We start from the raw sequence: 72,089 nt of genomic DNA, 5'->3' as shown, positions 1-72,089 counted from the left end.
TGACATAGCTCGCTCAGCGATGTGTGCAATCTATAAAAATCAGAAAAGGGAGTGTATGTTCAACAAAAGTGGTTTGCCCAATGAGCTTACAAATAAATAAAGAAAATTAACAACTTTTAATTTTCTAAAATGTATTCTATAAGTGTGTTACAAGTCATGATGTTCATGTCTTCATGTCCTTGGAATTGCAAATAGTCCTCAAGTTCTTCTTATATTAACTCAAGAGATAGTTCTCTATCACCTACTATTATGACTTATATTTTTTCTCAAATCTTTTTTAGTCATTTCCATGTCTCATATCACAAAATAATTTAAAAATTTTGAAAAATTTATTTTTAATAATAAAATTTGAACTTTTCGATCTTAATATTGAAAAATAAAAATGTAATTTAAAAAAAATAGTATAAATTTATGAGTTTTAAATTTTTTTCCCATTTTGAAACACTTCTTAAAAAAAGTATATTTACACACACACACATACACACACACACACACACACACACACACACATATATATATATATATATATATATATATATATATATATATTGTTGTATACTTCTTTGGTAAAAAATATCAAAAGAATAATAATATATTTGTAAGACCCACTTATTATATGCCTTTATTTTAAAAGGGGCTGTCCCAAATCAGTTGGGCCTAAGGCTGGCCCATAGGGAGCCAAACACCGTAATCTACCCTAACCCACTCATTCATCTCACTTTCAGAAAATAATCTCTCATTTCCTTAGAGTTGCTGATGTTTCTCTACTAGGGTTTGGTTCCTAGTCATCTTCAAGTTAGTTCAACCCCTGCTCTACTCCACGTAAGTTGTCCCTTAACTCATACTCTTTCTTCTTCAGCTGGTTTCGTAGTCCCTATTGGAGGTTCACAGTAGTAACCTCGTTTCCTTTTCATGTCACTAATCACAGCTCTTAAAACTACTCTCAAAGTTGCTGTGTTCGTGGGTTTAAGTGTCGAAGTCCCTTGTTAGCTTATTTCCAGGTAAGGGAAGCTAGGGCTTGCTTATTTACTTCAATTTTTGACTTGCATTGCCTCTGTTTCATGATTTATGGCTTGTGTGTTGTAGTTGAACTATGGAATGCCTTGTATTGTTGCTTGGATACGAAAATGTGGCTATTGTAGGGAGAACAGTGGTGAGCTCTGATACTCTCGCCAAGGCGAGCCTGTCTCGCCTAGGCGAGACTTGCAGAAACAGGCTAGGTTTGTACTCGAGCTCTCGCTCATGCGGAGAGCTCTTGTTTGAGCAAGGTGACATCTCGCTCAAGCGAGAGGGGCTCGCCTAAGCAAGAACACGTGGGAGCCTTAGCATGTCGCTACACTTTTAGCCCATGCGAGGGGTGGCCTCGTCAGGCTAGAGGGCCTTGCCTAAGCGAGCGTTCGAAAAACCTCCCAGGGCCTCTGTCGCATCTCGCCCAAGCGAGAGTCTACAACTTGAGTGAGAGGACTCCTCTCGCCTAAGCGAGGGCTTCTGGCTTGAGCAAGATCTGCTGCAGGCCACACTATTTTCCTCACATGGTTGTTATTGGTTGTTTGATTGGTTAGTTTGCTCTTTTTAAAGTATGAGGCATGTGATTATGCATGAAATATCTGAGATTATGAATTTGATGGGTGTGTTGGTTTGATCTTGACATGTAAAACAAATGAGATGGTTGGTAATGAAAGTCGCATGGTGTTGGTATGAGATATGATATTAATGGATGAAACATGATATTGGTATGTTTAAGGCGTAATTCCACGATAGTTTCGTGGTGGTGCTTCATTGGTTAGGGCGTAATCCCATGAGTCTCTAGGTGAGATCTCATGGTGGTGCCTTAGTTGGTCGGGACATAATTCCATGACCCCTGTTAGTGGGAGTTCATGGTGGTGCCCCATCTGTATAATTTAGTAAGGATTCAAGGTAAGGTTGTATTCTGACACTCTAAAGAGTCAATTAGTCTCACATAGAGCGTACTGACTCTAGTGGTGAGAGTAGCAAGAGGCCTGGAACCCATTCAGGGCTAACCTTGTGTATAGGGGGTGAGACACTGTAACAATTAGCTCAGTAGAGCAGGGAAGTCCACCACAAGTGCAAGCATGCACTGAATCCGACTAATTATATATATGGATAAGTTGTGTTTGAGTCTTAGTGTATTGTTTGAAAAGTCATAACATGCTTGGTTGACATATACTTCTTGGACTATGAAATAGAATGTAACTGTATGATAAATTGTTTTCTACTCTAGCTTTCCCTTCTATTTGTTGTATGTTCTGTCTGGTGTGGTTTTCTCTATTTGCGATGATCATCAATTTATTGATGTGAGCATATGCAAGGACTACCTGTGGTCAACAGGGAAACGATGATTCCGCTACGTAGCCTCTCTAGGTTGGATTCCAGCTTTCATTTAGGGCTAAGGCCCATGTATTGTCTTATCTTGGGATTTATTTGATTTACTGTCAATCTCTTACTTCACTTTGTATTTGGCATCGTGGTGTGCCTTAAATCTTTTCCTGGATTTCTTTGGATATTAGTAAGGAGTAACGTTATACTCCATGACTTATTTCTCATTCTATCTGTGTGACATTTCATTTAAATTAAGCTTATTATTTAAATAGGATGTTACAATATTAGTATTGTAAAAGATGCCAATAAAGTTACTCACTTACTAGCTTGATGTTCCTTAAAATATTTCCATGTATTCAAGTGATAATCTTCATATATTTGTGTAGAGAATCTTAAGTTATGTGTCCATTATATTCCTCCATGTAATAGAAAGGGAAAAACGAAAAAGATAAGGTAAATAATTCATTGCATAAAAAATTAACATATTTTATCTTTAATATAATAAGATAAAAAGATTAGAATTTCAGTAAAAAATACTTTAATTTTGTTAATCTTACTTGTCTTATTAATGGTTAAAATAAAAATTTGTTTTAATCTTCAGTAATTATAACGTAAGAAAAATTTAATATTATGATAAAAAAAACTTAGAGAAAATATTTACCTTTATTTTTTTATTTGTAAATTTAGAATCATTAAAATTAATTAATTATATATATATATAATTAATATATATATATATATATATATATATATATATATATATATATATATATATATATATATATATCAAGGTCAATTATCCATTTAATAAAAATTCATGATAATTATTATCCATTTACATTTTTTTAAAAAATTAAAAAAATTGTCACGTGTCTAGGGATGGCAAAAATACCCGTGACCGTGGATATCCGCGGCGGATAGTTAGTATCCGCAGGTACTTATTATCCGTGGGTAGTGGATAGCAGGTATTTTAATACCCGCTTATAAACGGGTCGGGTGCGGGTATCATACTATTCGTACCCACAAGTATCCGTTATCCGCAAAAAATTAAAATTAAAATTTAATTTATATTTTATTAAGTTAAATTTAATTAAAATTAAAATTAACGGTATATTTTATTATATCAAATTTAATTATAATTATAATTTAATTTAATTTATATTTTATTTTTATAATTTTATATTAAAAAATTTATAAAATATATTTTTTTAAAATATTTACGAGTATCGGGTATCCACGGGTACTCGCGAGTTTTAAAAATATCTGTGGGTAATTTTTAAGCAGATACCCGACGAGTAAACGAGCGTGTAGCGGGCAAATTTTTTTTGGTGGGTCGGGTTGCGGGTAAGCACTATCCGTGCTCGACCCAACCCGTTGCCATCCCTACACGTGTCAAGCTGACATTGTGCCACGTGGGAGTGACAGTGCCATGTGGCAGTGACAATGCCACGTGTTACTATTATGCCAGGTGTCATTTTCTCATTCTGAATTTGGTCCTTATATTTTTATTTTTTCTCAATTTAGTCCCAATTTTTGTAAAAATTGTGCAATTTCGTCCTCCTCCAAATTGAAACAAAAATTAACTTTTATATAATGTTATACAAATATTTTTATTAAATTTTATTTTTTTATTCAAATTGATATTTTTATTATATATTTTCAACAAAACTAAGTTTATTTAAATTTGTTTCACATTCAATTTTACTTAAAATTGTTTTCAAATTTTAAATTTATTTATTTTTGATTGTTACATAAACTAGTTAATTTTTCTTAAATGATATAATTGTTATTTTTACACCAACTAAAACATTTGTATAGAAATTATTGAATTTTACACATTTTAAAAATATGCAATTATTTAAAATATAAATTCAAATAAAAAACAATATTAAAGTATGATGTAATAAAATATCAATATAATTTATAATTTTTTTGTTATTAGCATTATTTTCTATTAACAATTTTAAATAAAGTTTAATGTAAAATACAAATTAAAATAAACTTAATCTTGTTAAAAATATTTACTTGAAATATCAATTTTTATAGAAATATTTGTGCACATTTATATAGAAATTAAATTTGATTTCAATTTGGAGAGCCACAAAATTGCACAATTTTTACCAAAATTGAGACTAAATTGAGACAAAAATTAAAATACTATGACCAAATTGAGAATATGGAAATGACATCTGGCATAATAGTGACACATGGTACTATCACAACCACATGGCATGATGTCAGCTTGATACATGGCAAATTTGTAATGTTTTTTAAAAATTTCAAAAAATCCAAGAACTGACACGTGACATCCTATTTAACGGGGTTACTATAAATAACTTGATTACATCAAATTTTCTAAAATAGGGATCAAATTGAGATAAAAAAAATCGAGGGACCAAATTGATATTTTGCTATGGAAATGGGGATGAAAGGTATAATTTAACCATTTTAAAATGTATAAAATTACTCAATTTTAAATAAAATTAGGGCTATAATGAATAAAAATAATAAATATAGAGATTAGATTAAATATAAGACATTGACTCTAATATGTAACACATTTCGAAATCGATACATGGACATTTTATAAAAAAATTAAAAAAATTAAAAAAAATATTTTCAATATTATTAATTATTAAATAATGTTATAAAAAATCAACTTAAATAAAATTGACAATAAATTAAAATCTAACTAAATTAAAATATAATATTAAAACTAAAATGATAAAACAGAACTACTAAAGAAAATGGCTTTCTTGAGGACATTTGAGAGAGAAAAAAAAAAAGATATTTTCGTGGATGCGTGGTCTTATAAAATAGAATCACATGCGTTATGTCGTGTATTCATTGTCAGCACAGCAGAGAAAGTAACTGTACTGAAGAAAAATGCCGTGCCTCAACGTCACCACCAACGTCTCCCTCGACGGCGTTGACACCTCTTCCATCCTCTCCGAAGCCACCGCCACCGTCGCCAACCTCATCGGCAAACCCGAGGCTGTACGTTCTTTTTCTTTTTCTTCTTTTGTTATTCTGCTTATGCCGGCTATTCGCAATCTGTGTACGGAACGGTGAAATCGAAATTAGGTTTAGAAATTGCGATGTTGATCTCTAATCGGAGTGTTTGTTGTGCTGATTATATATATATATATATATATATATATATATATATATATATATATATATATATATATATATATATATATAATTTATTATATGTGGTGCTTGAATCGTTAAAATAGTAAATAATAAATATAATATATAGAGATAAATAGATAGATAGACAACCACACATATGCTGACCGACAAAATATTTACTGTCATGTAATTACAATTTATTATGGACAATGTAAAACTATTTCAGTGTTACACTGACAATGCATGTTTTTTAGTAAAATCCTTAGCATTTTATTATTTTTATAATGAACTATCCCCATTTTGTTAATATTGATTTCTCTTTCTGATGTTTCAAAAATGCTTATCTTATATTAATTTTCACATGTTATAGTTTGGCTATGCCGGCTCATGATTTTTATTTTTCTTCTTTGTATTCTTGTGTCCATCTGTGTTCAGACTATCCTTGAGAATTTGCCAAATAGTCAAATATTTTACTGTTAGTTGTTCTGCTAATGTTGGCTATGTTTTTCGCTTTGCCATGGAACTTTCATGTTTTGAGTTTACTTGTTTAGACTGTTGAAGCCTTTACTAAGTTAGTGTTGTGCCTTTTGTTTTAATTTTTTGCAGTATGTGATGATTGTACTGAAGGGATCAGTACCCATGTCTTTTGGTGGGACTGAGCAGCCAACAGCTTATGGGGAATTGATTTCCATTGGTGGTATTAATCCTACGACGAACAAGCAACTTAGTGCTGCAATTTCTTCAATTCTGGAAACCAAATTATCGGTCCCCAAGTCACGGTTCTACCTGAAATTCTATGACAGTGAGGTAAGTGTTAAACTTGAGCTGTCCTGAAAAGAAGGGTCATAAATAACCCTTTATCTCTTTTCTTGTTGCATTGTTTCGTTGCGGTCCATCTGATTAATGATATGCACAAAGTTGTCATGCTTTCCCATTAGAACTAGATCATGAAAATTAATTATCACTGGTCGTTTTAAGCAGAAAGTTATCTATGGACCGAGTAAATCAGTCTTACACTGCCATTCAATTATAAATTACCATGAATAAATTTGTTGATGTTTATGACAATTATATTAAAAATCATGAAATTAGTGATTTCTATAAATAGTATAAAGTTTTACACTATAGCAATACATAGTTATTAAACTCACTAACTATTTTACATATACTTCCTTTGGACTTCAACTCTCACTTTTTCCAGGGTCTTACGGCCAAGAAGGTAAATGTTTTTGTTCTTCGCTGATGATTTAATGATACTTTTTTGTTCTGCAGGGTTCCAACCTTGGATGGAATGGAACTACGTTCTGAATTCTATCTATGTAATTTGTTGTGATGGTACCTTTACTGTTGGAATGAGTCCTCTGTATGTGTTTATTATATCTATCTATGTAACGGATCTACGTTCTGAATTCTATCTATGTAATTTGTTGTGGTGGTACGTTTACTGTTGGAATGCGTCCTCTGTATGTGTTTATTATGTCTATGTTTGATATCTTAATGTAAAAGTACTTGGATTTCTGGTAGCCTAAGCATGGATATCATGCTGATGTGAGTTGATTAATCCCAATGATAAATGGGGATCGTATGTTGATGTCACTTTTGTGACAAAAACTATCTTCCGCCGCTTTAAATGATCGATATTTATATTGATTATGCATTTTATGAATTAAGTTTGAGACCTAGATTTGATACTTATGTTGTTCCTTGTTAAAATGATACCTGTCTTTTCTAATGATAGATTATTGGCATGATTTTGTTCTGCCCATAGTGATTTGTTGGAATCATGTTACTCATTTTATAGTCAGTACAAAATCATTGAATTTTAAAAAAATATATTATATAAATATTAGATTGTTAGTTCCATAAAATATATTATATAAAAATATATTAGATAGTACAAAGTGAAAGTGAATTATAATTCAACGCACAAAGGGGAAAGTAATAGAATAAAAGTAATAATGTTAGTTCCATAAAATTTTGCATTATTGGTTGTACTGAATTTTTTGTGAGATCAACAAATTATTATTATTAAAAAGAAAAAATAAATAAAACTCCCTTTCCTTTCATTAATTCAATTTTTGGTATAAATCATTTTGCTACGAAAATAAGTTAATAGTTTACAATCAACTATAACTAATCATTCATTATTCTCATTTGTAGAAGGTGATGGGCAATTGCTGCACCTCCACAATTAATAACTGCACCCCACAAGAGAAAAAAAACCCAAACATTTTTTAATATTGCATCATACATACTACTACCTGTGCCACCACGTTACTGCAAAAGAAGAGACGTAGAATGCTGCAAAAAAAAAAAAAAAAAACAGAAAATGTGGAGAAAAACTAGTTCTGAAAAGTACTTCTCCGAAACATATTGTTTCATGTGTTTCGAAAAATTCTTTTCAAAACATATTTTTGTAGAAGTGTTCCATTAAATTCATTCTAGAAGATATTATAGGTGTTCTAAAAATTTTGTTCTGGAAACCCCATTCCAAAAACATTGTTTTGGAATGTATTTTATGTATTTCGGAAATCATATTCCAAAAAATTTATTCCATCAATTTTGTTTCAGAAATTTTATTCTGAAAATTTCGAAAAACTTGTTAGAAAAGGTTTGTAAGAAAAGCACTTTTAAGAAGGGTAAAATGATTATTATGAACATTTTAGGGGGTGCACAAGGAAATTGTGGAGGTGCAGGAAGTAAAGTTCTTGAAAGTCCTATTATATCGTGGATGAAGTATATCAAAGGCTCCATCAACCTTTTTCATAGTCATTAAGAACTTTTACCAACTTCTACATCAGGCTTCAAGGTTCACGAATTTGGCCAACCAAGGATTTTTTTTTTTTTTTTTGATGATGATTCCTGCATTGTAACACTAACCATAATTTGAATTTCGGGAGTCTAAATTTTTTATCGAATTGTTTGATATTATTTTCTGTTAAACATTAAAAATATACGATACTTTAAAAATATTTTTAATATATTTTAAAACTTTAAAATTAATAGTCAATCAATATATTTTAAAAATACAGCAAAGAAATAAAAAAAAAATCTAGCACAGGATCAAAATTCAAATTGTACACCTCATTTTCGTTTGAAGAATCAGTTTATATGATGCAGAATCTTCACAATCCAAAACGAATGTTTATAGGTACTCAATTCCTTTCTTGGGTTTTGTGGTCACTATAGTGTACTGATTTATTAGTGATTGGCCATAGACCAATGACGTAAAATAATGTGGTAAAAAGTCGATTTCATTAGTTTGTTATATGAAAGCGATTTTTATGGAGGCACTACTTATCTACATATAGCTCTTAAGTAAGTATTATTAAATGAGCATCCTTGAAAATATTATGAAGCTTGAGCAGCAAGTTAAATAATATGGTGTCTATTCCAAAAATATAAAGGAACATTGATTATAATTCCATTATGTTTATAAATGAATTGAGAATATGATCGAAGATAAAATCAACCGTGAATGTTCTTATTAAAGATTTTCTAAAGAATTTGATAAGAATATTTTATTGTTCATCGTCAGATACCGTGAGACAGGTAGAATCGTTTGTACATCCAAATTTGAGTAACAAAAGTTAAAAAATATATAGAACAAATAGAGAAAAAGTGACATATCTACGTGCTTTATTTGAAACAGTATAGTGAAGAAGCGAAACAAATAGTGGTCAAGCACAATTAATAGATGGAAGTTGTTGTGAAATGGAAATCAAGAGTTAGTTTAAATGTCATATTAGGTAAAGATGATAAAGTTGAGCACTTTATAAGACAGAAGACTCATAAGTTCATTGTCTTTAAAGTTTTTTGCTTTAAGATTTTGGTTTGAAGGTAGTGTTAACCTTTTAAATGAACAGGACTTATATCTCATTGTTGTTGAGTCTCATCAGTGAATCTATTATAAAAATAGTACTTTCAGAGGTTTGTCGGTTTAGCATGACTAATTGTTAAGTCTTCACACTATATAAACAAAAATATCTATTGTAATAATATGTTTTTTCGGACATTCAAATACAGATACATTTTCTTTCTCCTTTGTTTCTACAATTGCTTCTCACTCCTCTATTTCTTCTATGTGCGCATCTCTTTCTTAGAGTTAGTGTTTCTTGTACTTCGGTCTACTACCCTTTGTTGTGCATTCTTAGTACAACAATTGGTATCAGTTTGGTCAATTCCGTACTTGGTTAGCAATGGTGGAGGCTACCCATTCTTCTTAAGTCATGAAAGACATCAAAGAAAGACTCTCAATAAGAATGGTTTCTCGCTTCATGGAATTAGCTGCTTCTCTACAACAAACCTTGATTGCTTCTTTAAAAGACACACTTCAAGAACAGGTTAAACAATAGGGTGACAATAGGGGTCTTGGAAGGGAGACCGCATGAGAAGGTATGCATTCTAATTCTTTTTACACTTGTGGCATAAGATTGGCTAGGATTTATTTTCCCTATTTCAATGGAGAAAATGTCAATTAGTGGGCTTACCAATGTGAAAATAATTTCTTGATTGATAATACCCCAAAAGAATTCAAAGTGAAGTTGGTTATTTTCATTTTGAGGGTCGTCCATTATAATGGCACACAACTCTTGCAAAATATTTTCAGTTTCATCTTTATCTTGGAAAGATTACACGACAAGATCAAATGAGTGTTTTGGGGATATATGTGATGAACCAATGGTAGAATTGATCTGATTGCGCCATAAGCACTCTATGAGTGAGTATCATGAAGAATTTGATTCAATTATCGCTCGGTTGAATCTATTGAACGAATATGCTTTAAGTTGTTTTCTTGTAGGTCTTAAGAAAGAAGTTTAGATGATCGTTCACATGCTTTAACCCATGTACAATTTGAAGAGCTTTTTCACTAACGCAAATGTATGAAGCGACTACACATATCAATGGATCTTATAAGTTTTAAAAAGGATTGTTGGAGCATGGACTCATGAGTCCATCTCCATCTGATACACTAGTGGGTTTTCCTTCCAAATAGAGGCACACTAGAAGTTTAACACCAACATATGTTTTGGAAAGAAGATCGAAAGGCGTTTGCTACTTCTATGATGAACCTTATTCGGAGGAGCACAACATGGTTCATAAAAAACTACAAGTCCATGTTATAGAGGTAGATGAGGAAGAGGAGAAATTGGAGGACTATAAGGTGGAATTCTGTGGGGACAAAACATGTGCAAATCCTCAAATTTCAGTCAATGCTTTAACTAAAATTTTGAGATTTAAGACTATGCGAACTATGCGGATTACGGGGTATCATAAAAAACGTCCCTTACACATCTTGTAACATCCCGGCCAGATATTAGTGATTTAAACTGTTCCGGTCAAGAAAGGTGTAAAATAACCTTCAACCGAAAACAAAAAGAAAGATAAGTTTTAACCTTAGCTTTTGGTTCACTTAGGTAAAAAATTGATTTGTCCCTTAACCACGGGAGTAACATTCTATTTATAGAAGGTAAATCAATTACAAATATTGTAGATATACATAATTAGTTCATAATAATCTTAAAGATAATCAATCAACAATATCTTCCCAAATCTCAACCAAAATATCTCATCAACCTAAATAATAACTAATATATCTATAATAATCACGTGCTTTATCTCTACAATCTTATTTTAACAAGTCGACCCAGCCTAAAGACGACATAACACCAAATCTCCTCTGGTCGGCTTTATGATGACATTAATCTCCTTCTCCACGCACCTCTATTGCGAGATTAAATTCATAACACAGCTGCTCTTCCCTTGCACGTTTACTCACTATTATGTCGGCTTTATGACGATGCTATTCTTCTACCCCAATGTCAGCTTTATGACGATGCTATTCCTTTACCACAATGCCGACTTTATGACAATGCCATTCATCTACATTTCTTCACCACAATGTTGGCTTTATGACAATGCTATTCTTCTACCCCAATGTCAGCTTTATGATGATGCAATTCTTTTTACACCTACTCCCTTCGCCTTATTACCGTCACATTCTTGGCAAGTACATACATAAATTTATTGATAAATAATTGAAAAGATAACGTTTATTCAACACATTTCCCAAAACGCGGGAAATAAAAACTTTATTATAATTTCCAAAATGTTTAAAACATAAAATTTAATTCACCAACGTAATAAAAATAACTGTAGAAATAAAATCCGCAAGCTACCCCGGTCCGACGCTAAGTCTCATCGGCATCTCCTGCAACATTAACTGCTCCCATGTAACGAGTTACATGATCATCGCCAATCACAAACATATAGGGTGAGCTTAACAGAATAAAAGTGTACTACACAATACAATAAATAATCATTCAATATTCTAAACACTTCTAATACCCCCAAGTCTCACACACCACTCTTCATCACTTCCTTTGGACACCTCTTGATTCTACACCATTTGATGATTACTTTGATCGATCCTTGCTGTCACGAGTGTTTATTCACCCCTTTGATTACAAGCCACCACCTATAGTCCACACGTGGGAATCATCTTGTCACGGCCACAATCCACAACACCAAGTGGAGTTCCCAAATACGAATTGTAGTTTGTATTTGTCCCAAGACTACCAAACTCATCGGATAACACCGAGGAGGGCAATCTTTCAGAACCCATCAATACGAGCCACGATCTCGCACACTCCACTACACTTCCAAAACCACCAAGCTACAACCTCGAGTGATCACGTGTTATCCCAATACAAGCTACACTTGTAACTGGGTCCCCAACAAAGCATCGCCTCAAGACCTCCATCCAAAGTTGTGTAGAATCCTCCTCGTAGTCCAACTCTACACCCAAAACTGCCTGACACATCACTCACATCAGTAGGCAAAAATTGGTTCCAGACCACCCAACGTTCTCCTCACATCGCCAGGCGCCACGCGCCTTCAAGTGCCTTTGCCAGTCTACTTCCACCTGGCGGGACCTCCCCTTCCGCCAGGCGTCACACGATTCCAGTGGCCATTACCACTATTTGGAGTCTCTATCGCCAAACGGCTCGTCCTGCATCGCCAAACGGCTCGTCCTGCATCACCAAACGCCATACCAGTAGCGCAAGTGCTACTGGTTTTTGGCATTTTGGACAGGTCTTAAAGGACCTCAAACACTCAACATTCAATTTATAGCACAATAATGATTATCCAGTCATAATCACATGATTGGATCACAATTCACACATTCATGGTTTCACAACTGAGGTCATGCCTATATTCAATTATGATGTAGTCCATTATATACTCATTATTTTACCATATAAACATACTACCTTTAACTTAAACCAACAACAAAATTTGCACATAATGACAATCTCCAAAACATGCACCAAACAATATCACAACCATCACATAATTATTTAATTATCTTACATATTTTACTTTACCAATTAAGCATGCCAATTTGCATTCATATCAATCAACATGACTCAAAAATTGTATCCCCACATATCATATGCATTAATCCCTACATATTCATATATATACTCCACCATTTAAATCTATGCTAGCATTCAATTCCAACTTATGAATAATGCATGCTCAAATCAAATATAAAACAGCAACACTCTAACAACTTAAGCACATGATTTTATGCACCAATGCAAACTAATATGACAATTCACATCTCCTATGCAACAATTTAATTTATATTGATACACATGCATTCACCAATAAACCAATTCACCAATTTAATTAATCCCAAAGGAACATTCAAATTCATAGAGACTTACAACCTAATCGAATGATGCTTCCACTCATGCATTTTAAAGACCTCCAAACCAACAATCATGTGTATCATATATCTCTAACTACACACATCCAAATTAAAATCACACCATAAAAACTAAAGAGCAACCTATGATGAACCCGCTGTCCAAATTTCAACTAAATCGGACGATTCACAAACTATGTAACATAGTTTTATGAAAACTACGTAGAAAAATTGGTGGCGCCCAATGCCTGGCGGTACAGAACCAGCACCCAACAATTCTTGTTGCACGAAAAATACGAAAAAGAGTGTTTTGGCACATACTTTGATCAATTTAAAGGCACTCAAACATGCAGAATTTAACAAAGGTTCATTCGTCATGCATAAAACTACCAAAAACCAAAGGTGCATGTTCAAACAAAACCATAAAGTCATGCATAAAACAAAACCAGTTTAATTTCGCGGATTAAACTTAAAAAAAATCAGAAACCCATTACCCCCATTTTGTAAAACTCAGTTCGTCTCCTCCAAAACGCATCACTGAAATCGTGTCGCTACTGTTGCCGCCATTGCTGCCACTCTCAATCGCCGTCGTGCCACTTCCAATCGTCGTCGTAACGGCCTTCTTTCGGTAACGTTGTCGATGCCTTCCCCCCATTGCAAAACTCAATTTCTCCTACAAAACACATCACTGAAGTCGCCGCTACTGTTGCCGCCCATTGCTGCTACCACTACCGCTGTCATGCCACTCCTAATCGCCGCCGTGATGGCCTCCTTCTGGTAACGTTGTCGCTGGCTTGAGTTCGACTTTCGGGATCCGCTTTGACGTCGATAAAGAAGCAGGGTAATGGGTTTTGTTGCTCGAGCAATCATCCAAGCTTTTAATTTATCCTTACCAATCATATTTTTCTGATAGTTGCTTCCATTTTTGTGGCGAGAGGAATTCAAATTGGGCTTCCACGTGAGTGGGGGTTCTACGCAGAAAGGGTTGTTGTGGAAGGAGGGTGCTCTGTTTAGTGCTGCTACGGCCGTTGAGGTGCTCCGGCCGTGGAGGCGCTCTGATTGTTGAGGGAACCAACTGGCTTTGGTGTTGTTGGGCTGTCGTGGAGGTAACACCCATTTTCCTTTAATTTTTCTTCCTACTGTAGTTCATCTGAATTGAATGATAGAGCATATTGCTGTTGATTTGAAGCTTAATTTAATGATAATTATCATCACCCATCTTTAATAATTGTTTAGATAGACTTCATTTTAACTAACCAATGTAAAAGTCCATATTTTACACATATTTTTGTATGAAAATGGTGGTTGCTAATTGATATGTGATCTAAACCTTTGACCCAAAGGGTTAAAAAGAAAAAGAAGAATGCATATTGAGTGATACAATCTACAGATAAGTTTATTGATTTTGTAATAATTACAATATACTTATATATTGAGATTTAGAAATTGGTTTTGTGTTATTGAAACACTACCCGCACATGAGTTAGTGGAACCATTTGAAAAGCAACATCATCTCTCTATATAGATGCATGTATTTTGGACTGCATTCTTTTGGTGAATGGAAAACTTGAACGTGAAAAGTAGTGAATTTTGATATGTTTGTGATTGGAATTAATGATCTGATTTAGCTAACATCTTCATTCCTTATTTATCATATTTTCTTTTTTGATTTTATTTTCCGTCTTTTCCATTGGCCATTAGGGTTTTGACTAGGCAAACTCGAATTAACTTGTTAATTCTGAGTTGTGATCTTTTCTCCACCTTTCTTTTGTTAATTAGAACTTGTCCAAGTAGTTTTGTAATAGTTATATGCACTAGTGTACTTAATTTCTAAATTTTCGCAGTTTTAGCATAGTTTAGTGGTAGTTTTAAGTCTTAAGGACCTAGATTTCGAGTTGTTATTTTTAGTCATGTGAGTTGTTTTGTAGTCATATTTTGGCATTAGAAACTTGTTTGGATAGTTAGATTAAAGTTGCATAGGTTAGGGTAGTACATGCACATAGAAAAGACTTAATTTAGTAGACTATTTTTGGTTTTAGGTAGTGATTTTGTGTAAATCTCTTAGGAGACAGTTTGTGAGTTAGGATTAAGTTTTCTTAAGTCATTTTAACCTTGTATAGGTAGTTTCTATCCACTTCTACCCATGATTTAGCATAACCATAGTTTTTAGCCTAGTTTTAGTGTCTTTTTAGAGGTTTTAGGTAGTGAAAGTTTGAGTTTTAGGTAGGATTTCAGTTTTGAGTTATTTCTTAGGTACCTTTTGTCATTTTAAGTTTGTTGAGTAGGTTCTTGGTGCTATTTTTACCAGTTTTCATAGATATCATATTAGAGCAAAAATGCAAAAGGTCATCTCATGGTCAACTTAGCATCTTTTCATCCAATTTAGTGCTTATTTTGGCCATTGTTTTGGCTGCATTTTCTACCACGGGATCACTGTTTCTACATCAAACTAAGCCACAAAGTTAGTCACTCTAATTCAATGAGAAAAACATTATCTAAGTTGTGAGTGGTAGACTACTTATGCATAAACTAAGTCACACAAGTTAGCCTCCACATATGAATTTTTGTGGTCCATGTTATTCCTCACTTTGGCTTTAGTTTTCATCATTCTTATACTAATTAGTTTGTGTTTGCATCATTGCTTAACAATTCCTTTACTAATTTGGTAGTCTTAGCTCATTTTGGCCAATTTCTAGTTCATTTTTTGGGTTTTGACTAGACAAACTCGAATTACCTTGTTAATTCTGAGTTGTGATCTTTTCTCCACCTTTCTTTTGTTAATTAGAACTTGTCCAAGTAGTTTTATAATACCTATATGCATTAGTGTACTTAAATTCTAAATTGTTGGAGTTTTAGCATAATTTAGTGGTAGTTTTAGGTCTTAAGGACCTAGATTTCGAGTTGTTGTTGTTTTTAGTCGTATGAGTTGTTTTGTAGTCATATTTTGGCATTAGAAACTTGTTTGGATAGTTAGATTAAAGTTGCATAGGATAGGGTAGTACATGCACATAGAAAAGACTTAATTTAGTAGACTAGTCTTGGTTTTAGGTAGTGATTTTGTGTAAATCTCTTAGGAGACAGTTTGTGAGTTAGGATTAAGTTTTCTTAAGTCATTTTAACCTTGTATAGGTAGTTTCTATCCACTTCTACCCATGATTTAGCATAACCATAGTTTTTAACCTAGTTTTAGTGTCTTTTTAGAGGTTTTAGGTAGTGAAAGTTTGAGTTTTAGGTAGGATTTCAGTTTTGAGTTATTTCTTAGGTTCCTTTTGTCATTTTAAGTTTGTTGAGTAGGTTCTTAGTGCTATTTTTACCAGTTTTCATAGATATCATGTTAGAGCAAAAATGCAAAAGGTCATCTCATGGTCAACTTAGCATCTTTTCATCCAATTTAGTGCTTATTTTGGCCATTGTTTTGGCTGCATTTTCTACCACGGGATCACTGTTTCTACATCAAACTAAGCCACAAAGTTAGTCACTCTAATTCAATGAGAAAAACATTATCTAAGTTGTGAGTGGTAGACTACTTATGCATAAACTAAGTCACACAAGTTAGCCTCCACATATGAATTTTTGTGGTCCATGTTATTCCTCACTTTGGCTTTAGTTTTCATCATTCTTATACTAATTAGTTTGTGTTTGCATCATTGCTTAACAATTCCTTTACTAATTTGGTAGTCTTAGCTCATTTTGGCCAATTTCTAGTTCATTTTTTGGGTTTTGACTAGACAAACTCGAATTACCTTGTTAATTCTGAGTTGTGATCTTTTCTCCACCTTTCTTTTGTTAATTAGAACTTGTCCAAGTAGTTTTATAATACCTATATGCATTAGTGTACTTAAATTCTAAATTGTTGGAGTTTTAGCATAATTTAGTGGTAGTTTTAGGTCTTAAGGACCTAGATTTCGAGTTGTTGTTGTTTTTAGTCGTATGAGTTGTTTTGTAGTCATATTTTGGCATTAGAAACTTGTTTGGATAGTTAGATTAAAGTTGCATAGGATAGGGTAGTACATGCACATAGAAAAGACTTAATTTAGTAGACTAGTCTTGGTTTTAGGTAGTGATTTTGTGTAAATCTCTTAGGAGACAGTTTGTGAGTTAGGATTAAGTTTTCTTAAGTCATTTTAACCTTGTATAGGTAGTTTCTATCCACTTCTACCCATGATTTAGCATAACCATAGTTTTTAGCCTAGTTTTAGTGTCTTTTTAGAGGTTTTAGGTAGTGAAAGTTTGAGTTTTAGGTAGGATTTCAGTTTTGAGTTATTTCTTAGGTTCCTTTTGTCATTTTAAGTTTGTTGAGTAGGTTCTTAGTGCTATTTTTACCAGTTTTCATAGATATCATATTAGAGCAAAAATGCAAAAGGTCATCTCATGGTCAACTTAGCATCTTTTCATCCAATTTAGTGCTTATTTTGGCCATTGTTTTGGCTGCATTTTCTACCACGGGATCACTGTTTCTACATCAAACTAAGCCACAAAGTTAGTCACTCTAATTCAATGAGAAAAACATTATCTAAGTTGTGAGTGGTAGACTACTTATGCATAAACTAAGTCACACAAGTTAGCCTCCACATATGAATTTTTGTGGTCCATGTTATTCCTCACTTTGGCTTTAGTTTTCATCATTCTTATACTATTAAATTGTGTTTGCATCATTGCTTAACAATTCCTTTGCTAATTTGGTAGTCTTAGCTCATTTTGGCCAATTTCTAGTTCATTTTTTGGGTTTTGACTAGGCATACTCGAATTACCTTGTTAATTTTGTGTTGTGATCTTTTCTCCACCTTTCTTTTGTTAATTATAATACGTGTATTGAAGTACCCTAAAGATTCTCCATCAGTTTGCACTTGCATTTAAGGTTTAAATAAAAAAGTCAAAGTTTAGTCAACTTTATAAATGTCTTCTTGTTTTGCACGTACATTACTATCTTCTTTTGTAGTTTCTTCTTCTTTGACTCAACCTTAACCCTTCTCTGGTGTTTTTGGTATGTAACTTTCATTGTAATTGGTACATTGATCATGATTTGTATATGTGAATTGCTATTGGACTAAAATAGTACTATAAAATTGGTGCAAAACTTGAATCAAGTTAAATAGAGGTGTGCTAGAATGAAGAAATTATTTGTGCACCCTTTATCTTTGAAGGGGTAACAGAGTCGAAACTGTCAGTATGCGTTAGACTTTTCGCTTGTAAATCTAATTGGAACATTCCCAACCAAGCACTAGACAATATGGCAAAAATCTATTTATATCTAACACAACCAAATAATTCTTTGCCAAAGAATTATTATGAAGCCAAGAGATTAGTTTCAAAGTTGGGATTGGAGTCTAAGAAGATTGATTATTGTGTTAATGGATGTATGCTTTTTTATGACAACGATAATGGCAAAAATGATGCATCCTTGCTTGAATGCAAATTTTGTGGACAAGCTAAATATCACGCAATCTATGCAGGAAGAAGGCAAGAAAAACCAATTCCATTAATGTAAGACCTGTGAAAATTAATTAATTAAATAATTAATTAATAAATGCGGGTAGAAAGAGCCTTTATGGCATTAAATATTGTTGATGTGACGTGGAAAAGTACTAGCTCAAGTGGTTAAGAGTACTTTAAATTGTGTGAAAGGACTTGGGTTTGAATCCTATGTATGCCATTTATGTGTGTTATGTTATTATTAATTTTTAACAATATTTATGAGCGTGGAAGTGGTAATGTAATCCTATATTGATGTGAATTAACATGAAACATGAATTGGCATAATGGTTGTGCTTTGGCCTTATGAAGGGAGGGTCATAGGTTCAAACCTTGATAGACATGAATTAACTTTTATTTTTGATAAGTCTAGTTTTGGAAGGAATGTGAGAAGGCAAAGGAAAACCTAGTGTAAGGAGCAACCAAGGGGGGGCTGAAAAACCATCAAATAATTACCTTTGAATGAGCATTAAACACACCATAAAGACACCTATAAAAGGCAAATTTTAGGTGGAAGGAAGGGTTTCTGCAGTTGTTTTGTTTTGCCTTGAGAGGAGAACGAAAATTGGAGAGGGAGTGGTGAGTCTTGGGTGCATAAGAGGTTGAATTTGGAGAAGGCTTGGGGAGAGGCACTCTTTTCTTCTCAAATTTTAATAAAAAATTTTAGGTTGGGGGAGTTATCCTTTGTGCTTGTAAATTTCATGAGATGAGTATGATTCTGTGTCATTGCCTTTCCAGTTGAATTATGAGTGTTGTGAATTTGGTGTATGCATGATGAGAGTAAGAATTGGTTTGGTTGTTGTTGGTTGCAATACCCGTTTTATGCTTTCTTGGATTTGAGGTGAGGATTTTGGTATGGAATGGTTAGGGATGATTCAATCTCGAGTTGGGGTAGTTTAAATGAATGATATAACATGTTCTGATGTTTGCTGGCCATTATTTTATGCTTAGTAATGTGTGAATTGCGTTTTGGTATGGTTGTGGTGATTTGTGTGCGTGAAACAGAGACGAAACTCTACAATTTTCGCCTAAGCAAGTCCATCTCGCCTAAGCGAAAGTTGCAGAATCAGGTTATAGCTTTTGGCTCGCGCAATTCACTCAGGTGACCAGGATCAAGGTTGAGCAACCTGGTCTCTCGCTTAGGCGAGAGTGGCTCGCCTAAGCGAGATCGCGATGAGGCCTGCATGTGTTGAGCGCGAATCCTCGTCCAAGCGAGGAGTTTTGTGTGTTGAGCGAATCAAGTCTCGCTTAGGCAAGCAGGGCTCGCCTAAGCGAGATGATGTATTGCAATTACTGTTTCACACTCACTCAAGCGAGGTGGGCTAGCTTAAGCGAGGCTGATGGACTAGCCTAGGCGAAGGTCCTTGGCTTAAGCGAGTGTGCTATGTATTTTATGCTTGTGTGTGCTGTTTGGGATTGGTTGATTGTCAATTCTTAAATCAGAGGTATTATATGTCTGTGTGTGTGATGTGGTTGGACTTGAAGGACTAAGTCCATAGGATTTAGGATGTGCTTGGATTGAGTCGCGAGCAAGGAGTTCGTGATGGGTGGACCGCATGCAGAATGTGAACTGTTTAGTTCACCGGAGGTACTCTTGTTGGGATGAGTGAGTGAGGGAGTTCATTTCATGCTCAACTTGAGAATGCTATGAGCGAGGGAGTTCATAGTAGGAAAGGTGGGTATGCGGGTCCAGGTTCGGGTCCGAGCGAGGAGTTCGGATGAATGGGCGTGAGAGTCCGTGAAGAAGGATTACAAGCGGGATAGGCTTGTAGGTTGGACCACGAGCGAGGAGGGTCATGGAAGCACATGAAATCCCAGATTTAGAGTACATGCATGAACTTATATTTGTTATGAGTGTGGGAAAGGGGGTGTTTTGTAAACAAATAAATAATTATGAATGGGTTGGGGGTTATTTCATATTTATTTACTTATATGTGCATAGCTCACCCTATCTGTTTGTGTATGGCGATGATCGGGTAACTTGTTATCCGGGAACAGATGATGTTTCAGGTGGGCCAAGAGATGCATAGTGGCGGAGAGTGGGCTCAGAGTACGAAGGGAATTTATAAATGTTTTACTTAATTTCTATGTAATCTGATTACAACTTTCATGGATTTGGATTTAATTGTAAAGGCGAATTTTATGTTATTTTGACTATTAATATTTTATTTTGAATGTTTAAAGTTTAAAATTTCCCGCGTTTTTGGGAAATGGTTTAATAAATAAATGAGAAAATTATTTTACTTCGTTTTATTCTATTGTATTTTATTTTACTTTAAGTAATATCCTACCGGGATGTTACAATTGAAGTCTATGTTCTACTTGCCTATAATTCCAAGATTACAAAGAATGTTTGCTTCAATGGAAACAGCAAAACACATGACATGGTATTATGAGAACAAAACTCAAGGAGTGCTACGTCATCCATCTGACAGTGAAGCCTGGAAGCACTTCGATCGAAAACATGAATCCTTCACTAGTGATCCTCGTAATGTTCGACTTGGTCTACGTTCAGATGGATTTAATCCATACATTCAGGCGTCGTCTTCACCATATTCTTCTTGGCCTGTGATTGTTACTCCATACAATCTTCCACTTGAGATGTGTATGACAAAGCCTTTCATGTTTTTAACATGTCTAATACCAGGTCCATCTAATCCAAAGGCATCCATAGATGTTTACCTGGAGCCTTTGATTGATGATTTGAATAAGTTGTGGAGTGGTATTTAGACGTATGGTGTTTCAAGGAAGCAAAATTTCCTTATGAGGGCAGCTTTGATGTGGACTATTAATGACTTCCTTGCATATGGAATGTTATCTGGTTGGAGCACACATGGTAGATTAGCTTGTCCGCATTGCATGGAGCACACTATGACATTCACATTGAATTATGGTTGAAAAAGATGTTGGTTTGACTGCCATCGGAGGTTCTTAGCCACTGACCATCCATTTAGGAGAAACAAAAAGGCATTTCGCAAAGGGGAAGTTGAAACGGATAGGCCACCTCCTAGGTTGACCCCATCACAAGTTTGGAGAAGAGTCAAAGATTATCCAAAAGTGACTGAAACTAGTGTGACAAGGATAGATGGGTATGGAGAGTGGCATAATTGGACCAAAAGAAACATATTTTGGGATCTTCCATACTGGAAAGATAACTTGCTGAGACATAATCTCGATGTCATGCATATAGAAATAAATTTCTTTGACAACATCTTCAACACCTGATGAATGTTAGTGGCAAGACCAAAGATAATGACAAGGCAAGAAAAGATTTATCTTTATATTGTGGCCAAAAAGACTTGCAGTTGAAGCCACAATCTAACGGGCGGTTGCTCAAACCAAAGCAAAATACACCTTCACAAAAGATGAATCTAAAATAGTTTGTCGTTGGATCAAGGAACTAAGAATGTCAGATGGTTATTCTTCAAACTTGGCAAGATGTGCTAATATCGATAGGTGATAAACCATGATTACTATATCTTTGTATGTTTTAGACTTTTATTCTCGTTTCAAATCACAATCTATTCATTTCTTTTTATAGATTTATGGAGGAATCAAAACGTTCTGTAAAAAATAAAGCCAGAGTGGAAGGATCAATTTGTGCAACCTACTTGCATCGTGAAACAACATATTTTTGTTCTTATTATTTCAAGAACTTCATCTTGTTGCCTAGCAATGTTAGGAATGAAACACACTGGCAAAATGAAACATGTGACTCAACATTATCAGTATTTCGACAAGTTGGTCGTCACGCAGGCAAGGAGTTGACTTATTAGTTAACTGATGCTGAATTCAACTATGCTTATGTCCATGTGTTAATCAATTGCGCTGAAGTTAAATCGTACCTTGAGCTTTGCACCTTAATCAAGAAGTTTATATACTTACTAATTATAATCTTATCTAATAGCTCATTCGTTGTGGCTAACCAAGTACATGAAGGAACTGCTTCTGCTTGAATATACTCAGAGTTTCCTTACTGGTTCAAACATAAAGTAAGTATGCTCCTATTTCTTAAACAAATTGTTGTTATCCAAATTCATGTAACAATTTATTGTTGCATATTTGTAGGGATTTGGCAAATTGGCCCATGAGATGCGTAAAAGAATGGCACATGTACTTTGTTAATGGGTACAAGTTTCACACCAATGAATGGTCCAAAGGAAAGAAGACAATTAACTGTGGTGTGGACGTCAAGGGCATTACAGAGGGTGGTTATGATGATTTTTATGGAATAATTCATAAAATATTTGAGCTAGAGTACAACAATTGTATTTCTTCAAAGAAAGTAGTTGTTTTTTATTATGAATGGTTTCATCCTTCTAGAGATGGTACAAGAGTGAATCCTAGGTATAATATTCTTGAACTTGAAATGAGTAAAAGATACCGACCTTTTGATCCCTTCATTCTAGTAAATAATGTTGGACAAGTTTACTATGTCCCATATCTAACATTTCGGAGCATCGACAAAAGTGATTGGCGTGTTGCGATACAAACTAAGCCTAGGGGTTGCATTGAGTCAAATGAGGTGGAAGAGGATATTCCCTATCAAGTTGATGAAATGTCACATACCCATGAAATAATCGAAGTTGAAAGTGTATCTACATTGCATGACTTCGATGGTGCTCTTAAAGAATTGGAAGGAGAAATACAAGAAGAAGATGGAGAAGAAGAAGAAGACGAAGAAGATGAAGACGACCAAGAAGAAGATGATGATGACGATGACGAGTATGACAATCATGACAAAAATGATAAGGAGGAGGATGACGACGATGATTGAATTATTTAGTTGTTGTGAGATGTTGTTGTGATTGTTGTAATTGTTAAATTTATGTAAAAGATTTATTAATTATGTTTTGGCAAACTTTAAATATATCACTTGTAAAAGTATTATTTTGTGGTTGGTAATGTGAAATAACACATGTCATTTTAAATTGTAAAATAACTATCTTATTGATATTTGATGTTCAATTTTGTGGTTTATATAGATTGATTGTTGCAATGTCACCTAGACGTCCATCTGGTTCCGATAAAGGGAAGAAGACAAAGCCAAGAAGACAGCCACCACGGTATATCATAAGGTTCCTGGCCAAATACCACAGAGTGCGCCCATTCAGGCACCATCACTTGTTGGGGTACCCATACCACACCCTGCTAAGGTTACCACACCATCTACATCCATTCCGTCACCACACCCTATTGTGGTACCCACACTAGACCTTATCATGGTACTCGCACCACCTACCTCCACACCACACCCTATTGTGGTTCCCGCACCACCTACCTTCACACCACACCCTAATGTGTTTCTCGCACCACCTACCTCCACACGACACCCTACTGTGGTTCCCGCACCACCTACCTCCACACCACAACCTTCTCATCAAGGACCATCCCCTATTGTGGTTCACACTTCTTGTAGACCTTCCTCATCCTTTAATCCCTCTCCTGATGTTGCTCATGTAGCAGATGCTCCTGATTTAGCTGATGATGATGTTGACCCTCCTTTCCATGAGCGATCGATGATTGAGCCTTTTAATCGAGGGTAATATCTGATTATCTTAAATACTAATTTGTGTGCCATGACTTGTTATTTCCCTTGCCTTCTTTTTGATGACTTTTATGCATTTATATTTAGGTTTGTTCCTTCTAGAGTTGCTTCTCAGGCCATCACAAGATCTATTAAGCAATAGTTCCTTTCGCCTTGGCCATCATGGAGAGTCATACCTCTAGAAGAGAAAGAACCTTTCTGCAATGATTTAAGGTAAAACGTCATGAAACTTATTTTCATTCCATATTTATGTATGTATTTCAAATGAAAAGTAGATGTTCACTACTATTAAACTTTAAATACCATGCATATTGTGTTGTCAAGATCATATGTACTTGATTTATTTTTACAGAGGTCGGTTCAGTGGAGACCTGAGCACGAAGGTCAAATTAAAAAAAAATTTCCACACCAGAGCATCTCATAGGTTATCTGAGATGTTTAGAGATGCTCGGATTGTAGGAGAACGCCCTTATTGGATTGGGGAGCATATCTGGAATCGATTGCTAGAACATTGGAATTCTCCTTCTTATCGCAATAAATGTATTACAGCGCAAAGGAATAGAGCTTCAGAAAAGGGTGGGACCCTACACACAGGTGGTTCCATTACCACTCATGAGCATGCCCTTCGTATGGTAAAAACCTTAATTCTTTTTATTTTCATATTATGATATAATTTACTTCTTTTAAAACCGATGTATACATATAACCATTTATTTTGTTAAAGTTAAAAGAGTTGGGGCGAGAGGCATATATTGATGAGATATTTTACCAAACTCATCTTCGCAAGGGATCTGGCCAGTTTGTTGATGAAAGGTCTCAAAGAACACATGTAAGGAAATCCTTTTACTATTTATTATTTCCTTTAAACTTAAATGTTCTACCTTATTTAACTAATTTGTCATTGTTTTCTTTAACAGGAAGAATTTTCAACTAGACTCTCACATGTCAGATCTGAGCAAGGGTCCTGTCCTGATGTGTCAGAGCATAATGATGATGTTGATAAGGAAGACGTCATTAGGACATAGTGTTGGGTTGACGTTGTCGGTGGAAAAAATAAAGGAAGACTTTATGGCACTGGAGAACTTGGCAAAGGTTACACTATTGGAAGAGGTATCCACAAACAACAAGCATCTTCTTTCAGCAGTGCTGAGGAGGCCGTGAACTGACTCACACAACGACTAGAAGAACATGATCAGGCTTATGAAAATTTGAGAAGTCAGTTTCAAAACTTCCAAAATCTAGTCATGGCCTTTCTACCTGTTGATGCCCACACTTGTCTTCAACAACAGTAGTCCAACCCAACACCGCCCCAGCAACAACCCACTACAGTCCAGCCCACCTCCAATCCAACCACAGACTGAGCAACAAGAAGACCCAGCAGAAGAAAATCATTCAAATGATTATGAAGATTATTAGGACTTTTTTCTATATTGAGTTTGTTACTTATGTCTGCTTTTACATTAGTTAAACATAACCTATGAGATTGTGATTGATAGATGTTTATCTTTATTTCACTTTTATATGTAGACTCTTAGAATATTTATGCGTGTGATGTATGTATAAGATACCTGTTTGGATTGGCTAGGGATAATTATAAGATGGGCAGGTCTGATTGTATTTGTGAGATTGCAGGTTTGATAAATTGTGTGGGTTGTGCGAATACAAAACGCACTGAAAAATGGTTTTGAAATTACCGACAGATTATTCCGTTGACAATCCATCGAAAAATGTTGCGCCAAACTCATGTATTTATTGACGGATAATGTCCTTCGAAAATTACTAACGGATCATTCCATCAAAAATTACAGACGGATCCTGCCGTCGATAATTACCGACAGATAATGTCGTCGGTAATTACCGAAGGACATTATCCGTGGTAAATATTAGCTACGATCCTTTTACGACGGATTTTAGCCCGTCGGAAAAATTAGATTACTGACGGATATTTGTTGTTATCGACGGATCTCGACCGTTGGTAATATTTTTTTTGTAGTGTAGCACCCCTTTACGCAAGGCCTCTTTGCTTCAAGTCTATTTGTTCAGAACTCTCCCTTTCCAACACTCACGATTTGCAGTCTCAAAACCAATCATCTATGTCTCAATTTTATCTATTAACTATCTATTAATTATGCTTAATAGCTAAAAACGAAAATTACTTATTAATGGTTGTAATTGTCATTCAAGGACCTTTACTTGATGGTTTCGCAGCCCATCCATCTACTCCTTAAGACAGCTAGGGTTTCTAACCTTTCTCATCCATGCCAAAAAATGATTTTAGCAAAAAGAAAGTTATTTTGCGTAGACCAAGGTTCGAACACGCAACCACATCAAGCATATTATTATTAAAATAATAGCGATTAAAATAACACACAAATGATATACACAGAACTCGAACTCAAGTCCTCCCAACACAATCAAATATTCTTAACCATTTAAGCTAGTATCATTCCATGTCATGTAAACTAGCATTAATTGTCATAAAGATTCCCACTACCCACATTTATTAATTATTTATTTATTTAATTAATTAAATTTCTTGGGTCTTACACATCTTGATTGATAGTGATAGTACATACAACTCTTAGATGAACATGTTACTAAGAAGTACGGGTACAAAATTGAAAGTATGGAACATGTGCATGTTGTCGTGGTGAACGACCAAATTTAAGATTTCTTCTTTGGTCAAGAATTTTAGTTGGACCATTCAACAAACAACCTTTAAAATAGATATGTTATGACTTGGTCTTGGTCATCAAATGGTTTATCAGGCTTGGTGACATCACATGGAAATTTGATAAACTCACAATGGAGTTCAAAGTTCAAGGGTGAAGGCATGTGTTCAAAGGTGCCACAACATTCAATTTGAAAAGTGTTAAGAAGTAACAACTATACAAGACTTTGGTGGAAAGAGTATATATGTCAGTGATGCAACTTTGTACAACAAAAGACACTCTATTGTCTTCCTTGACTACTCATGCAAACCAACATTTTATACCATTGGAAGTAGAACATTTATTACAAGAATTTGAATATATGTTTCAAGATCCCAAACAGTTGCCACTGTTTCGGCGAGGGCATGACTACAATATTCATTTAATACAAGGAGTAAACCTAGTAAAAAAAAGGACGTATAGATATGCCAAGAACCAGGAAGACATTATTGGCAAACTTATACATGAATACTTTCAATTGGGAGTTATTCACGACAGTAATAGCCCATATCCAAGTTCAGTGGTTTTGATGGGAAAGAAGGACGGTTCTTGGAGATTTATGTGTGGACTACCGTGATTTAAATAAGAGTACGGTAAAAATTAAATTCTCAATTCCTTTAGTTGATGATTTTTTGGATGAACTCAAAGGATTTACTAACTTGAGAACAGGGTATAACCAAATAAGAATGAACATTGGAGATGTGTCTAAAACAACATTCAAAAAACATGGAGGGCACTACGAATATTTGGTGATGTTATTCGAACTCACTACGAATATGTTGAGGTACCAAATTAATTAAATAAAGAAGTGATGATACATGTCTTTATAAATGAGTGTTTTTGTGTGAAACTCATGGTTATTCATTAAGTAACATCGTCATGTAGTGTTAATCTAATGGTCTGGCGAAAGGAAAAAAATGCTTTTGTTTGATATGGTAAATGTTATGCTTTAGTTATAGCTTGCCTAAAATTATATTGGGTAAAACTTTATATTATGTTGGTTATATCCTCAAATAGAGTTCCTTGCAAAAGGTTGTGATAAAATTCTTATGAGTTAAAAAAAAATGAGAACCACATTTAAAATATATCAAAGTGTACGGATGTCTTGCAATGGTTAATATACCTCTTAATGAAAATAAATAAAAATTATTGGTTATATATTCTAAAGTGAGTGAAAATATACCTCTATTACTATTTTTCCATCTAGTGTAATATTATTTGTGTTTCTTCTAGTTATGACAATATGTCCAATTTCTTCAGATGATTGAAAGATATATTAATGTAAATTGGATATTGATTTTGGTGAAATCTCTTTTTTATACACTAATAAAAAATTATAATATATCACTTGATCAAAATCACAAAAAGGATAAAGATTAAACTAATAATAATAGAATTTTAACATACCTTTCATCTTTTTACTTCAATATATGTAGGACGGTAATAAAAAAAATTCATGACAATTACATTAAATTATTATACTATAGTAAATAAATTTATTTATATAATTATAGTGATAAAATTACATGTATGATAATGAGATAGAAAATAAAAATAATTATTTAAAAAATATCAAAATAACATTCTACATTATAAAAATAAACAACAATTTAACCAAATTCTAAATTTAATTTGAATATCATCGTACATAATTCTTTTAAACCAAAATAATGTTACAATATTCATATTTTGGATATAAAATTATTTAACTATATTACAATTACGTTAAAATTATCTTAATTTTTTATATATTAAAATTTATTTAATGTCACATTTAACTATAAATTTTATATTTATTAATTATATTTTAATTAGTATTTTTAAGCACTTATTTGCGTTCTTCAAAAAAATTAATAAATAATTTATTCAAATCGAGAACACTAAAACAAACAAGAATAGAGCATATATAATCCTGACAATTTTTTATCTAGAAAGTTATATTTAGGTATAATTACTGATTTGGTACTCTAACTTTTTCGTTAAGTTCAATTTGGTACCCAAACTTTTGGTTTGGTCAATTTAGTACCCAATTTTTTAAAGAGATTCAATTTGGTCATCTCCGTTAAGTTGGAGTTAACACCGTGTCCGTAAAGGACGTGTCAAGCCATGGAATTTTTAATTTTTTTTTTAAAAAATTAAAACTGTCACGTGTCAGTTTATCATCGTGCCACGTGGCAGCTTACAATCATGACACATGGCAGTGGTAATAGTTATTTTTAATTTAGTATAAATTCAAAACAATTATTTTAACATGTATATATAAGTTATAATTAAACTTAGTTACTAATTTGGTTTCGAATTGGAAAGGACGAAAGTAGATCATTTTAAAAAATTGTAGTACTAAATTGAACCAAAAATTTAAATTAAGGTACTAAATTGAAAACACCTATTATCACTGCCACGTGTCATGATTGTAAGCTATCACGTGACACGATGATAAACTGACACGTGGCAGTTTTTAAATTTTTTGAAAAAAAAATAATTTAAAAAAAATTAAAAATTTCATGGCTTGACATGTGTCCTGTACGAACATGGTATTAGCTCTAACTTAACGGAGATGACCAAATTGAATCTCTTTAAATAATTGAGGTACTAAATTGAACAAACTAAAAGTATGGATACGGAATTGAACTTAACCAAAATATTGGAGTACCAAATGAGTAATTATACTTTATATCTAACTAAAAATTTGAAACAGTGACTTATAGAAAGCTGTGATTGAACCCGCCACTTGCATGAAAGCGAACTCCAGCAAACAAGAACAAATCACCAACACAAGCTATTTTACTATCACGAAAGTTGTAGTTCCTTCCAATTGAATTAAAGGTATTATTACTTTACTTCTTTAATTGCAACCCAACAGATTTTCCTTTCACATGGATTGACCAAGTTCACTTCATGATTGAACTCTCTTATTTCAATGGATGACATCTTGTGGTTGTTTAACTGGAATGATTCTCACTTTGATATTTCTTGAATTCTCAATCACAATCGCTTCACATATCAAATATTTGATCAAATGCCTCAATAACTTGAATCTAATTCAAAAGCCACCAATTGATGTGAATTTTTGTAACGAAATAGAACCGATGTATTCAAAGCTTCAATTAACCAAATTAGAACATCTCAAGTCATTTTCCAGCACCACACATCTCAAAGCTTCAATTGTTGCTTTTGCTGATTCTACAGAACATAAGCAAACCATGTATCACAATTCAATTTAACTCGCACAAGAATTTCATTTGAAATATTGAACTCAAATTATTCATGCAAGACTCTGAACAAAATGATTCCACCGATTCGATCAATATCCTTTCACCTAATCAACACGTTGAACTCCATTGAATCAAGGCACTGAATAATTAATTGAGTTAGCACTGAAAAGAAGAAGATTATTACTTCAACAAATTTTGATCAGACACATGCAGATATTGCATCATCTTGCGAAGCAGTTGAATGTTTCCAATTCTTGCCTCGCAATTCTGCTTCAATTCCCGCGATTCAGCTGCTTCTACGATTTCATTGTGAACTGAAGCCGAATGCACAAAAAATCAGTTTGAATAAGAAAGTATCCTGTGTTGTTTGATAATTGGAACCGCCAAGACCAGAAGATTTACCCGCTTCCAATAGTTCTCATTACAATTACCGTAACGATTTGAACCTGCATTCCCCAAAATATTAGAGAACTATTGCAAACTAGTTTTAAAGAGAATTTATCACAACTTTTACCAAACTCATAGAAAATAAAAATGGTAAGGAAAAGGAAAATGAAAACAATAAATTCCATTCACGGAATTGAGGTATTTCTTTTATTATGGAAAAAACAACAACACAAACAATATACCACATAAGCAGCAACGGATATAATTATAATTTTTCTTAACTTGTAAGAATACATGAGGAGCAATAATCAAAAAGTAACCCTAATAAATCACCACAGGCACAAATAAAGGCACCAAGATTTTTAATGTGGAAAATCCCTCAAATCAAGGTAAAAACCTGAGTCATCCAGACAAAAGAAATAGCTCCATTATGAAGAGTTTCAATCAACAACACAAATGAGTGCCAACACCCAACCAAATAGCAAAGCAACAAAGCTTTCAAAATATAGAAGAGCAAGACAAGAAAAACCTATAAAATTAATATCTCCCAACTCAGACCTCGTATCAACGATCCGACCGGTCAGAATGAAGAACAATGAGTTCCAAACCTGCTGTAAACATTTCAGCCCGATCCAACGGTGAACAAATCCGCAGCGTCGATTTTACGGTGGCAGCTCTGTGAAAAACGTGAACATAATTTCCCTCTACCTCTCCCTGTGCTAGGATTTTCAGTGTGTTCTGACTCTATTGTTCTGCCTCTCTATTTATCTTGCAGCCTCATCTCTACTAGATTAAGTGAGACATGAGCTTCTCAAGTTTTGGACATTTTCTCCACATAGAAAGGGAGCCCAATATCCAACACTTTTATTGCCTTCATCCATTTCTTTCTATGCTTATGGTGGGTAAGAAAGTCCAATTTATTCCTAAGTTAAAAACATTTCAAATTATAATCTGAAAAATTATTTTAAATCGTATAATTCAAAATTTAAAAATATAATTTTGTTCTGGCAAAAAGTTAAATATTTTTTACCGAAAACAAAATTTTAAGAATACTTCTGACTTAATGTGAAATTAAGAACACACTAAGGTCAGAAAAAATAGTTTTCTCCTTACCCTGAGGGTTAATCTCTTATTTATAGGCAAAACAATTACAAATACAATAACAATTACAAATACAATAACAAACTGACTAAAATATCTGTTATATAAAAAATATCTTAATAAATATCAATTAGTAACAAAGAAACCTAGATTCAAAGACTTTCATGTCTCGGGTTAGGTCCATGAACGACCAAGATGATACAAATTTATATTACAAAATGTGAAAATATATTATAAAATGTAAAATTTTAAGAAAATAATACAAATTATATCATTTAAAATAGTTATATACATATTTTGAATTACACAATCCAAAATTTATTTTATGTTATATAACAAGATTTAATACAAAGATGCATTTTAAATTATAAAATTTAAAATATATTTTTAAATTGTTTAATCTATCAATTCATTCTCAGAAGCACTATATTTTCAAATTATTAACTCGGATTCGGAACCTAAAAATTTAAAAATATATTATGAATAACTTAACTTGAGATACAAATTCGAATTTTCAAACTACACAATTAAAAATTGTGTTTTCTGGACCTTAAAATTCATTTTCAATAACGTCATCAAACACATATTTTTAAATTTTACAATCATAAATTTAAATCTTGAACAATTTAGACATTTACAACGTTGCTACATTGCGTAAGAGAGCATGAGGTACAAAGTAAATGTATGAATATTATTTTATTGCAACATGAATTTCATACTCGTTTATAATAAACGTCATGCTTGTTCTGTTATTGTATAAAAACTAAACTCGGTCTCTATTCGTCTTGTAACAAAAATAAAATAAAATAAACACTTAATTTTTACTGTTTAATAACTTTTGGTATCATCTTTAATAAATTAGTATATCTGCTAACATTATATTGTTGACAATTATTTTAGCTGTATTGTTTTAATTAGAGAATTATATTCTTTAACAAATTAAAAAATATTTGTATTTTATAACATTGGAATTGCATAATTTTTTACTTAAAATTATTACATAAATTTTTCAATTAAAAATAATTATTACATACTATTTTTAAAATTTATTTATAAAAGTATATATTTTCTTAAAACTGTATTATTTTTTAATATAATAAAACTTTTGATGCACGAATTTACACTTTCTTCTTCTTCCATTCCTCAACCAGAATCTTGGTTGAGGAATACTTTGCATATTGCGACACTCTTTACATATATATTTTCTTGTTTATATGCTTTTGTAAATTTTGTTCTCAGATCTGACTAGAAACAATCAAAAGACTACTATCTCAAAAAAAAAAAAAGAGTTTTTGAGCCTTATGATTATTTATATTCTTTTATAAGTATTACTCTACAGTGTATTCCGTAGATTCCTGCCTTTTATCTCCTACTACTGCTTTTCCGCTTTGCCTACTTACTGTTGTTTTCCTGCCACTACACTGCTTTCTTGTTTTTTTGTTTTAAAATTTTCTTTAATGGATAACATACAGCCATTTCTAGGCTCCAACTACAAATCAGCCCTAACTGTTGTTGAAAAAATTACAAACTCTCCTCCGGTAGGTTATAAAAAACCAAAACCAATACGTCTACACAAACAGAAACTGATAATATTAATATGAATAGTACAACAGAACTTAGTAGCACACAAAGATTCCCCGGAACCCCCAGAAGATTAAGGGAACATCAGACTAGAAGTCAAAATCTTATACAACATCCAGGAATCTTAGATAGATTTTTAAATAGACAAAGAACTACTAACATTAGAAGATTAGAAGATTTAGTAGATATACAACAAAATACAGATATAGGATCTAACTCAAGGATAGATTCTCTAAATCCTAGACAGTTATACAACATAGGGTGGTTAAGTTCTGAACGAACAAGCCTCTATCGATATAGGAGAATAGAAGATTTTCATCACCCTGTCAACACCTATGAGATAATCCCTCTAATATCTCCACAAACAGGAAGACAATTACAAAATCAACAAGGAAGATATGTCCACATGGGATTAATTACCATTGGAGTCAGATCCTTAGCCAGACATATGATTGGAGCTAGAGCTTTGATAGTTCTACACGATTCAAGATTTCAGAATAATGATTCACAAAGTGTAATAGGGATTTTAGAAGTAGATTTAAATCAACCCTTTTCCCTTATTTATCTTGCTCCAAATTTCACATTAACTTTACAAGATTTTATAAATCATATAAACTTAGAAGTATAAACGATAGGTTTTGGACCCAACTGGATGGGTGAAAATCTACATTTAGACATAACCTTCATAGGAAGAATAAGTAATCATATTTCTTCTATGTATAGAATAAACACTAGACCATTAGAAGAAGCCATTAGCTCTTATGGTACACAATTCTTACCAGCCCAGGCCTTCACAAGAAGAAATGAAGGACATTTATGGCAAACACATTTACCCAGAGAAGAAAATAACCCAATTACAGCCCCTTCATTTGTTATTTTACATAACAGGTCTAGAGGACTTAGTCTAAGTTTTGTAGATTACACAAATATACCACGACTTGACTTAGAACAAGATAGGTTAGCTGAAAATAGGCATAGCACTTCAGCCATTCCTGATAACGAACACATTTCCATGATGAATATCATACAATACGAAGAAGATGAAAATGATGAAATAACTGATGAGGAATGGAATCATCATCAGACAATTATAGCCATGTATAGACAAGGATCTTTGGATCCCTCTACAAACAAAAATATTGAAAATATTTACGATGAAACAGACGATATCATAAATAATTTTCTTGATAGCCTGCATTTAGGAAAAGAAGATAACTCTTCAGTAATATCAGAACCTTTATCTACAATAGGTTTTGTCAATACAAGTGTAGGATCAGTGAACCCCAACAGTTATCAGTTAGAACATGTTGGTACACAAAGTTATTCTACTGGATTCATACCCAGAGAATCCCCAACAAATGTTACTTTTACAGATAATCACTATACAACACATGGAAAGAGGCTCCCAATAGAACCAAATTTCCCATTGCCAAATCTTTTATTAAACATAGGAGGAATTGACCCTCAGTTATTACCAACATACATTGAACAATGGACTGCTACTGTAATCCATGATTATGGTATCCATTACGAAAAAGAAGTTCAGTCTTCACAAGACATGATTGTCAAAGGAGAAACCTACTTAGGTGATATAGCCAGAGCATGTTGGGAATCTTTTAAAAAAAATTACCCAACAGAATTAAATAAATTAGTGATCGAACCAGGTCCTAACATTTATAATTTCTGCTCTCTAATACAAAGATTACTCACTTCTCAATCTGCAAATGATGGGAATACACTCAGACAACAAATTTATTTAGGACATCTAGAAAGGTTGTCTATAACATATTTTGGAAAAATTAAAGAATTTTTACAAGATTATCTCATGTATGCCTCCATAGCCGGATGTTTTCATGATATAAGTGTTGGAGAAAAAATGTTTCTCAAACTTCCAGGAAAATTAGGCCAGAGAATCAAAGAATCCTGAAAAAATGATGAGGTAACTCCCATGTTAAATAACCTCTCAATAAGAATACAATATATTATGAAAGTAATGGAAGACACTTGTACACATATTGCAATACAAAAACAAAAATTCTGATTCTGGAATTTGTAAACAAATATACACTCCACAACAATACAATCAAAATAAAAAATATATGCCCAGAAGAAAACCTAGACATAGCCAACTTTATAGTCATAAGTCTCAATCGACTGTACAAAGACCTACCAATTCTAGAAAAAACTTATACTATAAGATCCTCAAATTCTAGGAAACCCACTCTAAAACCTGACAGGCACGTTAGAAAATTTAGAGAAAATAAATACAAACAAACATTAAAATGTTATGCTTGTAGCCAAACTGGACATTTCTCAAGAGATTGTCCAAACATAGCAAATCTTTATACAAAAGAAGCAGAGCTCATCAAATCTTGCCACATGAATCTTCTTCCAATCGACGAAGATGTATCTACTGATTCTGAAATATTATCAATAGTTAGTATAACAGAATACAATGATGAAATTAATTTAGAAAAACAACCCAAAAATTATGACTTAATAAATGACTTCACAAATAATGAATTTATCCAAATTTACCCTAAAGAATATGATTTCGAATTAAACGACAAATATAATGAATTGGGCGAAATATTAGATGATTCTGGATATTATCTAATGAATATAACTGAAACAAATATATGTTCTCATACATTACAATACTTTTCAGGACCAACATCTATTCCCTGCCAGTATTGTGATAGATATTTTCATAAATCACAAAGGGCTCATTGTCCTTTATGCTACAAAAATTTTTGTATAAAATGTATTACAACACATCTAAAAATACAAGAAATACCAATTTTTTTAGAACAAAAAGAAAACATAAAAGATAAAAACATAATTGATACTAGGACTTCAATTTTAGAAACCAGAATAAATAACCTTGAAGAAAAAATTCTTCTTCTAGAACAAATAATCCAAGATTCTGGAACAAGTATCATCTCAAAAAACATACGAAATAACATGATAGGAACCACAGAATGTATCCCATTAGTTTGCAATGAAAAACAACTAATATCTGTTAAAGTGTTAGTAAAATTAAATTTTCCAAAACAAAACAAAAACCCTGCTAAAGAAGAAATTATACAGGCCCTCTTAGACACAGGATGCTCTGAGACAGTCGTCTGCAAAACAAAAGTACCTTCATATATGATTACTAAAAGTAAACATATACAAAAAACAAGAACTATGTCTGGAGTAGTAATGATAAACGATGAAGAAATAAACAATATTTCTCTTCAATTTAGTACAAATTGTGACCTATTTGACCAAAAAATACACCTTAAAACCATGCATGTAGAAAATTTAGTCCCTTCAAAACAAAGCATGATTATTGGTTTAGATTTTATTTTAGGCCATAATAGAACAATCACTATAAACAAAGATTATGTCATTATTAGTGATAAAACACAAATGTCACCCATAATTAGTGGAGACAGCTATACAAAACAATCCTCTGATGAATGTTCATGTACAAGCACCAAATCCTCAAAAAAATGTGATTATATGAAAGAAGATTTGGAATTCATAGATTACTGTCCAGATGACACTATGGATTCTTTTTCATCCATAAAGATATCCAAAACAATCACTTTTGATAATATCCAACAGATTTTGGATAGGTTAAATAAAACTAGTATAATAGGAGAAGATCCTACAAAATTTTGGGATCATGATCCTATTACTTGTAAATTAAACATAATCAACCCTGATTTAATTATAAAGACTAAAGATATACAGTTCAATAATTGGGAGCAGGAAGAATGTCGAATGCATATTGACCACCTTCTGAAACTAAAAGTAATAGCTCCAAGTGAAAGTCCTCAAAGGAGTCCTGCTTTCATAGTAAATAAATCTTCCGAACAAAAAAGAGGTAAATCTAGAATGGTTTACAATTATAAACGTTTAAACCATAATACAGTTGAAGATGGATATACAATTCCGTCTAAAGAAATTCTTATAAATCGTATTCAAAATGCAAAATGGTTTTCAAAAGTTGATCTCAAAAGTGGATTCCATCAAGTAAAAATGGAACCAGAATCCATAAAATGGACAGCATTCTCTTGTTCTGAAGGGTTATACGAATGGCATGTAATGCCTTTTGGTCTTAAAAATGCTCCTGCAATTTTTCAAAGAAAAATGGATAACATTTTCAATGACTGCAAAACTTTTACATGTGTCTATATAAACGATATACTAGTTTTTTCCAAAACAAAAGAAGATCATTATCTCCATTTGAAACAAGTATTATACAAACTCGAAAGATATGGCTTAATTATATCAAAAGGAAAAATGGAAATTTGTAAAAATTTCATAGAATTTCTTGGAACAGAAATAGGTAATGGAACCATAAAACTCCAACCTCACATTTCTAAGAAAATTAAAGACTTTCCTGATAAAATGGAAGACATAAAAACCCTAAGATCTTTTTTAGGACTCTTAAATTATGCCAGGAGTTTTATCCCAAATTTGGGAAAATACACTGCCCCTTTATACAATAAAACTTCGCTAAAAGGAGAAAGAAAGTTTAATTCTGAAGATATAAAATTGGTTCAAGATATAAAACAAAAGGTAAATAAATTACCTACTTTACAATTACCATTAGATTCAGATTACTTAGTACTTGAATGTGATGGATGTGAAGTAAGATGGGGAGCTATCCTAAAAAGGAAGAAAAATAAATATTTGTCAAAAGATAATGAACAAATATGCAGATATGTTTCTGGAAAATATACTGTGAAACCACAAGTTTATCAGGCCAGCACTGATTATGAGGTCAATGCAATTATACACGCCTTAGAAGCATTTAAATTATTTTTGATAAATAAACCAGAAATAACCATTAGAACTGATTGTGAAGCAATCGTTTCCTATGGAAAAAACCAAATAAATAATGACAAAGAACATCACAGACGATGGCTACTTTTTAGAGACTACATAAATTCTGGAAAAATGATAAATTTTGAACATATTAAAGGATCTGACAATATGTTTGCTGATATCCTTTCCAGGTACATCATACAAAAGTGAGACTATACAGTCATAATATATGAATATCTTGCGTATTCAAATTCAAGATCCTGAAATCCTTCCTGGATTTCGGGTCAGAATACAAATACAACCACTAGGGATTAGTCCTGCCTTTAGCCCTAATCCTGCCATTAAAATCACTAAACAAATAAAAAGGTTTCAAAGAAGGATATCCTGCCTAAGGCTACGAAAAACAGAATTATGCCAACAAAATCCCTTCCAATATTATTCTACACTTACCTCCTACAAAGCTAACATCAGAATTTTGGAGTATCAACTACAAATGCTCAGACATTTTATTGCTTAACCCATTTGCTTTTATATTGCAGGTACAAATATTCCAAAATGGAATTTATACAAAACACAAAGAAAGGATTTTCAGGTCCTAAACCAGTCAAGTCCCCCTTTGTGGTGGAACAATACACAAAGTATGGCAAACAAGAATTGCCAATACTCACAAATACCTACCATTTTCCTGGTAGAGACAACACAAATGTCAAATTAAATGTTTTAATTGACAATATAGGGAATATTCCAAAATACACAGTTCAAAATGAACACCAAGTCACTAAGGTGAAACAAAGCATCATTAGTGCACTATACAATTTCTGCAATGCAGATAACAAAGGAGTTTTGTTAACTTCACCATCCTCTCCCTCTGGAAAAGGATTTACACATTATGCCCTAATTACAGGGCCAAATAAAGGAGTTTATACTTCCTTCAAAGACCTTTCTGAGGCAAAACAAGACCAATTTTGGTCTACTTATGAGAATATAAATCTGGCAGAGCCGATTAGATATTCTCTCATAAGTTTACATCTCCTGGAAGAGAAAATAAAAACAGGGTTGACATTTGAACCAAGAACCCAAACACAAACCTATGTTGCCTCTTGTAGTTTCTCACCACAAATGAACCCAAACATTTTCCTTGGAAAATTCGAAGTCATACAAGAGTTCTTGTTTGAAGTTCATGCAGAAACACAAAATTACAATGGATTATTTGTAAAACCCCAGACTTATTTTGACACAAAAACACCATGCCAAGAGTCTTCGGACTATTGCAAAACAGTAACCACAAAATGCACATGCCAAATAAAATTCATTTTTAGAAAGGCTCAAATTGATTTAAAAACCTTTAAAAATCAATTATATAGAGACATAGTCATATGTCCTTCACTATTATTAGAGGCAGGATGTCTCCAAACACTTCTTATCCCACCTACCAAAAAATTCAACTCTCTAACCCAAGAGATAAACTCAGTAGTAAATGAAATACAACTAGAATATATGACCAATATCTGTTTACAAATCACCTCTTCCCCAAAAAGCGCCACAACCCCTGATAGTGTGGCAACACATGTCATAAAACTATTCACAGAATCAAATCCAGAGGCCCATGTCCATCTAGAACACGGTCTCTTGAAAGGTTTATCACTCAACAAAGAAAAACTATACCAGTACCAACTTTGGAAAGCTTACGTTGAAGGGTCAAATTGGAATTTCTCCAGAAAAGATAATACCGAATATATCCTTTTAAAAGAAACCATAAACACCAAAATATACTGGAAAAAGTTTATGGGAAACAAATTTCATTCTTTCCCTATAGAAGCCAGTCCAATACTGGTTAAAAGATTTGAAAAAGAAAGAATATATAGAGAAATTTATGAAGAAACAGGAAGCCACAAACAAGGAACTCATGGATCTTCTTTCCCTTCTGACAATGAAGACTCAGACCAAATACTTGAGGAAGATCCCGAAGACATGATTTCCACAGTAGTCTCCAAAAGAGGACAGTAAAGTGTTCTTACCTGTGACACAGTAATTTTACTCATAACTGGGTAATAGACTGAAGGGTAAAAACACACAACGTTCAAATACAGACCACGTTACTTGAAAACCGGTTCAACAAGTTACAGGTTTCAAAGTTTTTCTATAAAAGAGTCTTTAAGTCCCTTATGCTGGGCAAGAACTCTGAACCCCTCTCTCTCTCCTAATCCTCCTCTCTCCTACCTCTGCCTTCTCTCTACTTGTCTTCCGCTTGTCTCTCATCACCTTTCCTCTCTTGTATACTCTATTTTCAACCATAAATAAACAAGGAATTTCATATCTCTTTCCCCTCTCTTTGGAATCGAAGTAAGTTTTTATGGAGTAATTTCTTTCTAGGCATCTACGGATGCCTTGAGTAATATTTATTAAAAGATGCGATAATCATTTAAAGGCTTAAAAACATTTTATGTACAAAATTTTATCTTTGTGTTTTTATTTTCTCTTCCAGGAGATGTAAACTTATGAGAGAATATCTAACCGGTTCTACCAGATTTATATTCTCATAATCTTACATTTCTCCTTCTTCCATCAGAATTTTATCTTTCTATTTTTATTTTCTCTTCCAGGAGATGTAAACTTATGAGAGAATATCTAACCGGCTCTGATACCATGAAAGAAGGAAAAATGTAAGATTATGAAAATATAAATCTGGCAGAGCTGGTTAGATATTCTCTCATAAATTTACATCTCCTTGGAAGAAGGAAAAATGTAAGATTACGAGAATATTAATAAAACTTTTGATGCACGAATTTACGTGTTTTTCCTAGTCAACCATAATAAAAAGGATTGAGGCTGACATGAAAGTTATGAAATTAAACTTGTAATAAAATCACTGAATCAAAAGAAGCATTCGCATAGTATTCTAAGGAACCGCATCAATCGAAAGAGGGTGAAAGAAAACCACATAATTTGTGAGATTTTGACCTAACAAAAAAAAAAGAAAATGTTGGGGTAATTCCCACTTTCAAAACTATATATCGTGCCTCTTTCCACAAACGCGTTTGGCAAACGACGTGTGACTGACGACGAAGGACCTCAAACGCACTGCGTTTTTCGTCGGTGATGCGTTCCTAACCTTCTCCACTAAGCAACCAAACAAAGCATAAATATAAATACAAACTCCTTCTATCTTTCTTCTCATATTTTCTCTCTCTAAAGATTAAAACCAGTTCCCTCCCTTTCTCCCTCTAAAAACATGGCTACCACCGCTCCTCCCGTCCTCCCAATCTCCAACTCCCAACCCGCCGCCGTAGGAGGTCCCGGCGCGGTGTTGACGGATGCCCCTGCCAACAACCCTGCCTTCCGCGCCTTCATCAACCACCTCTCCACCTCCCTCCGCCATGGCCTTGACCAGCGGCGCCCCTGGGCGGAGCTCGCTGACCGCTCCGCCTTCTCCAAACCGGAATCGTTCTCTGAAGCCACACTCCGAGTTCGCAAGAACTTCTCATACTTCCGCGTTAACTACTACGCTGTCGTTTCGCTGATCCTTGCGATCTCGCTCCTCACCAATCCCTTCTCCCTTGTCCTCCTCGCCGGCCTCCTCGCCTCCTGGACCTTCCTATACCTCTTCCGCCCCTCCGACCAGCCTCTCGTCATCCTTGGCCGAACTTTCTCCGATTTTGAAACCCTAGCTATCCTCTCCGGGCTCACCGTCTTCGTCGTGTTCCTCACAAGCGTTGGCTCCGTCCTCGTCTCCGCTCTTATGCTCGGCGTCGCCGCCGTTTGCCTCCACGGTGCTTTCCGCGTGCCTGAGGATCTGTTCCTCGACGAGCAGGACGCCTCTCAGACCACTGGATTCCTCTCCTTCCTCCGCGGCCCCGCCGCTGTTGCAGCTGCCGTTCCAGCCGTGTCCGCGCGAGTCTGAGTGAGGAATCCTTAGATCTGACACTCCCGATCCGTTGATTTTTGGTGCCTCGAAGCGACAGGAATGTGGAAATGTAGTCTCTTTTATCTGATTCCTCAGATCTGATACTCTCTCCCGATCCGTCGTTTTTTGGGCCTCTTAGCGGAATGAACGTGGAAACGTAGTTTCTTTTATTTTTTATTTTTGTTTAAATTCCTTTATCCGTATGAACAAATTCTATTATACATAAGGTGAATAATAAGAATTATCATGGTATATGTATGGATCTTTGTTGTGTTTCCTTTTTTACATACGTGATTTGTTGATCCATCAAGATCTGCCAATTTTATCAATTTCATTCTGTGATTTGTTTGATTTCTTGAAATTTGGGATCAACAACCTTAAAGGAATGATCAAGAACCGTAATTTGTATTGGTATAGCAAGTATGTTGTAAGATTTCAGTGGCTCTGGTGATTGTTTGAATTTGAAGATCTGGTTGATGGATCTCTGATTTTTCTCAATTTTATTCATGCATCATTAAGCTTCTCAAGAATTATATTGTACTCAGGTGATTACTTTTTTCGTTTTTATTCGCAATGTATTAACTTATCTTGGTTTTTTTTTTTTTGTGTTTGATTCAATGGAAATTGAAATTGGTGATGTAATGCTGCCTAGATATCATCATATCTGGTGAGAGATGGAATCTGTAAATTCTGCATCTGCGTTATTCATGAGCTATGTTAAATTTCAGAAATATGTTCGATTAAAGTTGTTCCAGTGATCAAATATTTCAGTGATTATAATATATACATTGCCGACAACGTCATGATCAATGTTCAATTGCGGTGAATCTGTTGATTTTTCTCTTTCATTTTTGTGACATTGTATTATTGCATCATAGCATTCTTTGCTTAGAGTCTATAATTGGTGTGAGATAGAGAATGGTGCAAGGTTAGTAATTTAATTGTTAAGATGCATAGGCAGTTTTAGATATAGAGTTAAACATGATGTTTCAAGTTCTGTTTTCCCCCTAGTAGTTCAGTTCATGTGATTATGTATCTGTTCATTGCTTTTTGTTAAAAGATTTGTGGTTTTAACTTTAGGTGTCCACTGGAAGTGTGATGGGGGTTTTATTTGTGAGTTCGTTATCTATGGTATTCAAGTTATACTGTTCTATTTGTGTTGTTCTGGTGATCATATTTTTTAATTTTTATAATATACTCATAAACACATTAATTAGATCTCGTTATTTCTGGCGTATGAAAGATATATTGGTTTCTGCACGAGCAAGGTTAGATTTTGTTGATTTGTGTAATAATAAATATTTTCCATTGTGTAATACGGATTTTGAGCTTCAAGGTTAAATTCGAATGAAGAGTTTATGCCTTCTCTGTTATATGCTAAACTAATTATTGAAACGGGCTAAATAACTGCTCGGATAGTACACAATCGTAATTATTGAAACGAGTTAAATAATAGACCGTTAAAATTTAAAATAAATGTGTTTTTTATAAATAAATTTTAAAATAATCACTTATTTAAGGATCAATCAGAACTATTTTTATCTTTATGGATAGAATTAGAGAAAAAGAAAAGATTGCTAACTTTTTAAGGGAAAAAATATTTTGACGATAAATACAATTAGAATTTTTATTTAAGAATCAATTAGAATTTTTATTAAAATAAATATAATTTTTTATTTTACAAAGAATTTTACTTATTCAATTAAAAGGTATTTATTTTGAGAAAAAAAGGATAATTATCCTTTTTGAATGCAAATTTCAATAAAAATGCTCTAAAGTACTACTTTTCGGGTTAAGATGATGACAAAAAACAAAAGTTATTGGTTAAACTTATTTAAATTTATATTTTTAAGAAAATTAAATTTATATGCACTAACACTTGTTTTAAATATTTTATTTAAATTATACTTTAAAATTAATTTTATATGAATATTTTTATGAATAATTGTTCTTAAATAATTTTATTAAAATTAAATTATAAATAAAATTATATTTGTGCGTATAATAACAATCCGCAATAACTATCGAGTTTAAATTGTTCAAATAAAATAAATAATAGATAACAAATAGATATTTCTAATATTTTAATTTGTGAATTTAAATGTTAGTAAATCGCATAAACTAATGATAGTAAGAATAACATCTTCTAAATAAGATATATTGATCAAGGAATCAAAATCTACTAACACACCATCAACATTAGAAACATCTAGAATCTTAACAATAGAAGATTTATACACAACACAAACATTATCATGAATTGTTCAAACAAAATAAATAGATAACAAATAGATATTTCTAACATTCTAATTCGTGAATTTAAATGTTGCAAATCGTATAAACTATTGATAGTGAGAATAACATCTTATAAATAAGACATATTAACCAAGGAATTAGAATCTGCTAACACACCATCAACATTAGAAACATCTAGAATCTGAACAATAGAAGATTTATACACAACACAAACATTATCATGAATTGTTCAAATAAAATAAATAGATAACAAATAGATATTTCTAACATTCTAATTCGTGAATTTAAATGTTGTAAATTGTATAAACTATTGATAGTGAGAATAACATCTTCTAAATAAGACATATTGACCAAGGAATCAGAATCTACTAACACACCATCAACATTAGAAACATCTAGAATCTTAACAATAGAAGATTTATACACAACACAAACATTATCATGATTTGGCTCAAACGGTGATTAAGCAATAATATCGAGCACAGGCTCCTCCACAAGATTCACTATAGGGTCCACCATGGAACCACAAGATCCATCACAGGCTCCACTATAGACTCCACCACGGGCTTCACAATAGACTCCAATACAAGCTCCTCAACAGGTTGCACAATATCCTTCACAAACTTTAAAACCGAACCTAGAGAACCCCTATTCTTATCCTAGGCACCAACCACTTTAGGATGATAAAGTTGTTATATTTGTTTGGCCAATTGTTCTCTCTCCATTAAAAATTACATTGGTATTTTGTTGTAATCATCTAACATTAGATAAATCATGACCAATCATTTTATAATTGGAATAAAAGAGATAATTTCTCATACTACACATCAATAATAAATGCAAATCATGGCCTTTCTACCAAAATTTGATTAGGAAAATCAGATAACAAATCAACATCAACCAAGACACATGCAAAAAAACTCCAAGACTTATTCTTGGTGTGATCATCTAAAGATAAGGGTGCTAATACCATGCGTAGTTCAGAAAATCGCATTTGACTACCAATATTCTAAAGGAAGACCATGTATATGCACCCAATATTGAGTTTTCGTTAGCTTCATAGAAGTTGGAATAAAATCTTTAGTCTAAGCAAAAATATGAAGGATTCCATTTGACAAATTCTAAACTTCAACCACTAAAACCCTTCTCATATCCTCAAGCGTATGTTGTAATTGAAATCACGAAGGTACGACGATCCAAAAAAAATAAGTTTGAAAAGAGATTTTGGAGTCGTAACCATATATTATGGAAAAACTATGGAAAACCGTAAAATAAGATGTGGTCTATGAGAACCGGATTTTGGGCCTGGGCGTCGGTTATGTATAGGGAAGGTGTTCGTACCCTACAACGCCCACTCGAGGGCGATACCTTTAATTAAACATGCAAAGTTGGTGTGGTTCTAAAAATGTTAATTTTCCCCAAAATAAAACAAGAAAGGAATAAACAAAAGTATTTTTTAGTTTTTTTAGCCCGACAAGGATTGACCTTGCTCGTACATATTCTCACTCAAAATGAAAAATCAGGGTTACATAGTTCTTTAGGAACAACTATTTGGAAAGCAATTGGGAAAAAGATTTAATTTTTTGGAAGTGAACCTGTCAAAGATTGGTCTTGCTCCTACATATCCATATTTAGAATGGAGAATCAATGATCACATAGTTCTTAATAGACGGTATAAGAATTGATTTGCATTTTAGTTTTTGAAAATTCTTTTTTTATTTTTTGATATTATTTTAATTACTTAAAAATGTGTGTCACACGACGCAAATGGCTGGACAGACACAAAAAAGTGAAAGAGAAAACATTTTTTTTGGTAATTTTGAAGAAAGGAAAGAGAACAAGAACTATGACGACGTTGATGGTCACATGAGTATTAGGCCTTTAAAAGCATATTTAATTATTCGAAAAAATAAAGCTATTAAGTACTAGGATGATGCGAATGATCTTTAAAAACATCTTTAATATTTTTTATTTTTTATTTTATGTTTTTTACTATTTTTATATTATTTAGAAAAAGGTGAGTGTTTAGAAAATGGGTGCTGAAAAACAACTGGTGGGTATAAAGTTTAAAACATGTAATAAAAAACTAAAATAAAGGCCCAACATTTTAAATAGCTCAAACAAAAAATGAAACCAAGAAGGTGTAGTAAAATTTGAGGTGTAGTGAACAACAAATGGGAGGTGTGTGTAGTGAATATTGAGGTGCAACGAGTAAACGCTGCAAACAAGACCAAGAACGATAAACAAAGACATAAGGTTGCGGGTATAATTGTCAAAACAGGTTACCTGACCCGGCTCGACCCGACCTACCATGAGTTGGCGGTAAGATCCAAGAAATTTAAATAATTAAATAAATAATTATTTAATAAGTGTGGGTAGTGGAAACCTTTATGAAATTTAATGTTGGAAGTTAGGATATGGAAAGTATTAGCTCAAATGGTCGAGAGTATTTGGGTATTATTGAAGGACTTGGGTTCGAGTCTCGTGTATGACATTATGGTGTCCATGGAAAAAAGCTTTTTAATTATGGATTGAATGAGGGAAAGGGTTGATTGTGAATATATATGCATATTAGGGTTTGAGAATTTAGGGGTTTTGGGGTTGAATATAATAGGTGGGTAGTGAGTGTATAATTGAAGGACTGGCACTAAGCGGTACTGGAGTGTATATGGTGCTGGTGAGGCATAGCATCAGTTTTTGGAAATGTAAACTTGGAGTTTAAATTATGTTTATTAGAACTCGTTAATTAACGTTTTAATTTTCCGCATTTTGGGAAAGCCAGTATAATAAATTTCGTTTGTTTTTCTACCTTGGTTATTTTATTATAAACGATCGGGATGTTACATTAGTCATTTAGTGAGTCAATCCAACCCGACTCACTTATTAGTGAGACAAAAAACTTTAAACCCGGTTCAACCTATCACGGGTTGGTGGGTTAAACGGGTTGGCTCACTAGCTCACTTAATTAAAAAAGATACAATTTTATTTCTTCCGTCCCAAAAAAAAACTAAATTTTTAATTTTGATTAAAATCTAAATAAACTTCAATACAATCCAAAATAATGTTCAACCCTAAATACAAACAAAAATCATAAAAATATTATGTTTGCATTTGCCAACATAATATGTTGGCTAAATAAAAAACAACCCAACCCAAATACAAAAAAATTGGTGTGACTTTTTATCTGCGGTTGGGTTGGTGAGCCAACCCGGCTAATCACGGGTTCAACCCGAGTGAGTCAGGTTCTTGGTGGGTCAGGTCAAAAATTAACCCGTACTGAAATTTATAAGAAAATTTCAACCCAACCCGACCTGAACCCGTGGTGGCCCAAGTTGGCTTACTTTGACAGCTCTAGGTGCGAGGTTATCATATGTGTGGGTGCATAGTGTAAAATAAAGCAAGCACAAAACAACAACAATACACATAATGGGTATGGGTAAACATAATATGAGGGTGAATAAAGTAAAATAAAAATAGATAAAAAAAAGGAATGTGTGAAATTGAAACTAGGTGTTGCAAGGAGTAACCAGAATGGGTTTGGCCCAAGACCTAATCCCTTTCTTCTGCCTCTTCTTCACCAAATACCAAAGGTAACCTCCTTCTTCCTCAATCTCATGCGTGCAACTTGCATTGAGCTTCAATAGTCGCCGCTCCAATTACACAGTCACCGGCGTCGATGTTGGCCAACATCATATGCCTTGCCTACATTGTCACAACACCCCCTAGTCGCTCATTCTCTCGTTCGTGCAAGAATTAGAGGCACGCAGGTGCCCCCTACATACTTCCTTCGACGACGCCTTCCCTGGATGCCCCATCGTCGTCGCCAGAGCCCCTATATTTGAGACACCTTCTCCTTCGTTTTATTTCTTCTCTCCTTCAAACGGGGAGTAATAACATGAATGGTATTAGTGTAATATATATATATATATATATATATATATATATATATATATATATATATATATATATATATATATACACATTAGGGATGATAATGTTGGTTAGTTCATCCTTGGCCCGCCTCACATTTGGTTTATAAAAAACATGTTAGGCTCGTCCTACACAATGATTGGCTCGTAAAATATTAAAAAGAAATATATACAAATATAATAATAATATTATTATTATTATTATTATTATTATTTTAATGTTCTATATTTTTTTATTGCACCCTATGAGTCTACCATTAATAATAAAATTTAAATAAAGCAAATAAGCATAAGATTAATATAAGATTAATATCCATAGCAAATAAATGCCAAAATTAAACCTTTCATGAACAAAGAAACACAAATAAATTATTGTCTAAACTACCAAAGAAAAAAATTAGCAATTAATCAATGCTAAATGCAAGAGAATTGACTTAGGCTTTCATTAAAAACAACAAAATAAAATAGAATATAATAAAAGAGTTTTGTCTCACTAAACGATTAAAATATGATAATTGTTTTTTGTAGGTTATGCAAGTCAACCCATCCTTCTCTGTCATTGGCCCATGTGAATTGTTGATTATGCAGTGTAGACCTAAGTAGGTTGGTGAACTAAAATACTTAGTTCATGTCTTACTTTTTCTTGTAGACTAGTTGACCAACCTCACAAATTCATTCCTAATATACACATGTCAATTGTAACTAAGGAAGTACTATTGATACAACTAAGGAAGTACTATTGATATATTGGTGTGTGTTAAGTTAGGGTATTTAATGAGATATTCAAATTTTAGTGATACATTAAGATATATAAACAATTGTATTGAATGGTGAGAATCGTTTCTACCACCAATTTGGTAGAAAAAAGTCATCAATCCTTAACAAGATATAAGAATTTACCATCTCTTAAAAGATTGATAGATGACATATGTTAGTTTTTTAGTCCGAACTTAACACTAGTATTTTATAAGTAGAAAATCATTATATATATATATATATATATATATATATATATATATATATATATATATATATATATATATATATATATATATATATATATATATATATATATCGAATGAATGAAATGTGTTATCTTTAGTAGATTTAATTTATGATTGTGATCATATGTTTATTTAAATAGTCACCTCATGTTCTAAAATTTACTTATGTTTATGAATCATACTTTAAAAGTGGACCACATGATTTTACAAGGACATATATTCGATGGAACATATAGATTAAAGATAACAAATCTTTATATATTTATCTTTTAACTTTTAATTTAGTTAAATCTATTTATCTTTTAACTTTTAATTTAGTTAGATCTATTTATTTTTTAACTTTTAATTTAGTTAGATATATTTAGAGAGATGTTAATACCCAATTTGTTTAATAATATATAATTTTTATATTTTAATAGATTTAAAACTATATATTTTGGAATATTACACATTATTTGAATTTTTTTATTTAAATTTAATTTTTCCATATTTATCTTATTTTCTTCATATTATAATAATACAATAATTAGAATGTATGTATAATATAAAGATGAATAATTTTTTATAATTTTATCTACTGTCTGTTTGTTTCGACAAACAAATTTGAGGTGATTCATTAAACATCATTAATACAAAAAAAAAAAAAAAACATACTCTCTGCGTATAAGAAAAGAGATATACGGTTAATTTTGAGAAAATGTATAAGACCTAGTATAATTTATTATATTATATTATATATATATATATATATAATTTATTTTATCTTAATAAACTATTCGTTTATAAGAATAATAATAATAATAATAATAATAATATAAATAATAAATTATATAATATAAATAATACTAATAATAATATAAGTAATAATAATATGAATAATAATAAATTATATTTTTATAATTTTAAATAACAACCTCAATTTCATTTCAAAAAAAATTATATTTTTTACATTTAAATTTATATCATATTTATTCTCAAAAATAAAATGGTAATCATATAATTTTATTTATTAAAATATTTTTTTCATTTATTATAACACAAAATTTTAGAAACTTTCATTTCAAATTCACTTACATTCATCATCTTTTTTTTAATTCAAACAATCTCACTTTCACCTCAATCTCTTGACTCCTCTCAAACCCATTCCCCCAACTCTATCTTTAAATTTAAACACACCCCTAAAATTGTTAGAATTGCTACGGGATTTTTTATTAAAAGGGAGAAAAAAAAAAGAAATCTAGACCTTAGAGCTCTTAAAAATACTTAAATTAGTGTAAAAATTCTAAAATAATTAGTCAAATCAAACTAAAAAAGTAACCCAAATTAAATTAAATTATTTTTATTTAATCTATTAAATTGGAGACCTAAGTAGTTTTAAACCGAATCAAATCTAAAAATTAGATCTCATTTAAAGTACGGACAAAATAGATGCAAAATGCATTAGATATTAGGGTTGATTGTACCCTACATTTCGCGTGCTAAAGAAGAAGTGTTAATGTACTTTTTGACTAATTAGTGATAATGGTATCTGTGAAACATGAAAACCCAATGAATAATCTGTCTCATCCTCACATAACATCATTGTATTTACTTATTTTTTTCTTCAACTTATTTTAGAAATAAGTCAAAGTTGTTTGTAAGAAAAGAGGTTTCCTTTTTTATTCAATTTTTTAAAACAAGTTTGTCGAAATATAGAAAAATTGTTAAGAAGTGATTATTTTATCAGGAAAGTAATTTTTTCGGAATTTTTTTTTAAACAGACATAACTACTATAAGAATTAAAAGTAAAATCTATATATGGGTATTTGATAATTAAGCATGGCCAAAAGGTGTTACTTGTCATATTTGTATTTTGACTTGAATTGGAGCAGCGAGTTTCAACAATTAGAAGAGAAAATTGTTCGAATGACCTTTTTCTTGCATAAGGAAGTGGAAAAATTTTCTAGCTGAATACCAAAATAGATCATTCCTTTCCTATAATACTACAAGTTAGTTGACATTTTTGTTTTTAAAGTTAAACTTATTTTCATTTTTACAAGGAAAATTATAGTTGAATATAATCACTGAGATTGACAAATTTTCTCTAATTAAGTATTTTAAAATTACTTTTCATCAAATAAATTCAAGCAAATAATGTTTTCAGTTTAGACCTATTATCTAGAAGGACATATGTAATAAAAATAAATTATACACGAATTAATTACTGAAGTAACTTAATTTTAACTGTTACTACAGTGTCTTTAAGAAATTATTTAACGCGTAGCTTAAAAGATTATTAGATATTTTTTAACAATGAATATAAAATGTAATGTAAGGTTGAAGCTATAAACACTATGACTATCTAGCTTTTGCATCTCAAAATTTTGTTTGTTAGTTGAAAAAGTCGAACACTGCCTTAATCCTCAATTAATCCTCTTAATTTTCTAATTTCTTCTAGTTCACTTCTTCCCCATGCTGTTTCCAAAACATAACAAAATCAATTCGTTGCAACACAATAGGTCACTGGGCAGAATTTCGTAATGAGTGTGACACTGACGCACCAATATACTTTTGCCCCAACGTAACACAATTCACATCTCTTCTTTGTTTTGTGCTCCACCTTTTCCAGCTAATAATGTGTTCTATTCCACAGATCTGTGAATTATGAAAGCATAAGGTGCACAATCTCTGTCAGTTTGATGTCCCTACTTGCAGTACATTACACACCATTGCCCGAAAGATGCCCTAGATTAAACACCTTCTTTATGAGAAAAAAAAAGAAGCATGAGAATGATGCAAATTATTTAAGTTTAGTTCACTTAATATGCAAATTATGAAATCATAAAATGATGTTTGAAATATCTAAAATTTATCATTTTCAACATTGATTTTAGTTTTTTGTTTTACTTTTTGTTAACTGCAGCTGGTTTACTAAACAAGTGAACTATTTGTTTTGTGGACTGTGGGGTTTACTAAACAGTCACTTATGCAAGGGTAGTTTAGGTAATTAAAGTTTTTGTCTTTTGTGACATATTTTCTGAGACTATAATAATGTTGATGATGAGGAGTCACACTGAGGAAGTAGAACGTGGAAAAGAATGGGACCCTTAGAAAATGTAATGCATCCAAAACCAAATCCAATGCAAAGTAGCCGTTGGAGAAGGAAACCCCATATCACATCTCATCTCTGCTTGGTCTTCTAATGTCCCAACCCAACCCGTTATGCAGCAGCAGTTATGATAATTTAGACAATGAAGTAAAACTAGCCGTTAGGATTAAGAAATTGCAACCTTTGACTCATTCTACTCATGACCACCACCTCATATTTCATTTATCTCTCTTCATCCTTAAACCCCACCAGCACCTTTCTTCACTCACATGCCTTTTTCAGAACTGTAGTTCTTCTCTTTTCACTCTCCACTTTCTTGTGTTAGTATTTAGATCTTCCTCATTGTTCTTCATTGTACTAGTTATACTACAACTACTACTGTTATCTGAGCTGAGTCTGTCTGAGAGGTGTGAGCATAAAGAGAGTGGAAGTGGAACCTGTTTGTGTCTGTCTTACTTTCTTTGCTCAGCCATTGTTTGTTCAAAGTTCCCACTTACCACTTTCATGGGACGCAACAGTTGTCATGTCAAAGATTTCTACACAGACCCTTTTCAGCTTAACCTCCCTTTTGCTTCATATGGTCATAGGAGGAGGAACCACAAAGGTGGTGGGGGTGGTGGTTTTATTTGCTTAGCCTTTTTTGTGTTTCTTTTGCAGGCTTTGGCTTCTGCCATTCAGCCTGTTTCAGGGCAGTTGTGGGATGGGGTGGTTGTGACTCAAGCTGATTTTCAAGCCCTGAGGGCTATTAAGAATGAGCTAATTGACTTCAAAGGGGTTCTCAAGAGCTGGAATGATAGTGGTCTAGGTGCTTGTTCAGGGTGGGCAGGAATCAAGTGTGTGAATGGTGAGGTTATTGCAATTCAGCTTCCTTGGAGAGGGTTAGGTGGCAGGATCTCTGAGAAAATTGGCCAACTTCAGTCTCTTAGGAAGCTCAGTCTTCATGACAATGTTCTTGCTGGTCCAGTTCCTTTCTCACTTGGTCTCCTTCCTAACCTTAGAGGGGTTTATCTCTTCAACAACAAGCTTTCAGGTTCTATTCCTCCTTCCCTTGGCAATTGTCCAATGCTTCAGTCTCTTGATATTAGCAATAATTCCCTCAGTGGTAAAATCCCTCCCAGTTTAGCAAGATCTACTAGGATGCTTCGGATCAATTTGAGCTTCAACTCACTTTCTGGATCCATTCCTAGCAGTTTAACCATGTCTCCTTCTCTAACCATTCTTGCCCTCCAACACAACAATCTCTCTGGCTCTATCCCAGATTCTTGGGGTGGAGCTGGAAAGAAGAAAGCTTCCCAGCTTCAAGTTTTGACCCTTGATCACAATCTCATTTCTGGAATCATTCCAGTTTCTCTAGGCAAGCTAGCTTTACTTGAAAATGTTTCTTTGAGTCATAACCTCATTGTAGGGCCTATTCCAAGTGAACTAGGTGCACTTTCCAGGCTTCAAATTCTTGATCTTTCAAACAATGCCATCAATGGCAGCATTCCTGCTAGCTTCTCTAACCTTTCTTCTCTAGTTTCATTAAACCTAGATAGCAATCAACTTGCAAACCATATTCCAGATTCTTTGGACAGGTTGCACAACCTTTCTGTGCTTAACCTGAAGAACAATAAGCTTGATGGCGAAATCCCACCAACAATAGGTAATATCTCAAGCATTAGCCAAATTGATTTCTCCGAGAACAAATTAGCTGGAGGAATCCCAGATTCCTTCACTAAACTTGCGAATCTCAGTTCATTCAACGTCTCTTACAACAACCTATCTGGTCCTGTCCCATCTCTACTTTCCAAAAGATTCAATGCTAGCTCTTTTGTAGGGAATCTTGAGCTATGTGGGTATATCAGTTCAAAACCATGCCCTTCACCCCCTCCTCATAATCTTCCAGCTCAATCACCACAACCTCTTTCTAAGCCTCATCACCGCAAACTAAGCACCAAAGACATAATCCTCATAGTGGCAGGTGTTCTTCTGTTGATTCTGTTATTACTGTGCTGCTTTTTGTTGTGTTGTTTGATCAGGCGAAGAACTGCTTCGAGCAGAAAGAGTGGCAAAGCTGCTAAGGCTGCAGCATCTGCTAGGAGTCTTGAGAAAGGTGCTTCAGCTGGTGGTGAGGTTGAATCAGGAGGTGAAGCTGGTGGGAAACTAGTTCACTTTGATGGGCCTTTTGTGTTTACTGCTGATGATCTTTTGTGTGCAACTGCGGAGATAATGGGAAAAAGTGCATATGGAACAGCATATAAAGCAACACTGGAAGATGGTAACCAAGTTGCTGTGAAGAGGTTGAGGGAAAAGACTACTAAAGGGCAGAAGGAGTTTGAAACAGAGGTTGCTGCACTTGGCAAAATCAGACACCCAAATCTCTTGGCACTCAGAGCCTACTATTTAGGACCAAAAGGAGAGAAGCTTCTTGTCTTTGATTACATGACAAAAGGAAGTCTAGCATCATTCCTTCATGGTAAGTAATCCTTAAACTGCTTCTGCCATTGCTTCTGATACTGATATTTGATATATCTAACATTTACAATTGCAATTAGAATCTCGTTTGATTTGAGCTTTTTAATCTTGCAATGTTGTGTCATTTCTTTTGATGCTGATATGATATTGCATCAATTCTTCATGGTGAGTGCTTGACAGTGATTAAAATGTGTTGTGCCATTGCTTCTGAAACTAATAAATACATGAATTATTCCTGCATTGTAAGTACTAAACAGTGTGATTAGATTTATTGTGTCATTGCTTCTGATACTGATTGTGTTGTGATTTATCTGATTCTAACAAATGCAGCTCGCGGGCCTGAAATTGTTATTGAATGGCCAACAAGGATGAAGATAATGATTGGAGTGACTAGGGGATTGAGCAACCTCCATAGCCAAGAGAACATTGTACATGGGAACCTCACATCAAGCAACATACTATTGGATGAGCAAACAGAAGCCCACATAACAGATTTTGGTCTCTCAAGGCTGATGACAACTTCTGCCAACACCAACATCATTGCCACTGCAGGAAGCCTTGGCTACAACGCACCAGAGCTTTCCAAGACCAAGAAGCCTAACACAAAGACTGATGTGTACAGTCTTGGTGTCATCATGTTGGAACTCCTAACTGGAAAGCCACCTGGGGAACCAACCAATGGCATGGACTTGCCCCAATGGGTTGCCTCCATAGTGAAAGAAGAATGGACTAATGAAGTGTTTGATTTGGAACTCATGAGGGATGCACCAGCCATAGGGGATGAGTTGCTTAACACATTGAAGTTGGCACTGCATTGTGTTGATCCATCTCCTGCTGCTAGGCCTGAAGTACACCTAGTTCTGCAGCAATTGGAGGAGATCAAACCAGACTTGGCTGCAGGGGATGATGGAGCTACCAAGGTTCAAACAACTGAGTAAAGGGTTGATGTTGAGAGTGATGTGTGTGTTGAGGAAGAAGATTACTTTGATTACTTGAGTTACTGGAGAAAGGATACACGTTTTATTCTTTATTTATTTGTTCATTGAGTTTATGTGTATATATAGAGTGAGATTTATTTTACACTAAGTATTCTTTTTAACTTGGAGCAATAATGTATGTTTTGAATATCTATATAACAAGTATTTCAATGAATGAAATGATTATGATTTTGATTTCCTTGATTCTTTTTCTTCAATGCATCTTCTTCTACCCTCGCACATTTTCTCATTCGCAATGATGAAAATGGGATAGAGAAAGTTTATGCCCTATTACTATAGCAGTTAAATACCTGCATATCCATTTCGTGACAAAGTAGAATAAAAACATGTTAGTCTCATTCTCTTCAAGGAATGCACCTTGTAGAAGAGACACATACTTATATTTAGATTAAAATAAAAAATTTAACATATGTTTCAAAAGTAGTGTCATTATTATAAAATTAACAAGTATAAATGATTACACCATGATTAGTTATACTTTCTTTTATATACATATTAATTTATGATCAACCATTTTGATATCGGATCTTTGAAATTTTATAACTTTAGCTAAATTTTAAGTTTACATACATTTATTTATTTACTTTTATATTTTAATGAACTAAATTCTTTTTAATAGTATTTTAAATGAATAGCGAACAGGTTAAATGCAAAGGTTAATTAAACCAATAAAAAGAAATACTGAATTAAACATTGGACAAAATAATTCTTTGCTAATTGAGAGATGAAAGTGATGATAGAAAGTACACAACTAAAATCATATGTGAGAAATTTTAAGAAGACTAAAATTACAATTAAAGATGTTATTTTACATAAGGGAGCATACCCTAAAAGAGACCACTGTTTCGTGCACCATCGTGTTTTCTTGTTACACCCCCATAGTCTTTGAATTATCAATTATATCCTTATGAAATAAATAAAAATTGAGTATGTTTTTTATTTGTTGGATTGTGTTTGGTTTGATGTGAAGGTTGAGGTGTGTGTTTTGGGGTGCTAAATGGTGGTTAGTGGCTATTGGTAGTGCCTGGAGGTGTCTTTCATTCTTGGTAAGTTATTTTCCTTTTTCTAATTTAAGTTATAGATTGTGCAATCTTTCGATTTTTGGATTAGACAGTTTGGAATAAAAATATTATTAGATTTTTGTGTTTTGGATCGTACAATATGAAATATAGATTTTACAATTTGGATTGCATAATTGGAAATGAATTGTATATTTTAAAATGTAAAATTTGTTAAATTCCAATTTTCATTCTTTTACGTCTGATAATGTCATGTTCAATGTAAAAAAAGATATTTTATGATTGTTTAAATACCACAAATGTAAAATAATAGTTTGTTTAAATTTCAATTTTGCCGTAATGTATTTTGTAAATCATATTTTTGGTCAACCAGTATAAAGGCATTGATGAATGCTTTTGGACTGGTGAATATTTGTTAACATTATATCGAGTAAATAAATGACATCATTATTATTAAGTCAATAAATTACTCTTAAAAGTGTTTATGAAACATTAAGCTTGTAAATATAATGACATAATTATTATTAGGTCAATAAATTACTCTCAAGAGTGTTTATGAAGCATTAACTTGTCATAGTTTTTGTTTTTCTTAAACAACAGAAATTCTTGTTTTGCTCATTTAATGCATATTTTTCATCCATTCAGAATCTTGATTTTACTTTATGTGATATTGTATGTAAGAGAGAGTACTTCATTAATGTTGTTTGTGTTTACTGCACTTCTTTTTGACACATATTTATTTATAATTATCGTGTTAAGATTTAGGAATTTCTATTTGTTCAATATTTGACATGTAAACAAAACTCAATCAATTATTTTATAATATGCCTCTTAACAACAAAAGATTATGGATAATACTAATCGTTCACATATTATTTCAAGATCTTCATGTATCTTTCAACACGATACATCCATCTCAACTAAATTAGGTTGGTTCGCAAGTATCACAAGACCTTAATAGGGTCCTTTGTTTCTTCTTCGCCATCACTTGCATAAGGTTTATTTTAGAACCTCCTAGATCATCTACCCATCAACGTATTGCAAAAAAAGTTTTAAAGAGTTTTTGGAGCAATTCAACTCCTATTTTGAATCTAACCTTTTATTTTTACTAATAATAACACTATTATCACATATTAAAGGAATGTTACTCTCGTAAATGTTGTAGTCCTTTAGTTGGTTTTTGATACAAAGTAGTTGAGAGCAATAATTTAGTAGCTAAGATATATTGCGATTTTCTTATTAAGAGAATATTTGTACCCTACTTTCAGCTTGCCCGTGACATTAAGTTTCTTCCCCTTTTATTTTTTCGTTTTACTTTATCTCAATCCTAGTTTGCATTAAAATAACTTGCACTCTTGGATTTAAGGGATAGTAAGACATAAGTTCTTACTTTTGTATACAGTTAAACTCTAAAGAATACAATCTTAATATGAATCATGAATGTATATCAAATCAGAATCCACCTAAATTTTGTCTCAGAAATTAATATGTTATAATACATGTTCTTATGGATTTGTTGTAAGTTATGTGCTTACCTTTTTATTTATATATACATAAGCTAAACAAAATAAAGATTTTTATTATACAATTTATAGGAGATGAAAATCATAAAAAAAAAATTTACTAGACGTAATAACATATTATTAAATTTAATATCATACCATTTCTTAATAAAGATAATTGAAAGAATATGTTAAAACCATTAACAGATCAAAACTAACGTATTAAGATCAGTTAAATTTGAGCTAATATATTAAAAACAAAAATCATAACTTTTTTTTTTTTTTGTAGGCAAAGCAAAATTTATCAATTCTTAGTATAAAATAATTTCATACGATTATCTAATTCCAAATCATTACATATAGTAAGTTAGTTGATTTCTATAATAACTATTTCATAAATTATATAAGCAATTGCTTGTGATTAAACAAACTATAATACACCAATACAAAGTGATTAAATTTTGAATTATTTTTTTAAATATTTAAAACAGTTAAAGAAATATAAAATTTACGAAACTAATGTGATTTTTCTATGTACTTCAATTAACTGAAAAAAAAAATTGTGATTATAATAGAGCATAAAAAAGAAGCACCAGAAAGTGTCTTCGAATCGCCTTTTGAAGACTCTCTACTGGTAAAGTAAAACAGACTCAAGAACGCTCTTGTGAATAAAGATCCGTTATTCCCACCACTCTCTCTCTTTCAGCGCCGCCATGGACGATCCACCGTTGCAGAGGATCGCGATTTCCGGCCCCACACTTGCCTCCCTCATCCAGCGCTTCTCCACTTCCCCCTCGGCCATCCACGGCCTCCTCTTCGGCCACGTCACCCACCTTCCCACCACACTCTCCGACGATTCTTCCTCCACCGTCCCCACCCTCCTCGCTACCATCACCGGCTTCCTCTGCTCCCCCTCCTTCCACGACTCCTCCGGCGCCGTCCTCCCCTCCGCCCTCCACCCCCACTCCTCCCTCCTCGGGTGGTTCTCCGCTCGCCGCCGATCCGCCCTCCGCCCCTCCATGCGCGAGTTCTCCGTCACCTCCTCCCTCTCGTCTCTCTCTCAATTCTCTACGTCAATCGATAACTCAAACCCAAACCTAAACTCAAATTCCCGTGAACAACCTTCTCTCTTTCCTCCCTGCGTCTTCCTCCTCCTAGCTTCCCCTCCCTTCGACAACGCGCCCTCCTCGCACGTGCACACGCATGAGTACCGCGCCTTCCAGTTCCGCACCGGGCCCCAGTTGTTCGAGCCCCGCTCCCTCGACGTCGTCAACATCGGCCCTGCCTTCCGCGGCCACTACGGTGCTTTCAGCCCCAACTCGCGCCTCCCCGCACTCGACTGCGGGCTCCGTGGCTCCCCGATGGATGAAGGTGGCGACGACAGACTCGCTGGGATGAAGCAGGCCGCCAATGACCAGAGGGAGCTCGATGGGTGCGTCGAGGGGTTTGAGGTGGGGAAGCTGAGCAGAATGGTCGGTTCTGATGCTAGGAGCTACACCGAGGGTTTGGAGGAGTTATATAAGAAAATGCTTGTTAAGATTCAGAATTTGACCAGCTTGGTGGACGAGAGTTCTGCTATGGTTCTTGAGCAGGTGACAACCTATTAGACTTTAGTTTTCATGCATGTAATTAAGTTTGCGTTGTCAATCCATTGGAAACCTTGCTTGTGTTTGATTTCTCAATTGCAACAACTATTGAACACTATGCCAATTGGTTTGATAGTTTTTTTTTTTTTGTTTTTTCTTTTTTTCAGATGTAGTTAGAAGTAAAATTTGTTGAGTTAAATGCTACTCTGAGTTGCTTTTTTATTCAATTCTGGTTGAGTTCAACTCAACTTAGTCTCCTAACGAAAATCCAAGCTCGCTAAGTAAGGTTTACAAACTTGTGATGGATTGTTTGGGTGTTAATGGAGATCCTAGGGACCGAATTAAAGTATATAAATGTGGGCAATGCTACCTTATAAGTCAGTTTTATAGAATTGAGTTAGTTCCAAATCCTACATTCTAAGAGATACAGTAGAAGAGCTTTCAAGAACTTATCTGCTACAAGAAAGCTTTAAGTTTTTAGTGGATAAGCACTTGAAAACTCTTCTATCTTGTATCCAAACACACTCATCTGTGACAATTTGCTTGAGATTTAGATGACTGTATAAAAATCGTAGAATGCATACACTACCAATTATGAGTCTATCCTTGGAATGATTGGGAGATACTAATTGCTGTAGTTGTTGTTGTTGCTGTTGTCGATGTTGGACAATTATACTTATTATAAACACATGATGATCGCAATTAGAATGTAGTAGTGGCTGTTGTTAATGTTGAGTGTTTGTTTGTTAGATGGCATGATGATTAATATAAGAATGTAGTGGTTGTTTAAATGTGAGGAATGTTTATTGACTAGAAGTATTATTGCTTTTGCTTAGGAATGTGTTGATGTCAACTAGTGTTTTTTAATCAAGTTTTTGAGGTTTTAATTTAAGGGTTGACATTGACCTATTGAAACTGATGTGGCTTGCAGCCATGGCGAGATACATTGATGGGAATTGAGATGTGATGGATGTGCCGTTTTCTTTTTTTGTGATTTTGGATTCTTGTAGAACTGTTTTGTTCATTTATTTAATTAGAGTAATCAGTAGCACACGTTTGTGCCAGTGTGGAGTAGAGCAGCTTGCCCATGCCTGAAGGTTGCAGCCATTGTGCATTGTGCATTGTGGGCCACATTGTTTTGACAAAATTGCACAGATGCTCAGTTTCAGGGATGTCTGTGATGTGATTTAGGATTCACCTAAGGGGCTCAATTCCAATCTGGGAAACAGGGTCACTTAAGTGTTTGTTTTTTCCGTTAAGGGTAGAAGAGTATCTTTCCCTTTTAACCTATGACCAATAATTTTGACACTCCTCTTTCAAATTAGCCTTCCCTCTCACACTCTGCCTCTCCATTTCCCTCAGTGTTTCCAATGAGGCTTCTGATGACACTTCCGGCAGTGCTATGCAACCAACCTGACCTGAAGCTTCTGACAAAAACTGCTCCTTTCTTTCTTTCTTCTTTTCTGTTCTGCTGTGATGGCTTCGTCTTGTCCACCCTGCTGCGCCACTTAACCTGCTCAACCAACCTCTTCTTGATGTTTTCCTATTTTTGAACATGTTGATATGTTGATATGTTGTTTTGCAGTTTTTGTTATTTTGGACCTCTCCTTCATGAAACTTTAACAATATTATGATTTTAATTTTAGGCATTTTTCTTTATTTTTAAGCATGTATATTATATACACCATGCAATACGAATCTACTTAGGGATCAAAATACCAGTCATCGAGATTCGAGATACCATTCTGCCACTGTAGCAGTTTTCGGGGTAGCCTCTTTGCACTGCTATCCGCTAGTGACTTCATAGTTTTTATTTCTTGCTATTTACTTTCATGCTTAGAACACATTATTTTTGGTCCTCCAATTAACTTGCAGATACCAAGTGATTTACATTTGTGGTTATAATCATTCCAAGAATTCATCTCTGTATCTTTTCTTTCAGTTTTCAGTCACATTTCTGGCTTAATGTTTAGATTTATTGTTTGCATTTTTTCTCAATGCTTTTAGCCAATTTTTAAAATGTTGTTAGTTTTCTGCATTTTGGTAATTGATATATTTCTTTATGCTGTACTCTTCTATTTTGAAGTTCTTTGTTTGCTGCATTTTGTCTACTTTACCCTTTTCAGTTCTTAACTTTCCTGCTAATTTCATTTGCTCCCATCAGTTTGTTTGCCTTTTATTTAAAGTTTTTTTCAAAGCGTTTTGTTTTTGACTACTTTTCTTCAGATCTGATTAGTATCTTCCATCTTTTCATTTTATTTCCCTACAAACTATTTTTGTAGTCATTATACTTTTCTTTTTGAGATATCTTTTATTGGATTGCTTGAATGCACTTGTGTTTTTTGGTTATTTGTATTGATTGTGTTTCTTTTTCTTCGTGCTCAATTTTCTCCTCTTTCATCATTGTAGTTTTGTTTTATCAGTATTTATATTTTATTTTCCCACCATTTTAATCTTATCAATTTCTTTTCTTGGTAGTTTATGTTAGCTGTTCTATCACCTAGTTCCTACACTTTTCCTTTATGTTCTATATATATTTGCCAATTTGACATGCAATGATCAATTAATATTTATACTCATGACATGAGTAGTCTCAATGAGACACACTTTTCAAGGAACAGCTTGAAAACCTGCATGAAGTGGAAAGGATTTAGACTAGGGAGTAGTTTGGTTGCTGTGAGGATTGAAATACCCTGATATGGAATTGGTTTTTGTGCTTGTCTGCCGATAGAAAATTATTGAGTTTTATTAAGTTAACTTGTGCTTGATTTTTCTTTTATCAACTTTGAACAGGAAAATCATAATAGGAAGTTAAAACACAAAATTTTTAGATCTGCTGCCTCAGAATAACTACTTGTGTCAAATCTGATGATCCCTTCTTTTTTTGTTCAGGTAAGTCTTGCTTTTTAAATTGCGTTTTAGCTGAATTTTCATTTTAAGCAATGTGGTTGAAATAAATAAGTAATTCATCTACCAAAGAAAAGTACAGCAGAGCTATTCTATTGTGTAAGTGGTTTATCACTTCATTCATACTATATTTGCTGTAGTAGGTCTTGTCCTTGAGAATGTTTTCCAGTTTGCTTAAACGAAACTGCTTACAAGTCCCACTACTATATACCAGGACCTTTCTGATTAACATCTAAAGCTTTTTATAAAATGTTTATTTTAAATATGCAATTTCAGGAAATATATTGGTGTGTGAACTTTGCCATTCTAAAACAACTCGAGTTCTAGGGTAATATTCAGCTATTAAAGTCTGACACTTCAATGAAATGACCCTTCCTGTCTTGGACATATGTGATCACTCTTACTCTAAAACTTGTTACGTAATACAAATTTTGACATCTCCAAGCAGAGTAATCTTTGTATATGAAAATATTAATTATGATATTTAACACTTAGATGATTTAAATGTTTTAGTGCCTGTGAAATATATCCCTAATATTTGTATGTCAAATTTATGCTTTTGTACCTAGACGTAAAGACATACACACTTTTATAATAGTAATAGTAATAGTAATAGTAATAGTAATAATAATAATAATTTTTTAATGTATTGTGTGATTATATTATCAAATCTATTGTCAGTTGTTATTTTTGTGTTATATTGGGGCTTATAGATAGGACATTCAGGGGTTTGACACTCATCATATATTTTGCCTAAAGTAAAATCTTAAAGGACTATAATTATGCCTACTGCGAAGGTGAGTTAAGGAAGGGAAAAATAGGACACCAAGGGTGTCCTTTTTTTTCTCTCTTGCTTGCGGACCGCACCCTCTTTTTAGTTATCCCCATGGTTGGACATCTTTATTCTTCATATACAGCCTCAGAGACAAGCACATACTAAAACTCGGGAGACATAAGGACTTTGGAAATAATAGATTATTGCATCTCATTTATGTCAAAGGTAAGAATCTGATCATTATCATAACATTAAAATAAGATATGCATCTTAACAGGACATGGTGTAATAAACAAATTACAAAGATTTTCTTCTGAAATAAAGTTTTCACTTTTATTAAGTAACTTAAAATATGACTAAATAATATTTTTTAACTTTTAGGTTATACATGAATTGATTGAAGACAAAAAATTTGGGTAAAATGCTTATTTTGTCATCCTTTTGTAAAGAAGCAAAGTGCCTACAACAATAAATAATTACTCTTAGAAGTCTTTTTAGTGCTATTGCATAGAAAAATGTTAGTCTTATTAAGTTAAATTACAACTAATCCTTTTCCAATTAAGTGGGAAAAGTTTAGAAAATTATTTGGAGAAGGTAAAATCCTGATTCTTATATGAGGAGTGTTATGAACACAATAACACGTAATCTAGTATTGATTAAAATTTATTGAACCTAATTAAGAGAAAGACTCGTTTAATAAGAAGTGAGACTTACACATTTGTGATTTTCAATAGAATTTAGCCTATAATAGAAAGTGTTCATGAGAATGTGTTATTGACATTTCTCTTATCGATTTGGGAAGTGTTGTTGAATCGTTAGTTGAGAATTTGAATTTTGCTCAATTTAGTTCCACGCACATGGAAACATGAATATGGTACCATGTCTTGATGTTTTGTTACTGTATTTTTAGACAATGCTAGTATCTGTATGTTGTTCATGTTCATACCTCATGGGTGTTTTGTGGTTTAGTGACAAACCTTCTCTTTTATTGGAAAACAAACTAATGCTATTGATATTGAGAATAATTCAGTGTCATACTTTTGCAATCTAATTGTCCAGTTTTCGTGGGCTTCCTCTAGTGGTGATCTCTAGAAAAGCCTGAAACAAGAGGAGGACTTTATTGCAGCTCACCAGACTTGTGTATTAAAAGCTGATCATAATCTGCTAAAGCATGAAAACCATGTTTCTGTACAACTATATGACCTTACACAACTTTGTAAAATCATTTTTATATTCTGCAATAATATCTCATGGTGTATTAAGTAGCTAAATGTTCTCACTAATGTTATGGTTAGAGAAAATAATTGTTATCCATTTGGTCAATTATCGATGATAACAAGCTTATATTATGTGTGGCACAGCAGAGAAGATTAGTAGCTATGGACATTTCAGCGTTCTGTGCTTGATCTGGATCAACAATTTCTTCTATTCACTTTAAAAATTAGTTTCTGTATGGACCGGACCTTTTGGTGGTCATGTGGTATATGCAGTCCAGCTGTTGTAGATGATGTAATTTGCTTTTTGATGACTCTTCAAGCTGAAGAAGGTATTAATTGTGCAGAGCAGTTTTGAATGATGTGATCTTTCTCCATATAAGAACAGTTAGATTTTTTTCTCTCCGCTACCTGTGGCATAAATTCGTTTCATGTGGTGGTGATATATGCCAATTCTATTCTGTATCTTTTTTTTCAGCTTTAGTTGTTGCAATGTCGTGTTCACATGGTGACTTTACAAGAGAGAAATGAAATCAACATGCGTTGCGATATTAATAGTTGCAAACTTATTATTGTACTCCTATAAAACGTTCGTGAAATGCATACCTTTGAAAAGTATACTTTTTCAGCAGAAAAGTGGTTAATAATTTCCGTTGGTTAATGGAGTGGCAATGTTTTCCTCATGAAGGTATGCTCTATTGTTCTTTCGTTTGTTTGTCTATATGAATTGTTAGTCTTTGAATCTATTAATTGCATGTTTCTTTCGGCGTTTTATTACTTTTTCACTTCATTTATTTTAAGAATGAGAATTTCGGAATATATTTATATTTTGGATTCGGAAAGCCCATTCTGGGTATAGGAGAATCCAAATTGTTTCACCATCTTCCTTTAATCCTTTTTGAAAGTTCACCACGAAGTATTAAGATGGTTGAAATGAGTGTTTGGTGCATCTTCAAACATTATTAGTTTATACTGGCATCAGCTTAAAATATTAAACTAATTGTATGATTTTTTATGTTAGTGTTTGGTTGGATTTGATTTCCTGAATTAGATTGATAAATTAATTCTATGCTGATAAATCTTTTGATCAAGTGATCAAACTAATAAATATGAAATTTCGGAATAATTTTTTTTCAGGCAAGTAACATGTAAACCTGTAATGTTTTCCTAAAGAGCTTGTCTTGTAATCATGACGAATTCTTATATAATTTTCAGTCAATAAAAATTAGCACTTATGCTTGAGCAAGTTGAAAAAAAAATATTAAAAAGTGAAATACTATTCATAACTTTTATCATGGTCTTGTAATTGAGTTTATTTATGTATTTGGAAAATTAACTGCAAATTTATTGTAATGATTCCCACAGAAAGATGATGCATGAACAATAAGTAAATGCAATATCAGGTCTATAGAAACCAGCTTCATCCATCTTCTCAAATTGTACTTATTTGGAGCAAAGTGTTTATCATTGCATTCAGTCCAATAGATGAAAGGCAAGCAAAATATCCATGTAAAATTCTGGAACAAAGCTATATATATCTGTGGATGGAGATAGATATATAAGTAAGTCGTATGCATGTGATAGTTTGTAATAGTATTAAATTCCACTTATTATTATGAGAACATTTAGTTAGATTACTTAATTAAATATTTAGTTAATTCATTTTGATGGTATTTCTTAAACGTAAAGAGAGATCATCTACAGGAATGAAAGATATTTAAATTATATAAAATACTTATACTATCTATTTATTTTTTATAATATATAAATCTTGCACATATGAAATTATATCGTAAAATTATGTGTTAGCTTAATTATTCTCTCCTATCAATTTATCTTCAATAGTAGTACTAATAGTTCTACTGCCAATGATTACAGTTATACACGGATATAATTCAAGAGAGCAATTTATTTAATACGAAATTGCATTTTTAATATAGCTTTTAGGAAGAAAGGTTAACGAAAACAAAATTGAACAGAATGATAAAGCTATCATACTCCAAACTAATGTGAGAGAAATGAAAAAAATTTGGACATAACTATGTGCTTTGAAGTACAACAAACTAAAACATGACAACTTCATCTCTTCTCCCGGGTGACAGGTAAATTTTTATAAAGCAGTAAAACTTGAAATAATAACAGTAGAAGCCGCAACGTTAGGATGAGCAGTGTCAATGTCAATTTAATAGGTATTATTTAGCCCAGCATTACGTCTTAATACCTGCACGCTGAGATTGTTTCCAGTGCTATACTCATGACACTGTTATTCTCTTCGATTTTTCATTGCTTCCTCTATCATTATCTAAGCTACTCTTCCATCTTAATCTATAAAGATATTCTTGACAGAAATAGTTTTCCATTGTTGGATGTTCATGATTTAAGTCAAAGGTGGAGAATTACCCGCTCATCATCCGTGAATGCTTATCTCACGGACATGGCAGATTTTAGGCCAAATTGGACGGTCTTTTGTGTGGCCTCGTTCTTGCAGCAAGGGACATCCCATTATTACTAATTTTGTTAGAGAGAAAGGTAGTCTTTCTCCCGTGACATTCTTCAGCTTTTTACAGCTTTGGATGACTAACTGTTGCAGCGATGTGAGATGAAGAAGGCCCTTACATTCCAACGTCTCCACACTTAATAAAATAAATGATTCAGAGACGTCAGGGAATCACAACTGTTATTTATCGACAGTGATTCCAGTAATTCGTGTTTGTGTAGCAACGGGAATTTCAGTTTTTTTAAACCACTCATATCATTCTAGACTTGTTATGACAGAAATGGTGGTTCTTTTGTAAATCAGGGTACTTTTGGACCCTTAATTGTAAAATATAAAAGATGGTCAGTTGAATTTTTTTTTTCACAATAGGGTAGTGGGAAGTTGTCCGAATTCATGACGACATTTAAATTGAAGTCATTATGTGTATGACTGGTTTCTTTTTTTTTTTTTATATTGTAAAAGTGAAGTTATCATGATTGTTACCGGTTTTTGTATTTAAAAGTAAAATATAAAATTGAAGTCGTCATGAGTCTTGATGACTTCCGTATAAATTTAAGAACTCAGTATTAAAATCGTTTGAAACTGATAGGAGTTCTGACGACTTCATCTTTACAAAAGATAAAAAAAAAGGAAAGCAAATTGGTCACATGACGACTTCGGTCTGAATGTCATAAGTCCTAACGATTTCATCCTATTTTACAAAAAAAAAGAGTCAAATAACTTAAAAATGACCTTATCGACTTAGTACTGAAGTTGTTTGAAATCAGTAAAAATCTTGACGACTTCGTTTTTATAAAAGAAAATAAAAGAAACTAATCACATTCATGACGACTTTAGTATGAATATCATGAGTCCTAACAACTTCATCTTATTTTAAAAAAAAAATTTAAACGACCCTATTTTATAATTACGGATTCAGAACGATCCTCTTTTAAAAAAAGCCGATAGATGGTAGTTGCCCAAGTGAAGGAAGCATGCACCAGTTTTCACAATCATATAATTTTGGACATGTCGTGTTGTGGTATGAAAAATTCACCACCCATTGTCCTTTGTAAGCGCATATTATCAACGATCTCAGGTCAACTCAGGGATTGCAGTTTGGATAGAGAAAATATCTCTTCGGTGCAGGAAAATTGAAATTGGGCATTCAAACTAAATTATTGAATTTTACTTTATGTCAAATCAAATACTCACATGTTGAAGTTAAGTACTATTAGTTTATTTGCCTTTGGTAATTTCTTTCCATGCACTATTTAATCAAAATTTGCAAGCACATGTGGACTGAGAAATTTTAGAATTCAGCATAATCCAAAACCACAAACAAGTCTTGATTGGTATTTTTTTGTTTAAGAGACATTGGGACTGAGTTTATATCAAACTTATAGTCTGACTTAAGTTAGACTTGGATCTTCTGCTGCAGCAAAAAAGTTTAACTCCTTGATTAATAATATATAACCCAATTGGACTTATAGTAGTATTATTATTGATAATGTTTTGAGGTTGTAAAAAAAATAGTTGATGGGACAGAGGAATATGAAAATAGTAGTATGTGAAAGTAGTAATCGAAAGAAGTGTATTTTATAGTTGTTTTGGCTCTGTATTTTATAGTTGTCTTAGCCGTTAAATATTATCTTACATTAAATGTAGTGTACATGTATATTTATAGAACATTTCACCTACACAACTGTTATAGAAAATGTTACATAGAATTTATATAATGTTCTAGATTTTTACCCCTTGTAAAATATTATGGATTTTTCCTCCTATATTAGGCTTTTGCTTTTGTACATTGTTTTAGAATTTATACTACACTTCAATACTTTTATAATATGTTTTCTTTTATGTTGTTCTAGAATTTGTATTGCATTTTAATAATTAGGACCATTAATAGTCTTATTTCAATTAAGTTTCTCGGAATAGTTATCAAATTAAGTTGTGTGCTTATTCCACTATATTTTACAATGAAACTTATATTTAAGTTCTTATCGAATTAGTGACTAGATAAGTGGTTAATCAAACACACTTGGGCTTTGTAAGATTTGAAAAGTTTTCCAAAACACATTTCATGTGTTCCAGAAAGCTCTTTCAGGAACACATTTCATATATGAGTATTCAAGAAAACTCATTCCAAAAGGTTTTTGATGAGTTTCAGAAATAGTCTTCAAAAACCATTTTATAAAATTTATTTTGGAACATATTTCATACGTTTGACAAAAACCATTTTGGAAAATTTCATTTCGAAGAACATGTTATAGAAATTTTGTTTAGAAAATATTATTCCAAAAATTCAGAAAACTTGTTTTAGGAAGTTTTCGAAATATATAATCTGAAAGTTATTGTTATGGAGGATAAAAAAGTTTTGGTTTGTTTTAAAGGATAAAGAGATTAAAGTGAACAGATTTGAATAAAAAAGTTTGTGAATGATATTAACGAGTGTGTTTCATAAAAAAAATATTTTAATAGACTAAAATTTTGTCATTGGTTCAAATTAATAAAAAATAATATCTAATAGTTAAATTAATTTGAAACAAGCTGTAGATGAATATTATTTTTTAAATAAAAATAATAATAGGTGTAATTAATTTAAAATGCAATACAATTGGTTAATTAAATATTAAATTATAAGAAAAAAAAGAAAGGTTTTGAAGGGGAAATATTAGAGCTGTCAAAATAGGTTGGAATTCGCGAACCAACCCGGTCCACCACGGATTTGAGTCGGGTTGGGTTGAAATTTTTTTACAAATTTCAATACGGGTTGATTTTTGACCCGATTTACCTAGAATCCGGCTGACCAGGATTGAACTCGTGGTGAGCCAAGTTGGCTCGCCAACCCGCAAATAAAGGGTCATACAAGTGTTTTTTGTTAAGTTGGACTTTGAATTTGGGTCAAGTTAGGTATTTTTTTAGCCAACACATAGATAATTTGTATTTTTGTGATTTTGGTTTATATTTAGATTGTATTACAGTTCATTTAGATTTTAATTAGAATTATATTTTAGTTTTGAGTGAAGAAAAAAACCTAAAAAAATTGTATTTTTTTTTAAATTAAGTGAGCCCGTGAGCTAACCCGTTTAACCCACCAACTCGTGGTGGGCCAGATGGGATTCAAATTTTTTTGGCTCGCTAGTAAGTGAGTCGGATTGGGTTGGCTCACTAAATGATCAACGTCGAGCCGGATCAGGCCGATTTATTCGTTTTGACAGAAAATAGTAAGAAAAATGATTATAAATATTATGCAACAACCAAGATATAAGAAACAAAAGCAAAGAATAGATTATGGATATTGAAACCCTACTACTGAGGGTTTCCGTTTTCCTACTCTGTTAAAGTTAGTTTTTCCCTTTCTATTATATGATGCATGTATCGGGATCTATATAAGATAGAATCCCTTTGTATTCAGAAGGAGAAAAAAATAGATTCACTATTATCAAAGAGTGTTTTTTCCTTACCTTTCGTCTATGCTTTCTTCCCTTCTTCCATGCTCATCCATCTTCATCTTTTCCATCATTTTTGCCCCCAAATCCTGCTGGTAGGGTTGCTCCATTCGAAGAGAGAAGGAAGAGCTTTTCTCTCATGCTCTCTCTCTCTCTCTCATGTTTCTCGCACTCTCTCTCATGTCACTAGGGGCTCATTATGGTATCAGAGCAGGTTCATAGCTTGCTCTGTTTCTATTTGCCCACTCTGATCTCCTGCCCCAATAGTCAACAACTTGTAAGAAAGGTTCTTGCACCATGGAAGACACCAACAACAGCAAAGAAATTAAGTCAGAGGTTAGTAGTGCAAGTCAGCATCTCCAAAGATTGGATCTTGACCAATCTCTCATCCCTACCAGCCCATACTACATACATCCTGGAGAGAACCCAGTACAGGTTCTAGTATCACCTTCTCTTAATGAAACTAACTACAGTTCATGGAGCAGAAACATGAGAAGAGCTCTCATGTCCAAAAACAAATTAAAGTTTGTGGATGGCAGTATCAAAGTTCCTGCCAGAGATGAACCCATTTATGAAGCTTAGGAAAGGGCCAATGTCATGATTTTGTCTTGAATCATTATGACTCTTTCTCCTCAAATTGCAGAAAGCGTTATCTACATTGATTCTGCCAAAGAACTTTGGGATGACCTAAAGGAGAGATTCACAAAAGGGGATTATTTTCGCATTTTAGACCTTCTTCAAGAAATGCACTCTGCTAGACAAGGAGAAAGGAGTATTAGTCAGTTCTTTACTGATCTAAAGATCATTTGGGAAGAATTAGAGTTTCTAACGCCCGTTCCCAACTATACTTGTGGTAAGCCTTGTGAATGCAATCTTTCAAGAATTTTCATCAAACAATGGGAAGTGGAATATGTGATATGTTTCCTAAAAGGTTTGAACGATAGTTATAACACTGTCAAGACTCAAATTCTGTTGTTAGAACCCCTGCCTAACATGAATAAAGTTTACTCTCTCATCATGCAACAAGAAAGGCAAAACAATGGTGCAGCTGACGCAAATTCTGAAAGCAAGATCCTCCTTAATACCTCTGAAAGGCATTTCAAGTCTCAAGAACAAAATGGCTGGAAAGGTCAAGGCAGAGGTTCTGGTTCTGGTTCTTGGTCTCAAGGAAGGGGGAAATGTCAGAATCCAAACTATGGCAAACAGTGCTTTTATTGCCATAAAATGAATCACACTATAGAAGAATGTTACTCTAAGCATGGTTATCCCCCTTGGTACAAGCACCCCTTGGTACAAGTAGAGAAATGAATACAAAAACTCTCTTTGATAATAGTGAATCTGTTTTTTTCTCCCTCTGAATACAAAAGGGATTCTATCTTATATAGATCCCGATACATACATCATATAACAGAAAGGGAAAAACTAACTTTAACAGAATAGGAAAACGGAAACCCTCAGCAGTAGGGTTTCAATAATGGAAATATCAAAACCCATAAG

At 33.1% G+C, this 72,089-nt stretch overlaps 4 protein-coding genes across 9 annotated transcripts; all 4 read left to right on the top strand.

Moving 5' to 3' along the window:
- The first annotated feature begins 5,098 nt into the window (after positions 1–5,098).
- On the top strand, positions 5,099–7,145 carry LOC114165940 (macrophage migration inhibitory factor homolog). Its single transcript, XM_028050580.1, has 3 exons — positions 5,099–5,337; positions 6,082–6,282; positions 6,748–7,145. Exons 1-3 carry the CDS (start codon positions 5,227–5,229, stop codon positions 6,781–6,783), a joined length of 348 nt encoding a protein of 115 aa, XP_027906381.1. The 5' UTR covers positions 5,099–5,226; the 3' UTR covers positions 6,784–7,145.
- Positions 7,146–41,064: 33,919 nt separating this feature from the next.
- LOC114167258 (PRA1 family protein B4-like) lies at positions 41,065–42,349 on the top strand. Its single transcript, XM_028052284.1, has one exon. The coding sequence runs from the start codon at positions 41,258–41,260 to the stop codon at positions 41,924–41,926; it is 669 nt and encodes a 222-aa protein (XP_027908085.1). The 5' UTR covers positions 41,065–41,257; the 3' UTR covers positions 41,927–42,349.
- A 9,960-nt stretch (positions 42,350–52,309) lies between these two features.
- Positions 52,310–55,834, top strand: LOC114167209 (probably inactive leucine-rich repeat receptor-like protein kinase IMK2). Its single transcript, XM_028052216.1, has 2 exons — positions 52,310–54,661; positions 54,991–55,834. Exons 1-2 carry the CDS (start codon positions 52,711–52,713, stop codon positions 55,596–55,598), a joined length of 2,559 nt encoding a protein of 852 aa, XP_027908017.1. The 5' UTR covers positions 52,310–52,710; the 3' UTR covers positions 55,599–55,834.
- Positions 55,835–58,774: 2,940 nt separating this feature from the next.
- On the top strand, positions 58,775–65,216 carry LOC114167106. 6 transcript variants are annotated; one of them, XM_028052058.1, is made up of 3 exons: positions 58,776–59,771; positions 62,559–62,657; positions 64,812–65,216. In XM_028052058.1, exons 1-2 carry the CDS (start codon positions 58,893–58,895, stop codon positions 62,613–62,615), a joined length of 936 nt encoding a protein of 311 aa, XP_027907859.1. In that variant the 5' UTR covers positions 58,776–58,892; the 3' UTR covers positions 62,616–62,657; positions 64,812–65,216. The 6 variants fall into 6 exon arrangements, with proteins under 6 accessions (XP_027907864.1, XP_027907863.1, XP_027907865.1 ...); XM_028052059.1 differs by having other exon boundaries at positions 64,809–65,216; XM_028052060.1 differs by having other exon boundaries at positions 64,507–65,216.
- Positions 65,217–72,089: the final 6,873 nt, after the last annotated feature.

The sequence above is a fragment of the Vigna unguiculata genome, chromosome 10 (genome assembly GCF_004118075.2).
Source record: "Vigna unguiculata cultivar IT97K-499-35 chromosome 10, ASM411807v1, whole genome shotgun sequence".
Taxonomy (NCBI): Eukaryota; Viridiplantae; Streptophyta; class Magnoliopsida; order Fabales; family Fabaceae; genus Vigna; species Vigna unguiculata.
This window is presented reverse-complemented; position numbering and strand designations above follow the sequence as displayed.

What these genes read in the sequence shown, in the direction of transcription:
- LOC114167106 (XM_028052058.1), top strand. Translation starts at nt 58,893, where the DNA reads ATGGACGATCCACCGTTGCAGAGGATCGCGATTTCCGGCCCCACACTT. An exon ending in CTGCTATGGTTCTTGAGCAG is followed by an intron (nt 59,772 to 62,558) that starts GTGACAACCTAT and finishes AACTTTGAACAG; the next exon opens with GAAAATCATAATAGGAAGTT.
- LOC114167258 (XM_028052284.1), top strand. Translation starts at nt 41,258, where the DNA reads ATGGCTACCACCGCTCCTCCCGTCCTCCCAATCTCCAACTCCCAACCC.
- LOC114167209 (XM_028052216.1), top strand. Translation starts at nt 52,711, where the DNA reads ATGGGACGCAACAGTTGTCATGTCAAAGATTTCTACACAGACCCTTTT. An exon ending in TCTAGCATCATTCCTTCATG is followed by an intron (nt 54,662 to 54,990) that starts GTAAGTAATCCT and finishes TAACAAATGCAG; the next exon opens with CTCGCGGGCCTGAAATTGTT.
- LOC114165940 (XM_028050580.1), top strand. Translation starts at nt 5,227, where the DNA reads ATGCCGTGCCTCAACGTCACCACCAACGTCTCCCTCGACGGCGTTGAC. An exon ending in TCATCGGCAAACCCGAGGCT is followed by an intron (nt 5,338 to 6,081) that starts GTACGTTCTTTT and finishes AATTTTTTGCAG; the next exon opens with TATGTGATGATTGTACTGAA. An exon ending in TGAAATTCTATGACAGTGAG is followed by an intron (nt 6,283 to 6,747) that starts GTAAGTGTTAAA and finishes TTTGTTCTGCAG; the next exon opens with GGTTCCAACCTTGGATGGAA.